Raw genomic sequence first — 72089 nt, forward strand, 5'->3', positions numbered from 1 at the left:
CTCAAAATTTATATAAAAATATACTAGGTGAAATCAACATGAGTCTATCTTATAGCATGTGGCTGATAATATTCTGCACATACAATATGCCTCATTGGTTATGGATGAAAAAGTCATCATTCATGCTGACCTTATTGATTCCCAGTCCGAAATCACCTGGGAAGGACATGGATGTCTTTTTGAGGCCCGTGGTAGACGAATTAAAAATGTTGTCGGATGAAGGAGTTCAAACCAGAGACACTGCAACGAATGGTATATTCAGAATGTGTGCAACAATATTATAGACTATCAATGATTTTCTAGCCCATAGTAGTTTGTCTGGTTGGAGTGGTCAAGGATATATGGCATGTCCTACATGCAACGAAGACACTCCATGTCATGTAATTGGGAAGACAACTTATGTTGGTTATAGAAGATCCTTATCTTCTACGCATAAGTGGAGGAAGAGTGTCTTGTTTGATGGGAAATATGAAAAAGACGTCCTCCAAGAAAATCCAATAGTCAAGACATATTCCAACAATTAACGCATGTTCCAATTTGTTTGCCAGGTAAACATGTCAGTTTCGAAGGTGTGAAAAGAAAGCGAGATCTAAAAGAGCTAAATTGGAGCAAAAAGAGTATTTACTTTGAACTTGATTATTGGTCCGAACTTGAACTGAAGCACAATTTAGATGTTATGCATGTGGAGAAAAATGTTTGCGACAATTTAGTCGGTACTTTTCTTATGAATGAGAAATCTAAAGATACAACCAACGCACGAGTAGACTTGAAGAACCCAGCTATCCGAGAAGAGTTGCACCTCAAGGAAGACGGTACCAAGTTGATCAAAACACATCCTATGCACTCTTTCACTTCGGATGATAGACGATTTTTTTGTCAGTTCATATAAAGAGTTAGACTTTCTGATGGCTTCAGTTAAAATTTCTCTAAGAAATTAACTGACAATGATCACAACATTACTGAGTTGAAATCCTATGATTGTCACATTCTTATACAACGTATGTTGCAAGTAGGAGTTCGAGGCTACTTGGATAAGTCTATTTCGAAGACAATCATTGAGCGTTGTAATTTTTTAAGCAAATTTGTGCTCGTACATTGGTTGTTAAGGACATGGAGAACGCAAAAGATCAATTGATACAAATTTTGTGCAAGTTGGAGTTAATTATTCCTCCAGTCTTTTTTGACATAATGATTCATTTAATTCTTCATTTACCGCAAGAAGCTATCCTCGAAGGACCAGTTTACATGAGGTTTATGTATCTGTTTGAAAGGTATATGAAGAAGTTGAAAAATTATGTGAGGAATGAGGTGCGACCTGAAGTATTTATATCGGAGGGTTATGTTGCAGATGAAGCTTTGAATTTTTGTTCACAATATCTTCAGGGCATGGAGACTAAATTTAATCATCCAGAAAAAATGAGGATATTGTTATTCCTAAGAGACAGTTATCTGTTTTTTAATCACAATGTCATTCAAGTAGCAAAAAGAAAACCATATCCCTTGACTATGTTTGTCGAAAAGAAGCTGAGTGGTTTGTACTCAACAATTTCTTTGAAATCCAACCATATATGGAGTAAGTAGCTCAACACATATATGAAATGATTAAAATAAATTCATATCCAACTGTTATCTTACATTCATTCTTATGCTCTACAATGGATGCCTTCGAGAAAATCCAAAGATAAATCTTCAAAAAGATTTCCCTAGCTGGTTTAAAATGAAGGTAAATGATCGAAACTAGACATCTTATGAAATTCCAACTGATTAATACTCATCTCATTATGTATTCATTTTTTTTGTGCTCAGCTATATAGATGTGTCGTTTGCGACAAGTAGAGTCAACTGAGTGTACCGATGAATTATTTGCTTTTGCAAATGGGTCGACTCAAAATGCAAACTCCTACACTGCTTGCATCGTTAACAATATGAAGTTTTTGGTCCATAGTCATGACCAAGGACGTACCACTCAAAATAGTGGAGTTTCGGTGCCATGAATCGAAGGTTTTATTTTCTATGGCCAACTTGACGAGATTTTAGAGTTATGCTATTCTCACGGTTACTCGGTAGTATTGTTTCGATGTACATGGTTCAACATTGATGTAAGCAAGTGTCAAAATGTGACTGAGAATAACATCACTAGTATTATGGTTAATTCTTAATGGTACAAGAACGAACAATTTATTCTTGCTAATCAAGAAAAACAAGTTTTCTACCTGAAAGATCCTTCAAGAAACAAAAATTGGAGGATAGCAGAAGAAGTTAATCATCGAAAGATCTGGGATCATCCAAGTATCGATGATGATAACAAGGTTGATGTGGTGCATGATAGTACTTCATCAAATTTTGTACTCAATGTGGAATTAGGAGAGTTGGTGGTTATGACTTTCGATCGTCCTAGTCACACTAGCATAATTGGCAAAACGTCTTGATCTGTTCCGAATGTGGATAGTGATTTTATCAATGACGATGAAGATGACCAAATTAGTGAAGATGATGTATAAAGTACAAATGATGATGTAAGAATCAAAATTGATGCGGAATAATATTTTCTTCTGAATATTTTTATTGTAACTTTAATGTGGATGATAGTTTCCAATGCATGATAGACAGTTTAATGTGGATGTTTTCATTTCAATAGTTTCCAAGCAGTATTTGACTTTAATGTGGATTTTATTACTATTATTTTATGACTGATTTTAATGTAATAATTATATAAACTATAAGGATATGTCTGTTGTTGTTGCTCGTTCTCATGGCGGTGATGGAGCGGGTGATCCTTCTCCAAATCCTCCACTGGTACCTACTTCTTGTGAGACAGTTAATATAATATAATTAGTCTATGTTTTATAAATAAATGACAAATTGCTATTATTTTATTTAATCTAATTTTATTCTTCACTTAAAATATGCAGGACCTGCCCCAAGAAAGAGAGGTCCATCTCAATCCAAAAATTTGGAGTAGCTCGTGCAAAACAATAAAGGCCCATTGAAACTAGATTTCAATCTGAATGAGGGAAACTACAAAGCAGTTGGTGGCTGTGGGAAATTGTTCATAAGACTTATTGGTAACCTTATTGGTCACCATGTGTCGTTATATTATGACTTGTGGCAGAGTGTTCCGGATGCAGACAAGATAGAATTAATGGGAAAAATTGAGGTAAATTTATAAATATATTCACATGTAATGTTTTTTATAATTTCAAAATTCTAACAAGTTTTATTTTTTTGAAGGAATATTTCATTCTCCCTGGAGATCTCCCCGAGTGGTGATTGATATCAACTGACATTGAGCGTGAGTTTCAAGATAGCTACAAAGATAGAAAAGGTCGCAAGAAAAAATATTTCGATGAACATGGCAGATATGATGATATCGAGATAGCCAGAAAGAATCCACCGAAGGACATAAACAATGACAATTGGCAGAAGCGTGTTGACCTTTTCACCTCTCCACAGTTAATGGCACGCTTAAAGGCAAATGCTGCCAACAGAGCAAAACAAAAGTATCCAAGTCTCCATGGATCGACCTCTTATGCTTTTGCTCGATTTAAGAAGGTAAATAAAAATATGTAGATAGTTTGAAGTATTTTTAGTTATCTTGATAATAATTTAAGTATTTAACCGATATGTTGTAATATTTTATTTTCTAAAGATTAATCCTCAAACCAAAGAACTGCCCAACATTATTGATACGTTCCATGACATGCACACTCATCCAATACATGGATGGGTGAACACGAATGATAAAGATGCATACGTAACTTTCTAAGTTTTGTATATATGTTTATTAATTAATTATATTATGTATTAATTGTATTATTTCTAAACTGCAGGATGCCTTGCAGCAAGATGTTCAGACGCAAACGCAAACGCAATCCCAATCTGAATCTTCAGCATGAAGTGTCTCTCTCGATGATGCAAGTCGTCTTGAAGGTACTTGGTCAACGTCATGGCCACAATCGAGGTATTGGACACAAGTTGAAAGGCACTAGTTCCTTTGCCACTGGCACCACCAGAGCCTCTTTGTAGTCAGAGGCATCACCATTTACATCGACCACAGTCAGCCCTCCAACAGTACCAGCTAAGGCTTTCCAGTCAATGGCTCAACACTTTAAGCAAGCCATCATGACCAAAAGCAATAACCTTCTCCAAATGCAACAATTTATGCAAGCACCCAACCCGAATACTCCAGTCCTGCAATTTCAACCTGTGAACTTGGGCATGAATATGATCCAGTCCATGATGGCGAACTTTCCAGGCTCGGGCCAAATTCCACCACAATAGGCACCCCAGCAGGCACCACAACATGCACCACAATAGGCACCCCATTAGGCACCACAACAATCATCACACCAGTCCGGCAATGATGACGACTTTGGGATTGATTTAGATGACATTTAGTTTGGTTGTGTTATGATTTTAAACTTATTAATATTTTGTGATGTTTTTTACATTTTAAAGACTACTTACTTTTGTACTAAGTTTAACTAAAGTATTTTTATTTTGATTTCATATTAATATAATTTATGTTAAATATTTATAATTTTTATTAATATTAAATTAGATTTTCATTAAATAAATTATTTTTATTTATAATTAGATTTAATTAATATTAAAATAATTTTTTAAAAATAATTAAATAAAAATGCACCTACAATGACGACAAGTCGTCGCAGTAGAGTACATGCAGAACACGAAATAGTGAGATTTCGTAGGAGTTTTTAAAATTCAAAATTTCAAATTTTGCACGAGCCTATTGCGACGACATATTGTCGCAATAGAATATTTCGACCAAAAAAAAGAGATTTCTTATTGCGACCAACATGTGGTCACTGTAGCAAAACCCTACTGCGATAATGACATGTTGTCATCGCTGTAGGACCCTACACATACGGATCTACAACAACGACTTTTATGCGACAACAAATTGTCGTAGTACAGCTTCAGCGACGACTTCTGGATCTACAACGATGACAAAAGTTGTCGTTGTAGACCTCTTTTCGTGTAGTGAAATAGTATGACTGTGTAACTAAATAAGAAATTACAATAACATTTATCTACTATCAAGATTAAAAAGTTTATTCTCCAATTATTGAGGTGTGATTTGAATAATATGATCATGAATGTTTTGTACCTTAAATAGGGTATTTTGTGATCTAAAAGATTATCGTATTATTTTTAAAAAAAACCATAAACAATGTTTTTGTTTAATTTTTCTTTTAATATGTTTATATCATTCTTTTATTTATAAAATTGTTTATTTATTTAAAATTTATATGATACTCATAAAAATTTATAAAAGTAATTAATAAATTTTATAAATAAAAATAAACAAATGTGCATTGCACGTTACTTGCACCTAATATATAGATATATGTTTAGACCTTCAGTAATGTACTTTGCATCGTGAAATATATGTTAAAATCTTTTTTAGACATTTGCTAACACAATATTGCATCGCGAATGATCTATTGAATTTGTTGTTTAAAATACTTTTTTATTCTTCATTGATAATAAATGAAATTACTGTAGATGGTTATTTTATTTAACTAAAAATATTATAACAAAGAGATAATACTATTTTTTGTCTCTCTATTTTAGCTTAATACCCATTTAAACTCTCTTTTTAGCTTAATATATATTTGGACCCTCTTTGTGAATGTGTATTACATATGTGTTTGTTCGACCACAATACCCAACCGCTAACTTTTTCTGCTGAAAGGACGACATAACATTGAGTGTTGTCCAAACAAAGTTCTCTACGTACTGAGGCTGAACATAAACCTTTACCTGAAAAGGTCCATGAAGTAAGCAAGTAATACCAATTTCATTCAAATTCATATTCTTTAATGTAAGGACCAATATTTTGTGTATGACAAATTAGGTCCAGTCGCGGCTGGAATGGACTTTTGTTATGTCTGGAGTATATTCGTTTTTAGTTAGAGTCCACGTCAGCATGTGTGTAAAGCAAGGTTGTTAGTGAGTTACAGCTGTTAGTTGGTTCGGATTATACCTAATTGCAGCCAAGGATATATATTGGACTGGTTAATTAGTTATAACTAACTCTCTTCGTTCGATAGATTGGATTGGATATTTTTTGCTCTGTTTTCTTTCTTCTTCTTTCACTGATTTTTGCAGGTGTTTGGTAAGAAACTCCATTGAAGATGGTCGAAGCTTTCTGTGCGAACACTGGAATCAAGCTGTGATTGCTGAAGGTGTTCAGCTGGGTCTTGATGCTATAGATCCGAAGGTTTTCGAGTTAGAGAAGTTGTTGAAGGGAGTTCAACATTGAAGCAAGGGGATCTTGCATTTATAACCAAGGGATTTGGTTGGCTAGGGTAAATAGCTTCACTGTATTTTGAGATAGTTTGTACAGTTTTTACATATTGAATCTTGAACTGGTTTATGTAAAATTACTTTTGAATATAGTGAGAGTTTTTACCCTGGTTTAGGGAACCCAAGCACTAGTCGGCTGAAATGTGTTTTCAGTGCAGATGAAGCTTGTAATTTTTGTGTGTCAACTCTTATATTTGTGTAGTTAATATACAAACATAAATCAAGATAACGATTGTAAAACTGGAAAGATAGGCTAAAACTTTGGTTTTTCATTTGGTATCAGAGCCAAGTTATTCTAATTGTTTTTTTTTCTTTCGATCCTCCTATCTTTTGTGTACTGAGATTGAGTTTTGATTTGTCTTCGTGTAATTCACAATTCTTGTTTTTTTCTGGTTTCTCCAGTTGACACTGACCCCCTCTGAGTTCCGACTTTGGGAATATATTGTCTTTTGCTTTTGTTCAATTGTTTGTACAGAATGGAGATGTTCAGAGAAAGAGGTTCTACATCTCGACCCCCAATGCTTGAAGGGGAAAATTATCCTTACTAGAAGAAAAAAATGCGTGCATTCTTGAGAGCTGTTGATGAACGGGTGTGGATGGCTGTTGAAGATGGATGGAAGTGTCCAACCGTTGTTGGAGATGAAGTTGTTAAGCCTAAACAAATGAGTCTATGGACTACAGAAGAGATGGAAAGGGCCAATTTTAATTCAAAGGCTATGCATGCTCTCTTTAATGCAGTTTCTACAAATCAGCTAAAAGTCATAGCCAACTGTGAAATTGCCAAAGAAGCTTGGGAGAAACTGAGAATAAAGAATGAAGGAAGGGATGCAGTAAAGAAGTCCAGACTGAGGGCTTTGGCAAAAGCATTTGAAAATCTGTCTATGGAAGAGGAAGAAACTGTAGCGGAGTTCCATGCCAAATTGTGCGATATCTCAAATGAATCTTATGCACTTGGAAAGACTTATTCAAACGCAAAATTGGTTCGCAAGGTGCTTGGAGTTCTGCCTCGGAAGTTCATGTCAAAGGTTACCTCTACAGAAGAAATGCGAAATGTCGAGGAACTTGATCTTGATGAGTTAATTGGGTCATTGCAGAACTATGAAATGAGTCTCACCCGGTGGAAGAAAGGCAAGAAGCAGAAAGATCCCGAAAAAGAAAAAGCTGATAACAGTCTTGCATTTGTGCATAAGGAGGAAAAGAAGTTGATCTCAGATGCATCTGAGGATTTCACTGATGAGACTTTCGCGCTGCTGACCAAGAATTATGCAAAATTCTTGAAGAGGAATTACAAGAAAAACTTTCCAGGAGGAAAAGAAAATTGTCTCAGAAGAAATTTTGGTGGAAACAATAAGCAAACTCAGCAGTTTGGCGACAAGAAAAACAGGGGAATACAGTGCCGAGAATGTGACGGATATGGACATATTCAAGCTGAGTGTGCCAACACTCTTAAGAAGAAGAAAGCCTTAGCAGCTGCATGGAGTGATAGTGATGAAGAAAAGAGCTCCACTTCAAGTGACAAGTCTGATGAAGAGAAACAGGTGGTGGCTTTTGTGGCAAAGAGTCATCAATCAATGTGTTCAGAGGAAGATGAAAACACAAGCTCAACAGATGAGGACAGTGACGGGAGACAACATGCATATGAAGAGATGTTCGCTCAATGGGAGTATATGGCTAAACAAATCAAAGGTCTCACTAGTGCCAAACAACAACTTGAATCTGAGAAGGATGAGTTGGAGGACACTGTGAAAAAGCTCACAAAACAGCTTGATGAGAAGGACAGTGAGATTTACAAACTTACTGCAGATTTAATAAGGGCTAGGCAATCTCTTGAGTTTATCCCTCCAGGAACTGCTGCAATTAACCACACCTTGCAGTCACAAAAACCATATGGAGATCGAACATCCATTGGGTACAAAATGCTTTACAAGAAAGGGGAGAATTTAGGAATTAATGATCCCTCTTCGTCTAAGAACAAGGAAGATAAGACTCATGATGACTCAATGCACAATACCTTCAGTCCTGGTTTTCCAGATTCCACTAAATGGATCAGTGTCTCATCTGGACCCATCAAGTTGAATTACGAAGGAAGGAAGACTATCCTGGATGGTCAGATTCACGAAGAGAGATTTGTTCCCATTTGTCATTTTTATAACAAAAGAGGACATATTAGACCCAGATGCTACAAGTTGTTGGCATATTTGAAAGCTATGATCGATCGTCCGAATAGCTTTCCACAATTGAATCGATTTACAGGAAAGTTGTCATATAGTGAGTGGAAACCAAAATCTGATCTTAACAAGAGTGTTGCATTAGTTGCCCACACCTCTCTTTCAGCTTTTCAAGAAGACCAATGGTACTTCGACAGTGGATGTTCTCGCCATATGACCGGCAACATAAATGTGTTGGTAAACTATAAAGAAGGAAAGGAGGGAGCTGTGACTTTTGGTGATGGGAACAAGGGTCAGATATTTGGAAAAGGTGATCTGGTGCTAAATGAAGTAGCTCATTGACTGAGGTGTTGTACGTCAAAGGTCTCAAGGCCAATCTTATTAGCATCAGCCAACTCTGTGACAATGACTTCACTGTAAGTTTCTCTAAAACTCACTGTCTTGTTGCAACTAATGGGTGCTCAGTCTTGACAGGTAATAGAACCAGCGACAACTGCTATGCACTAAGCAATCAAGTCTTATGCAACAGATCTTTTCTTGATAAGTCATACCTCTGGCACTATAGACTGGGGCACTTAAACTTTAGAGACTTGAAGAGAATTTTGAAACTACAAGCTGTTCGAGGGATCCCAGAGATGAAAGTCACTAGAGATAGGCTGTGTGGACCTTGCCAAATGGGAAAACAGACAAAAGCATCACATCCTCCTGTAAACATGCTTCTCACCTCCCGTGTGCTGGAGTTGATTCATGTGGATTTAATGGGACCCATGCAGAATGAAAGTCTAAGTGGTAAACGATTTGTCATGGTTCTTGTTGACGATTACTTTAGGTACACTTGGGTAGATTTCCTCAAAGAAAAGTCAGACACTTTTGGACTGTTTTCAGCCTTAGTTCTCAGACTCCAAAATGAAAAGGAATCTAAAATTGGGAAAGTCTATCGACTTCGAAGTGACCATGGAAAGGAGTTTGAAAACACTGTGTTCTCCGATTTCTGCGATCAGTTAGGAATAAAACATGAGTTTTCAGCTCCAAAAACCCCTCAACAAAATGGGGTTGTTGAAAGGAAGAACAGGACCCTGCAGGAAATGGCTCGGGTAATGATGCATGCTAAGGACATTTCTAAGCGTTTTTGGGCTGAAGCAATTAATACAGCCTGTTATATCTGCAATCGGGTTCATCTGAGAACTGGAACGACACAGACTGCCTATGAGCTTTGGAAAGGAAGGACTCCTAATGTCAGTCATATGCACATTTTTGGATGTGTGTGCTATGTCTAAAATGATCGAGAACATTTAGGAAAATTTGATCCAAGGAGTGATGAAGGAGTGTTTCTTGGGTATTCGCTTAACAGTCGTGCCTATCGTGTGTTCAACAAAAGAACTCGTTCATTGGTTGAGTCCATCAATGCTCGATTTGATGACTTGGAAAATTCTGAAGATCCCGTGGCAGATGATGAAACTCCAGTCTTAACTACACCAGTTCCAGTCACAGCTAGCCAAAATCAAATGGTTCCTGACACTCCATCTGGGTCACTTCATACTGAACCAACTGCATCAGAGGAACAAGAAGCCAGTCCTAGCGGCTCACAATGTGATGAGGAAGCTACCAGTGTTCTGCAAAAGGAATCTCAACATGCAAAACTTTATAAAAATGGACCCCCTGCCTAGATTTAGAAGGCTCATCCCCCTGATATTGTTATTGGAAATCCAAATGCTACCATGGTCACCAGAAAAAAATTACAAAATCTGATTGCCTTCACCTGTTACTTATCTCAGATTGAGCCAAAAAGTGCCAAGGATGCTCTTTTAGATGAGTTCTGGCTTGCTGCTATGCAAGATGAAATGTTCCAATTCAAACGAAATGATGTGTGGACCCTAGTACCCCTACCTGAAGGAGCTAATGTTGTTGGAACTAATGGATTTTCAAGAACAAATCAGATGAGTTTGGCACTGTCATAAGAAATAAGGCAAGGTTAGTTGCACAAGGCTACAATCAGGTGGAAGGAGTGGACTTTGAAGAAACCTTTGCCCCAGTTGCACGGTTGGAATCTATTTGGTTACTTCTTCCAATTGCATGCCATCTGAGAATTAAATTACATCAAATGGATGTAAAAAGTGCGTTTCTGAATGGTATTCTCCAAGAGGAAGTTTATGTGAAACAACCTCAAGGTTTTGAGGACCCTCAGTTCCCTGACTATGTTTTCCACCTGAAAAAGGTCCTATATGGGTTAAAGCAAGCTCCTCGCGAATGGTATGACAGACTTACTGCCTACCTTCTATCCAATGGATTCACCCGTGGTAGTGCAGATAATACCCTCTTTATCAAGTATCTCACTAATGGAATATTTGTTGCACAGATATATGTGGATGACATAATTTTTGGGTCAACTTGTGAGAGTGAGGTTACTAGGTTTGTAGATCTTATGCAAAGTGAGTTTGAGATGAGTCTAATAGGAGATCTATCTTATTTTCTAGGACTTTGGATTAAGCAATCAGATCAGGGAATGTTTATTTCTCAATCTAAGTATACCAAGTCCATGTTAGAAAAATTTGGTTTCACTCAGGTCAAACATGCACGCACTCCTATAGGCACTACCTCTAAACTCAACAAAGATGAATCTTGGGACCCGGTAGATCCAACCCTGTACCGTAGCATGATAGGAAGCCTGTTGTATCTCACAGCTAGTCATCCTGACATTTCCTTTAGTGTTGGTCTATGTGCCCGTTATCAAGCCAATCCTAAACAGTCTCTTCTTACTGCTGTCAAACGTATTTTTAAATATCTTGCAGGGACTATCAAATTTGGTTTATGGTATTCATGTGATACAACTATGTCCCTGGTAGGGTATAGTGACTCTGATTGGGCAGGATCTCTAGATGATAGGAAAAGTAATTTTGGGGGTTGTTTCTATATCGGGAACAATTTGGTGTCTTGGTTTAGCAAGAAACAACATTCTATTTCACTCTCCATTGCTGAAGCAGAGTACATTGCGGCTGGCAGCTGTTGTACTCAGCTCATCTGGCTCCATAAGATGCTCACTGATTATGGCTATCCACAAAATTCATTGACCCTCTTTTGTGATAGCACAAGTGCCATTAACATTTCCAAAAGCCCAGTTCAACATTCAAGGACCAAACACATTGACATACGTTATCATTTCATTAGAAACATGGTTGAGTCTAAATTGCTAACAATTTCTCATGTTTCCACTAATGCCCAGTTAGCAGATTTGTTTACAAAAGCTCTTGATGCTCAAACTTATGCACATCTCCGAACCAACATTGGTCTCTGTATCATCTGAGAGGTTCGGTGTTTCGTCTGGTCACATTTTTATTTTCATGCTTTACCAAATTTTATTTTTCCTAAGTCTGTGTGAAGTACTTGTATCTTGGTCACTGCTTTTTAATCACACTATTTTTTTCCAAGATTTAGAATTGAGCCCTTATTTTCTCCAGCTCAAAAGGCTACCATTATTGGATGCAATGGGAAGAGCTTCCTTTGTACCATCTTATGCCCTGGGGAGTTTGCTCCTCCTCTTGGTGTTTGATGAGCAAAATACAAATAAAGGAGACGGCTACATCTCTGATGATGAGTGAAAGCTAGTGCTGGGTATTTGGAAAACTCAGAGTGTTTGTTGTCAAAAGAGGATATATCAAATTAAAAAAAAAAAGGGAATTTTTTTTTTCATGTTGAGTGAGTGGACCACTTAATGATTTTGTTCCTCATGAGGTCTTTTTGCACACACAAATGAAAATAATGGCTCAAATCTCTTGTTAAGAAAAAATTTGTGTGTTTAGGCAGTGTTTTTTCGCATGTATAGATCACACTCTTTTCCCTTTTTTTTTGTAAGCATGATGTGTATATTTTGATCAGATATTTTAATCCATGTTGAGCTTATCAGAGTTGTTGTTCATAAATCTCTTCTGTCATTTAAGTGTGCATATTTTTTTTATGTTGACTGTTTGGATTCTATTCCTGTCTTTTATTCTTTTAACAAAAAAAAAATGTCAGTTTTGGTCCTTCATATATTAGTGTGGGTTATTTTTTTAATGGGCCTTGTCATTCTTTGAGCACGGTCAATTTCTTGTAAGGGAATTTCTAAAGTCTTTCTATAAATATAACATCACTTGCGCTTGTGTGAGTTGTGTTTACAGTGGTCAAATTGCAGAAACCCTAACCAATTCGGCATTATGAAGCAAAGAGCCAATCGCCGCCATTCCCGTCTCCGGTCTTCTCCTGTCGTCGATGTGTCGGTCTCTCCTTCTCCGGAGGTGGCTGTCTTGTAATGACCCAACTACTCTAGACTTTTGGACCATTAACAAAAACTATGCATACTAATCCTTAATAAAACTTACAAGTGAAAATACCATAACTTTATTAAGAAACTTGTAAAAATAAGAGTTAAACTTACATAAAATCTCAAGTAGGATATGGGATCCCATTGTTTTAAAATCAAAACATGACATTATTAAAAATAGATTTACATAATAAGATGCGGAAAAATACGTGTAAAAGCCATAAAAATAAAACTACATCCTCGAATCGAAACGCTCGGCTCTTGAATCCATTCCGCCTCAATACACATTCTCTAAGCTTCCAAGAACCTTCCCCACCACTAAGACCTATTTTCCTGCACACATAAACAAAAAGGAATGAGCCTAATCCCCAGCAAGGAAAATCTAACATATAGCCATATACATAAAAATTCATAGTGCAACATAAAATAAAAATACCATAACACATATATCACATACATACTATAATGGCCATTATTACTTGGGGTCCCATAGACTAAACAAGTCATATGCCCATTAAATTAGTGGGGTCCTACTAGCTAAGCAGGTCATATGCCCATAATCTGTTTGGGGCTTGTTAGTCATATGGGTCATATGCCCAAGCCTACAAACATACATATCATAACATAAAAACCATAAGATAACATATAAAAGCATATAACACATAAATCTTATCCTATTTTCCTTACCAAATTACCGGGATATGAGGACAGAGTTGGGACTTTGGAACACTCCTAAAAACCATTTATGAAAGGGTGAGTCTATTGAAGAAAAGAGATGAAAGAGATGAAGGAACTATACTATTAAAATATACTTACCAAAACCTTGTGCTCAAGAACTTAGATTTCCTAACCAAAATAAGAATAAGGTTAGAAGGCTGGTAGAAGATTATGAGAACTTAAAGAAAATAATACCAATGAACTAGAGTGTGGAAATACCTTGAAGACTTGTAAGACCAATCTAAACCTTGACCCGAAATGCTATAAAACCTTACTTCCCAAGTGTTTGATAAGCTTATGATGATCAAGCTTATGATTCCCAACCCAAGTGTTTACACTCTCACACTCACCTAGCAACTTGCAGCCTCTGAACTTAGAGTAAAAGATGAATAATGGCTGGGTACTAGGTCCTATTTATAGAGTTTAGGAATGAAAGGATCTTAATTTAACTTGAATAAAAATAATGGCTTTTTAAGTGAAAATAATTTGAATTATCGTTCAGCAGAGGCTGAAGACTCGTTCAAAAAGATGCTAGACTTATCAAGAGGTTGAAGGGTTGAATGGAAAATGATTTCAAAAACATTCAAAATAGGTTGAGAGGGGCGATATATCGCCCCCTGTAGGCGATATATCGCCTGGGCCAGTATGCCCGAGGCCATCGTGCATCGTTTCGTATTTTTCGTATCTTCGTGCTGTGATATATCGCCCCCTATAGCTGCGATATATCAGCATACGCTGATTATTTAAATACGAAATTACACATTTTTAGCTTAATTTGAATTGAGTAAACAGCCTTGACTAAGCCCTCAAACGTTTTCAAAGCTGCTGACTGACCTTAGAGTATTCAAATTTTAACTTAATAAATTAAATCCTCAAAATACTTAATCATTATTAAACCCATACATAACATGTGCTTAAAATCCTATTGGTTCTTATCTAAACCTTATAGTATAATAAATATTATCCTCAATATCAGTCATATTAATCAAACCTTAGGTTAAAATTAATATTCTTAAACTATAGGTTAAACTTAGAAAATCTACAAGTACTACTACGAGTGTCCAAATAAATCACAGTCTAAACCAAAAATCCACAGTCATAAAGATAATACTATTATTACTATAATACTACTATTTAACTAGCTAAGTAAAGTTCTTGGACTCTACATGTCTCATCCTCTGTGGATGCATCTGTGCCATCTGCAGTCGCCACATCACCCAGTCGAGTTGTGTCTCCTGCTCTTGATTCTAGTGTGGCTATGGCTATTATTCCGGTTCTGCCTACCGTCGCAGAGTCATCTCCGTCGTCGTCCCTTCCCGAGGTGGTGACTGCGTCTGTTCCTACCGTCAGTCCCTCCGACAAAGTACTCCATGCCCGTCCGCCTTCTTCTGTTGGTAAGTCCCCTAAACGCATTACTTGTTCTTCTGTTGAGTCTGCGTCCTCCCCTGTTCCATCCTCTCCATTGCCGACCCCAACCACACCATCTATTCCTCCTCTTAAGTCGCATGTTAAGCCGTCCTTAACCAAAACCCCCAAGGCTCGGTCTGCCTCCAAACCCGCACCTGCACCCCCACCTCAACCCGCACCCCCACCTAATCCCGCACCCAAACCTGCACCCCCAACCCAACCTAAACCCGCACCTCAACCCCAATCCACACCAACACCCCAACCAAAACCTCATCCAACACCTACCCCAAAGCCCCCTGTTCCTGTGCGGTCCAAAGGAAAAGCTAAAATGCATGAGTCCTCACCTCTCCCTAAACCATCGGCTCCAAAACGTAAACCCAAGGACACTCCGGTTGCACCATCTCCTAAAAATTCCAAGCTTACCACTAGTTCTAAGGATTCTGTGTTGTTTGTTGATCCATCGTCTATTCAATACTTTGTTGATGCAACCAAGGCCTCACACTATCAGAGATGGTTTGCTGTGCGCGACGTGTGGCCTGAATATCTTGTTGTTTTAGAAGATTTTCCTGAGTTAGTTGACCTTTTACAGTCTAGGCAGTGGGTTAATACCGTGTCTAAATTGGTGTCCCCTCATCCCATTCTCATTAGGGAATTTTATGAAAATTTAGATAAGTCTGTTGTCGATGGGAAAAATGAGGATTGTCTTACTGCATTTGTTCGGGGTAGTCGTATCAAATTTGCACCGTCCACTATATCTCGTGCACTAAAGATTCCAAAAGTTCTTAAACCTGCATATAATAAGTCATATCGTCCAGATCAATCTACAATGGGTCATGTTTTAACTGGCCAGCCTGATTATGTGTGGGGGAATCATGAGATTCTTGTGACTAAATTGACTCCCTTCTATCGGATTCTGCATCGTGTGGCCCTCTATAATTGGTTTCCCAATTCTCACCTTTCCTCTATTACTCTTGAGATTTGGAAATTTTTATATGCTGTGGGTACCGGCGTGTCAATTGATTTGGCTACTCTCATTTATGATCGTATTGTTGATGTCGCCTCCTCCACTGGTACTCGTAACAAGTTGCCATTTCCAAGCCTGATTCAGCAGATTATTCAGCCTGCCAAACCACCGCTGACCACTCATGACTTTCAGGTTCCCAATCCTATTTTGTGTAAAGGATTTCTGGCCACTCTCAACAGGAAGGTCTCCTCTACTGCTCCTTCTTCTTCACAGCCGTCTAAGCCCCAAGCTCCTATGTTTAAAGGTCTATCAGATTCTAGTTGGCAAGTCCAGTTGTATACTGAGTTCAAGACATTTACTAAACGGTACAAGAAAGATCAAAAGAGGAAAAAGGCCTTTGAAGCATCGATGTACAAGCTTGTTCATGTGGTCAAGGCTCTGGTAGTTCAGACTGAATATGGCTCTTAGTTATCGCCATAGATAGATGTTTCTTCTCCACCGTTTCATTGGGATTCCTTCAGTGCGTCTTCAGTGCCACCTGAGTCTTCGGTTCCTGTTCAGGGGGAGTCCGCTACTCCAGTTGCATCTCCTGTGCCTCCAGTTTCATCTCTAGTGCCTCCTGCTGATGCAGTGTTAGACCCATCCGTTGCACCTACGCTTCCTGATGCCTCTGATAAGGCTCCTGATTCGACTGCACCTCTCCAGGGGGAGCAATAAGCTGCCGCTATCAATTGATTATGCTGGAAGATTATGATCAATGAAGGGGGAGATGATCTTCAATTACTTCTATTGTCGTTTTGATCATGTGCTACTCTATGTTATTTTGATTGCCTAAAACTCTGTTTACTGCTTTCACACACTCTTTTATATTTTGTTTGTATTTTGGCTGTTTAAGACTCTGTTTACTGTTTGATCAGACTATTATCGGTTGCATAGTTAATCTTTTGTTTTACATTGTTTTTGTCAATGACCATAATTTGTCAAGGGGGAGAATGTAAGGACCAATATTTTGTGTATGAAAAATTAGGTCCAGTCGCGTCTGGAATGGACTTTTGTTATGTCTGGAGTATATTCGTTTTTAGTTAGAGTCTACGTCAGCATGTGTGTAAAACAAGGTTGTTAGTGAGTTACAGCTGTTAGTTGGTTCGGGATTATGCCTAATTGCAGCCAAGGATATATATTGGGCTGGTTAATTAGTTATAACTAACTCTCTTCGTTCGATAGATTGGATTGGATATTTTTTGCTCTGTTTTCTTTCTTCTTCTTTCACTGATTTTTGCAGGTGTTTGGCAAGAAACTCCATTGAAGATGGTCGAAGCTTTCTGTGCAAGCACTGAAATCAAGCTGTGATTGCTGAAGGTGTTCAGCTGGGTCTTGATGCTATAGATCTGAAGGTTTTCAGGTTAGAGAAGTTGTTGAAGGGAGTTCAACATTGAAGCAAGGGGATCTTGCATTTATATCAAGGGATTTGGTTGGTTAGGGTAAATAGCTTCACTGTATTTTGAGATAGTTTGTACAATTTTTACATATTGAATCTTGAACTGGTTTATGTAAAATTACTTCTGAATATAGTGAGAATTGTTACCCTGGTTCAGGGAACCCAAGCACTAGTCGGCTGAAATGTATTTTCAGTGCAGATAAAGCTTGTAATTTTTGTGTGTCAACTCTTATATTTGTGTAGTTAATATACAAGCATAAATCAAGATAAAGATTGTAAAACTAGAAAAATAGGCTAAAACTGTGGTTTTTCATTTAATTTGTACAAGGATTACATAATTATGAATTCATAAGGATGGAATAAGCTGAAAGAGACTTCTCCCTTACATACAAGGCAGAGACATAACCATCTCGCTATACTTTGATGTTTAATAAAGAAAAGCTGTCAACTATCAAAGGCACGCAATTCAAATATTAGCTAGTATGACAATCTTAATAAACAAGCATGTTAACTCTAAAAACCAACTAATAATAAAATACATAAAGTACAATCGATTACGTACGTACTTTGCCATAAAGCACAAAAACAATACTAGATTCGATTATTCTATCACTCATTTTATTCACTTGTGAATCATAAAAGACAAAATTTGACAAGAAAATACTTTTTTTTTTTTTTTTAAAAGTGTCATATAATTATGCATGAAAAAGTGCACAAGTCTCACATCACTCTAAATATTATAAATTAAGTACATATTTTACACAAATTTACCGGATCCCATGCATGTACTAAGGCCAATGTTATATATATAATCGTCAACATAAACATAACAAAATTAGGTGGAATCGGTCAAAAAGGCCTCAAATCGCAACTTGCCGTTTGATTTGGTATGAAAGGGGGCAAGATCTGCTACTCAAACCAAGGAATGCATATTATATTATGGACAATCTTTGTGACCACACGTTTTCAAAAATAATTTGTACACGTGTAAGCTTTAGGTTAATTATGAAAACTATATAAACCCTCCCAACACTAGAGTCTCATCTCATCTCATCACAGCCATCACACTAAAGCCTTACACTCCAAAATATTATATCAAAGAAACCAATCTGAACAAATGGCAGACAGCTCCGAGAAGATGAGTTACCACGCTGGAGAGGCCAAGGGTCAAGCTAAGGTCACCTTACAATTAATATATTACAGTGCATATTACTCTTTTATATAAATATATATATATATATGTATATATGTATTGATTTTCTCATTGTTATTAATTGTAATGTTTAGTATTAATTTATATATGTTTGTGTGATTCAGGAAAAGGCTGGAGGCATGATGGACAAGGTTAGCAGTACAACTCAGTCCACCAAAGACTCCATTCAAGGGGTATAATAATATTATTAATATATCTCATCATCATCTCTTAATTATATATATATTAAAAATACAACAATAATAATAATAATAATGTGTTTTTGTGGTTTGAAGGCTGGTCAGCAGATGATGGACAAGACCCATGAAGCAGCTGATGCTGTGAAGAATGCAACCGGCATGAACAAGTGAATATGCCTTTGATTTTGTGGCCTTTTTTGTTTATGCTTTCAAAGAGCCTGCTGCTGCTCTTTATTGATTTTCTTTTATTTTATTTTTTTTGGAATTTCAATTAAAAAGGAAAAGACTTCTCTTTCTCTTTGTGTGGATTTCTACACTCCTATAAGTATGTAATTTGTGATTGCAAATAATACAATTTTGAATCATTGTCAAAATCAGTCATATATATATCAGTCATACTAGGTGAAAGAATGTGCTCTACTGAGTTATTTTTTTGTAATTTTTTATTATGTTTTTTAATTATCATAAAAATATTGTAAATTATTAAAGAAGATTTGTTATATAATGTACGACACTAACACATAAGGAAAAAAGAAAAAATGAAATTAAAAATATATAAAGTTAAACCAGAACATTGTTTTGAAGAAGTATCTTAATTTTTGTTTTTAATTTAGAATGAAGATGTTGCATGTTTCTTATCTTGTGTCTCAATAGAGAGAATAGTGAAATGTTTGTCCATTTTTTCTGGATCTGTGTTGTCCATTTTTTTTGTTGATAAATTCTTTGCAACAATTTGAATATATTGGCAATGTTTCCACAAAAATAAATTGGAATAATTTTACATGATTAATGCAAATTATATTTTATTGATGATGGAATATTTGTTAATAAATTATTTTATTTAAGTTTGTTTTTTTATGCCTCTTTAGCATGTTCATGAACTAATTAATAATTATAGCAGATAAGTTCTTGTAAGTGTCGTTCTACTAAACTAATTAACAATTAATTGACATCGAAAAGAAAGATAAATTATTAATGTGTAGTAAAGCATATACTATAATATATAATTAGTAAAAAATTTGTGGAAATGGCATATTTTATGTGCATGAACATATGTTGGGAACGCACCTCTTAGAGTGTCTGAGAACGTACAGTAAAATTTCTGTATGGTAATAATGTTTGAACTAATATATTTTTATACTATGAGTAGGTTAAAATTATATCTATAAAATGTTGTAAATAAACACATGTAAATTAAATGATAATTGATAAGACATGTTAAATTCAATATATAAACATCGATAAACAAAAATGACATAAATGTATAACTACAATGTACATATCCATATAATATTAGAAATATACAAAATTATTTTAGAAGTCTAAATTGATAATTAATTTTATCATAAACTTTTAGTATGTATAAGATAGTATATATATTTAATATTAAGACAACTATCATTATGTGGAGGCATATTTTCTAGAGGTGAGATCAAAAAATATTATAACTTTTTACAAAATACATAAAGTTTATTTTTATTTATAATTGGTCTCAAACTGGTACTAATTTTTTTTATGACTATATGTGAGTTTTGTCAATATAAAGTAACACTTTATGGAGGTTTTACAGTTTATAGCTAGTTTCCTTTGCTATAGAGTATTAAATATCTTACCAAAATTCAATCGATCTAAAGTTTGGGTGGTAAAAATTATATCTATAGTTTATATATATATAGCAAAAAGTGTACGAGTCATCCCCTATCTCTCTCTCTCTCTTTGCGTGAACCAAAGACAAATTTCTCTCATCCTATTTTATTTATTTATTTACAAACACGCAAATCACAATTAAACCAACATTTTGAATGCTTTTCTTAAAAAAATTGGACCATCAAAACACCAAACACTTGATTTGAGAGAAGCACATTTTCGTAATGACCCAACTATTTCTAAGACTTAGATCATTAAACTTGCTAGACATAACTACTAGGTTTGAAGATAACATACATGAGAAAATTCATAACTTTATTGAAAATTTTAAAATAATAATTGTAATACATAGATGAGCTCATTGTTTTAAAATAAAACATAACTTTAAATGAAATTGTTTACAAAGCTAAATGCGGAAAATACATAAAACGTAATTTAAAGAGACTAATGAAAATAACGTTGTCCTCAAATCGACACGCAGCCCATCCAGTCCATTCACCTCAACACACACCAAGCTTCCAAAAATCATTCCGTCTTTGTATCTATTTTCCTGCATCAAACTAAAAGTAAAGGAGTGAGCTTAATGCCCAGCAAAGAAAATTACTAACAACATGAAACATATACATAAATCATATCATAAATATATACTATATACTATGAACATGTACTATAATACCACAATGACCATTATACTACTTGGGGCTTGCTAACTAGGCAAGTCATATGCCCTATAGATTTGTGGGGCTTGATAGCTAAGCAAGTCATATGCCCATAAATTATTGGGGCTTACTAGCTAGACAAGTCATATGCCCAATGTCTATAAACATACAGTACATAATGTTAGCATACAACATAAGACAACATAACATATCATACAAACATACAAGATCTATCCTATTTTCCTTACCAAACCCGGGATATTTGAAAGCAAATGCAGGACTTGGAACACTCCTAAACCAACAATAAGAATGGTGAGAATTTCTAAAGGAAAGAGATGAAAAGAATAATTTTGGAAACTAAACCTTCAAGACAAACTTACCAAAGAAGATCTTTAAGTTTCAAGAACCTAATCAAAAACCAATATCAAAAGTTAGGATCTGAATAAAAGGAACTAAAGAGTTTTTAGATAACTGAACTTAAAAAATAAGAGTACCTTAGTTGACCTTAAGGGTTGGTCTAACTTCAATACTGAAATACACTAATCCTCACTTCCCAAGTATTTTATAAAGCTTAAGAATAACAAAGTTTTTTCCCAACCCAAGTGTTTATCACTCTATGGTATCACTAGCACCTTGGAGTCTCTGACCACAGCTTGAAGAATGAGTGGAAGGGCTTGGTACTAGGTTCTATTTATAGAGTTCTAGGAATAAAATATCTTCTTTTTTGGCTTGAATAAAATAATGAATATAATTGAAAAATAAGTGATTATTCGGTCAACAGAGGCTTAAGACTCGGTCAAAACTATTCAGGGGCAGGTCTAAGGAGTCAAGGCTTGATTTTAAAATAAAATAAAAATGCTACTAAGGGTGATATATCACCCCTATGTGGCGATATATCAGCTCTGCCCTAGTCCCGAGCCTCCGTTCGTACGTTCGTGCAACGTCAACGTGTTTTCTGTATCCTTCGTCAGACGATATATCGGCTCCTAGCTGCGATATATTGGCATACGTGAATATTTTAAACACGTAAATGCACTTTTTCAACATAATTAAGGTTGGATAATTACTTTGACTGAGTCAAACTATGACTCTAGCAGTTTCTGGTGAATACTAAAGCTTATATTTCCTTATTTTATCATCAAAATACTAAATTCATTAATAATCATGCTTATGACAAGTGTCATATTCTTATTAGCTCTATCTAAACCTTAGGTTATAATAAATATCATATTTAGGTCTAGCAATATTGATCAAACCTTATGTTATAATTAATATTCTTAAACTATAGGTTAAACTTATAAAACCCATAACTGTTGCTAGGAATTTCCAACTAAGTCCCGGTTTGAACCAAAATCCATGAAATCTAAAATACTACAACTACTACTAGCTAGCTAACTAAGTAAACATTCTAGGACTCTACAATTTTAGACTTGAAAATTTAAATTTTCTAAATAATTATATAACAAATATTTTACATTTAAACTATAAACACACAAATCATATTTAAACTAACATTTTCAATCCTCTTCTTAAAAGATTTCGATAGTCATAGACAATATATATATATATATATATATATGGAAGACTTCTCAATGGTTACCACCCATAGATGGGTACTAACAATTATGATGATGTGGCAACATAGTGACTTGGTATAGCAAGTCACCAAGAAGTAAATATTTTTTTTCTACATTAATTTCAAATTTAGTTTTTTTTTGCCATAATTAATGTTGTTTCCAACCAATGAGAGACACTAGCTATATTTAGAAATTGACATGTATTTGAAAAATGAAAAGTTTACAATATTATATTTTCATAATAAATACATTTTTTTCATCACGTAACCCTTCTAATTTTTTTTTAAAAAATCAAAATTTATTTTTAGAAAGATTAATTAACAACTATAAATATAGATTATTGATTATAATCTAATGGTTAATATTAAAGTAATCATCCATGGTAGTAACCATTAAGAGTGCACTCATATATATATATATATATATATAGTTTTAAAGTTTCTTACCTATAGATTACCATTTGTTTCTTACGATGATAATATATCTATACGCTTTTTTTAATAGAATGCCAGTTGTTTGTATTTTTTATTATCTTTATACATAAGGAATTTATAAGATATGTTTCTCCTTTTTTTATTACATCAAATTATTACAATATATATATAAATTTAAAGTTTCATAATATATCCACACTTTTTTTTAACAGAATAACATTTGTTTGTATTTTTTATTATCTTTATATATATATATGAATTTTTTTTTTGGATATATATCCTTTTTAATTACATTAAATTATTATAATATATATAAACTTAAAGTTTCTGTTTACATTTTTTTAACAGAATTAAAAAAAAAAGCTGTTAATACATTATTACAACAATAAAAAAACAAAAAGAAAGTATGTTAAAAAAGTTGTTAAACCCAAGAAAAAGTGTTAAACTTAGGGGTGCACACGGGACCCGCAAAACCCGCCCGACCCGAACTCGGAGAACCCGTTTTTTCGAAAAAATCGACAAAATCGAGTCTAACCCGACCTGAACCCGAAAAAATCGGGTCGGGTTCGGGTTTATAAAACATATGTCGTCGGGTTCGGGTGTAACCCGAAACCCGACCGAAATCTGAAAAAATCTGAAAAAAAAAACTCAGCCCTAAACTAAAGTTTACATCTGACCCGACCCCTTTTTTTAGTCTTCTTCTCTTTCGTTTCAGCCAGGAGTCTCCCTCACCTCAGCTCTCACGGGGCAGATCAGCACGGCAGCAGGAGAGAAGAGAGTAGTAGCCCAGCCGAGTGCCACTGCCTGCCGACCCATCCCGACGAGAGCCAGGAGCCTCCCTCACCCTCAACTCTCACGCGGTGGCACCACTAGATCGCACGGCCACCAGCGGCACGCCGCCTCGCCTCGCAAGTAGCGATCCGGTAAGCACGGCCACCTTTAGTATATATGTATATTTTTTTTTTCTGTAAATTTGTTAGTATATATGTTTTGTAAAATTTGTATTTATGTTTTGTAAAATATGTTTTGTTAGTATATATGTTTTGTTAGTATATATGTTCTTTCTGTATATATGTTTTGTAAAATTTGTAAAATTTGGCCCAGCAAACCCAAAATTACACCCGAACCTGAACCCGAAAAAACTCGAAAATTTCGGATCGGTTTCGGTACCATTTTTTTTAACCCAAAACCCGCCAAACTCGAACTCGATGAACCTGAAACCCGAAAATCCGACCTGTGTGGACCCCTAGTTAAACTCACATTCATATAATATATATATAGAGATATATTTATATATATAAATCTTGGCAGAAACATAATGTATAACACGTGCATATTTATAGATACAACGAAGCTAACATCTTTATTAAATGAATCATTTATGATATTAAAAAAAAATACTTATAAGTGGGGGTTGTAGTCTTCAAAGTATGTATGTGATGTCTAGAGATGAAACGACGTTAAATAGTCTTTGAAGAAATACTTTCGTTCCTTAAGTTTGAAATGATCCGCGGAAGTGTTGGATTTATTTTGAGCAACACAACAATAATTAAATATTATAAACATCAACATTCATTCATTAACTGATGGACCCAAAATGGGTATGTTTTAAATCGCAAACGCACGAATAGTTCATATAGAATAATGATCGTGTAAGCAAGGATGTCGAATCAAAAAGATTTGTCTAAAATCGAAAAGAAAATTATTTTAAACCAAAATTAATAAATTCTAACCTAGCTCCAAAAATTGATGAGAATGTGTAACAATAAAAATAAAATAAAAGATAATAATAAAGATATTAAAGACAATATATATAACTAAATTAATAATTGTAAACAAGATGGTAGAAGAAAAATTATTAAGATAATAGAATCCACAAAATATAAGTTCAATAATATTTATAAGTACATTAATTCACAAGTTTTAGTAATAGTAGAAATTAATCTACTATTACTTATTCAAATTAGATATTCTATTTAAGTACAAATTATTATATAATTGTACGATTTATCTTCACTTTTAAAATTATAATTTCAAAGCATTTCGTGTAAATCAATCTAATGAAATAACAAATAAATCAATAAATATTATTTATAAGGCAAAACATAATATTTTTGTTCTAAACATTTGATGTGCATTAATGACACACATTAATCAAAGAATATTATGATTTTGCACTAATGAAGAACCAAGTGTAAATATGTTCTAACAATAAAAAATACAAGATATTTAAGATGAAAGAAAATATTTGAAGAAGAAAATTCATAAACGTTATTGCACAAAATGGGAATATCAACATACAAAATAAAGACTATCTAGTTACATATTGTTTCATCATCATCTTAATAATCTTAAAAAGATTAGAAACTCATAATTAAAATAGAAATTACAAACATAAATAGAAAAAATTGGAGGAGGAACCCCCAAATTTTTCCTCTAAAAACTCATAGAAAAAATGACCAAAAAGAAGAAAAAGATGAAGAGAATGGAGTGGTCTTACAAGTGTAGGAATTTGTGGTATGACCTCCCCTCTAAAATAAGCACTCCCAAATGGTCTTGAAAAGTCCCTATTTATAGCCAAAATGAGAGTATTAAAATAATCAATTTAAATTAATTAAATTAATAATAATATGGCAAATATGAGTAAATTATAGGGTGTAATGATGATTTTGGGGTAAAACTTGTGGACAAGTTTGGGAAAAAAATGGCATTTTTAGGCATTGTGGGATAAGGGGACAATTTGTTCCTTTGATGGTCTCAAGAAGGAAAGAAACAGCTGGGAGGGTGGCTGTTGGCAGGCTTGCGTGTGGGCTGGTGGCTGAGTTGTGGCAGTAGGCAACTGGGTCGAGAGGCGTCGGATTGGGCCTGGGGAGGGTGCTTGGTGACTTCGGGCCCAAAGGAGCAGTTGGAAGCTGCTGGGGTACGGTTGGCTGGGAAGGGAGATGCATGCTGATGGGCGTGGGCCTTCAGGCGGGCCCAAGGGGGCTGTCTTGCTGTTGGGCCGAAGCTACTTGGGAAGCAAGGGCTTCAAAAAATGTCATTTTTAGCTCTTTCTTATCAGTTTTGCCATATTCTTTTCTTTATTTTTCTTGGCTTTTCAAGCACCAACAATACAACAATTTCTTACAAAATAAACATAAATTAAGTCATAATCAAATATTTTTATGTATAAAATAAAATAAATTAATTCTTTTGAAAATATTAATTATAACTTAATTTATATTTAACATTTAAGTTCAAAATTGCATCTTTTTACTTCTAACTTAATAATATTATTTTTAAATAATTAAACTATAACATTTTACAATAATATAACTATAAAAATACACAAAAATCTATAAAATTAAAATAAACCTAATAAATTTAAAACTACTTAAAAAACTTAATAAATTACTTAAAAACTTAAAGACTAAGCAACAATTAGCATAAAAAATGTGGTAAAATAACTCTATTTTGTAGAGTTATCACACCCCGAAACTTAAAGTTTTGCTAGTCCTCAAGCAAAAAAAAATTAAAACACACACATTTTTTTTAATTGGTGATGTCAAATATTTTCGTCAAAAATTACATAATGGAAATCGTTCAAAGAAAATCACAAATGAAAGTAAAGCTTATGTAATTAATTAAAAAGTTAAAATTGTTTTCAAAATAGATATTTAACATGCAAACACAAAAACATCAAATCGTCATGTGAACATTAGACAAGCTTATGCAAACAAAAATAAATTAAATTTCAAGAGATAATCAAGCAAATTCGAAGATTTTTCAATTTTTTTTTTTAGAGATTTAAAGAATTTAATATTTAAATAAACTTTGTCCAAAAATCACAATAATTCAAATAGAATAGAAAATTGTCATATAATGAAAAAAAATCTATAATTAAACAAAACTAACTCAAAAATTAAAAACAAAACTTAAGATTTATTTATACTTTTCTAAGAACTAAGAGCAATTTCAATCATAATTTTTATCATCAGAAAATGAAAATCACCAATATTTTTTTTTCAAACAAAACAAATAAGATATATATATTTTAATTTTACAACAAATGAAAAACATGCAAAAACACAAAGAAAAACACACACACACACACTACCCCCAAACTTAAATGAAACATTGTCCTCAATGAGTAATAAAATGGAAAAAGTTAAGAACTACTCCCTTGGATGTATGCTTCCTTGATTTGGCTCCTTTGTTTTCTTCTCTTCTTTTTGGCAAGAAGTTTCCTTCGAGCTTTTGAAAAACATGAAAAAACACACAACAAAAGTGAAAGATAAAATGAAACATAAAAAGTATGGGTTGCCTCCCACAAAGCGCTCTAGTTTATAGTCTTTAGGTCGACTATAAATTTTTTTTCTTTCAACCTACACCCAATCGATGGTGTAAAATTTCATTAGTAGGGTGAGTTATGACTTTGATGCAAATGCCATTAATAATGATTGATAACATCACACCTACAAGAAAATTAGAAATATGCAATTTTAATGGAATATCAATAAAATAAGAAAATTGCATATCTATATTAGACTCCTTTTCATTTTGAGTAAATATACAAATTTGTTCATTTATGGGCTCTTTAGATATAATTATATCTTTTTTATTTTCCTCATGAGCCTCAAAAATTATTTCATCCAACTCTTTTGTTTCAGTAGGGGGTTGGATGCATATTACAAGTTCTTCAACTACTTCATTCTCTTTTTCACTATGAATTTGACTATTTGGATTGGGAATGGGTTGATTGGGATAAACTTGTTTTTCTGACTCTATAACAGTTACAAATTGTCCTACTATTGTTTCAATTTTTTAGATTGACTGAGACTGGGCTTGTAAGATTTGGTAGGTTGATTGCATGAACTGTTGTGGGGTATCCTCTAAAGATGGGCTCGTTTCTTGTTGAATGGGATATGATAGGTCGGATTGGGCATGCCTTTGATTATGCATGTTGAATTCATGCCCTATTGGAGAGTGGGTATGACTCCATGAAAAATTTGGATTATAGGTGGGGGCAAATTGGATATCAAAGGATTCACGGTAATCATGCATATCATTAGTTTCTCCATAATTTAAATTTGATTGCACATAATAGTTGTACTCAAAATTCTAACTATAGTTTAAATGATTCATATGGTAAAAACTAAATGACAAACAAATATATATTTTTTTTAATGACAATTAAGGTAAAATAAAATTAAGAGAACAAAAACAACGTTAAGATATTAAACAAAATTTAAGAGGCACAAGTGCCATCAACTAATAACAATATAATAAAATAAAAATTTAGGAGGCACAAATGTCATCAACAATCACAAAATAACAATAATGTAACGACCCAAAATCGCTAATAAGGCTCGAGGGCCTTGATTAGTGTTTCAGGAGGGCATGTTGGGATTTATGTGTGATTTTATGAGTTAAATGCATGGTTATGATTTAAAGCATGTTATTTGACTAACTGTTTATCTGAGATGCATGACTATGTGTATTAGTATGCATGTAGGCCCTGATTGTGTTTGAAGGGCATAATTGCAATTTTAGCCCGCTGAGGGCATATATGTGATAATTGTATTCCGTGATTTGTACCACGTGAGTGTGGTGGTATTATTGTGATGCATGTGCCGAGACGGTCCTAGAGAGCTAGTAAACTTAAAAGTCACAACGGGATGTGGTGCCCGGCTCGGGAGGAGCCTAGGGGTACTTCGGGAATCTTATAAGTTGAGTTGAGAATGAGTGGTTAGTTATTGGTAATTGGGTAACCTGGGTAACCATTTGTAACTGCTGTGAGTAACAAGTTTTAAGATAGAAAGTGGTAGAATTGAAATGAAAGTGTAAAGACTTAAGTGCCCTTGAAGGTTTAGCTAAGAAGGATTATTAGGAAGGGGTAAATTGGTCTTTTGGCAAGGCAAATAGACAAGTTTCAGCTGGGTATATGGGGTATACGGTTTGGGCATTGAATCATTTAGTGTTTTGATAAAATTAGAAGAGAAGGAAAAGAAGAGGAGAGAAAGGCTAGGGCAAGCAAAGAAGAAGAAGAGAAGGAGAAGTGGGAGTCTAGGAGAGATCAAGGAAACTTTTAGGGTGGATTCTACTCTTGAGGTAAGGATCTTATGCTTATTTAAGTTTGGGTTTTGTTTTGATTTGAGGAATTTAAATGCCTAAGCTAAGCATTGTTGAGTTTTGGGTTAGTTGCTGAAATTTAAGATCAAAGGTGTGGATCTTGGGTGTGTTGATGTTTTGATCTTGTTTCTAGTGTCTATAGGTTGTTAGATTGTTCATATGAGGTTTGGAATTGATTTTTTGGGTTGAGATATGTGTTTGGGTTGGTTTGGAGGTATTTTGGATGAAGGAATTGAAGGTGAAAAACCCAGAAAGTCTGGGTTCGCGATGGGGCGCCGCGACCCTGTTCTTGGGCGCCGCGGCGCGAGGCTGTGTCTAGGCGAGGGTGGTTCTCTGATTTGCTGGGCGCCGCGGCGCTAGGCCATTTTCAGGACACCAAAATTTCCATTTTTGAGCTTTTGCTCCAGGGGTTCGGGGGATGTTTCCAATGACTTATTTTAGGATTTTGGGAGTCCCGAGAGTGCGGGATTGGTCCCGGGAAGTGGTTTTGGGTTGATTAGTTTTGAGGGATGTTTCTTGTGTGTTGTGACTAGGTTGTTGGTGAGGCTCGTGCTAGAGGACCGTGCTCGCGGCTTTACTGCATCAGGAGGCCCGGAATACAGGTAAGAAAACTATAACACCCGTAGGATGGGGCATGGGCCCATAGTGTGATTGCAGGGCACGGCCCTATATTGCATGTTGCATGATGAAATGATTGCAGGGCACGACCCTATAGTGCATTACATGTTAGGGTGTAGATTTAAATGAATTTATATTTGTTGGAATGTTGTTGTGTTATGCTATATGTGTGATTATAGTAAATTGAACGGCAAGGGCCGAGAACGGCGTAGGCCGGGTACGGCAGCGGAGCCGGAAGTAACACCTAGCACATGGGATGCTATAGTCAGGGTGGGACCCAAGGGATACATGAGTTATCCTCGCGGTGAGAACCGATACCCCAGGGCTTTGGTAAGGTTTCTGGGGCGGCATGGCCGTGTTTGCTTAGTCTAATGATTGACTTGTTTATTTGTGGATTATCTGTTATGATAAACTGTATACATTGCATATGTTATGTTCTGCATGAGTTTTCTTGCTGGGCTTCGGCTCACGGGTGCTCTGTGTTGCAGGTAAGGGCAATGATTGAGTCAACCAACCATGAGTACGGAGAGCGTGAAGCGACGTGTACATGTTCGGCCTGCCCGACTGCTTTGGTTGGGGGTTTATTCGAAAATGACTGTAATAATCTATGATTTTATGATTTCTCAACTGTAACCTTATTTCAAGATGTAAATAGTTTTCAAACCTTATTTTGGGATCCCAATTGTCTAATGCTAGAAGTTTTTATTGAGTCAACGCATTTTCAAAGATTACAGCCTTAACTTTTATTAGTCACACTTTTGCTTCAAAACCTCGGTTAGCGAGTTCATTGCACTGTTTTGTCTTAAAACTCACTTGGTAACGGCTCTAAAGAAGTAGGGCGTTACAAATAATAATAACACAAAAGCTAGGAGGCATAAATGCCGTCAACTAACAAAGTTATAAACGAAATAAAATTACAACAAAATTAGGAGGCATAAGTGTCATCAACTATAAAAATTAAAAAGATAGATAGCCGTCAACTATAAAAATTAAAAAGATAAATAGGAGGCACAAGTGTCGTCAACTATAAAAATTAAAAAGATAGATAGGAGGCACAAGTGCCGTCAACTAAAAAAAATAATAATTATAACTAAAAGTAAGTTTTTTTATGGGTGGTAGAACCGTCCCAAATTTTCTTTTTATCTTTTTTTTTATATATAAATATATATTTTTTTATATTGTATATATAGTTTTTTTTTGTGCAAAAATTAAAATAACTAGTAGAAGAATTCACTAACCTTGAGATAAATTTCGTTTCCTTTCTTGCAACTTCTCGGCAACGGCACCAAAAACTTGGTGGACCCAAAACGAGTATGTTTTAAATATTAATAAATCGCATGCGCACGAATCGTTCATATAGAATAATGATCGTGTAAGCAAGGATGTCGAACCCAAAGGAGTTCTCTAAAATTGAAAAGAAAACTATTCTAAACCTAAATTAATAAATTCTAACCTAGCTCCAAAGATTTATGAGAATTTGTAACCTAGTCACAAGAGTCATTGATATCTTTCAACTTCCAATTAGAAATAAAATACCTAGGGAACAAAACTAGCCTCCGGGACCTCAATTTCTACTAAACCGGGTAGTAGAAATTGTCCTGAGCCCCCAGGTTCGAACCCCCGAGCCCTAACAACACTGAGAACTCCTCTAAGCTTAAAATTCCCAAGCGGTTCACGACTTGACTCAGCAAGTCGTGACTTGACTCAACAAGTCACGACTTGCCCCAAGTCAGAGAACAACCTCCCAAGCAAAAAGGGGAGGCGGGTTGCGACTTGGCCAAGCAAGTCACAGCGCGCTCCCAAGTCAGAGAGCTCCCATGGCTAGAAGGGCCACACGCGCCGTGGCATCCCCAGACTGGGTCGCGGCGGGCCCTATGAACCCATAGAAAACCTAGGTTTTCTCCTCCTTTTTCCATCCAAGAACACTCAAACTCAGCCCAGAATTCTCCCTCAAAACCTTCCCAATTTAATTACCAAACAAGCCACGAACTTAGGAATTAATCACCTATTTTGATCCTCAAAACCTTAACCACAAAACTAAGATCGTAATCAAATTCAGCAGATATTATCCCCTCACAAGCTCAGCCAAATTCATCACTAAACTCATACTCAAGAACACAAAATTCAACTTAAACTATTCAGCCAACACAGAAATTTAAAGCAATGTTCTTACCTCAATTGGAGACCCAACTTTTAGTAGAGACTTTCACACCAATCCAACTCAATTCTCTAAAAAAATTTCTGAATTCCAGCTCCAATTTCAGCTTAAATCTCCTTAACTTTCTGTCTAAAACTCAAGCCTCAAGCCACTTTCAAGAACCCAAGAATTAAACACCGAGGGGAAGAGATAGAGAAGAGAAATCGTGAGGGTGAGAGAGGGGGGAAGTGAGCTGAGAGTTTTTCCTTCTTTCTTTCCTTAGATTATTCTCCAACCTTCTCTGTTTTTGTCCTAGTCAAAAAGGCTGAGTATACCCTTAGTCTTAGGAAATGACCATTTTACCCTCCCAAAATAAAACTAACCTTTAACTTAATCTAGAGGTATACTTGTCTTTTGTTCCTAATTCCCACTAATTCCTCAAGTGTTCCTAATATTTACCACTTAAATCCCTTCATCTAATTAATCACCAATTATTTACCCAATATCTAATAATCTCCAATATATTCCCTAAATTCCCAAAAATACCCCAGGCTTCCCCAAGCCGGGTATAAATCCCCGCCGTGACTATTTTGCCAAACCACTCACTAGGATCGTCTCGAGCCATATGCTGCAAATATATCCCCATATTAATGTGGCATCAACAATTTACCACAAATAATCACATTTATCCCACAACGGGGCAAAATTATAAATAGGCTATTTAGGATTTTTACCCCCTGAACTATTACCACTATCGTATCGTGCCCCCTAATTTTTTCAGGCCGTTAAAAATTCCCCCCGAAATATTCACAGTAATGTAAAGAAGGACTTCCGTTAACTTTCAACACAAAATGCTGACATGGCTCATTACATGCTGATGTGTCTTGGCCATGTCAGCGCCATGTGTGTAATTTTATTGTTTTTAAATATGGTTTTTATTTTTTTTAATGTATAAAAAATGGTTTAATTTATTAATTCTATTTTTTAGTCTTTAATTCACTAATTTTTAATATGATTATAGATTTTTTAATTTTAAAATTACACACATGGCGCTGACATGGCCAAGACACATCAGCATATAAACAGCCATGTCAGCCTTCTGTTAGCCACATGTGTTGAAAGTTAACAGAAGTCCTTCTTTACATTACTGTGAATATTTCAGAGGGAATTTTTAACGGCCTGAAAAAATTAGGGGGCACGATACGGTAGTGGTAATAGTTTGGGGGGTAAAAAACCTAAATAGCCTTATAAATATGCCCTATAAGCTAAATAGAGCCCACATGCATATTAATACTCATAAATATGCATTTCACATATCCATATAATCATATAAGCATCCTTATCACATAATCATGCATTTAATCTTTTAAATCACACATGAACCAATTATGTCCCCCTGACACACTAATCAAGGCCCTTAAACCATATTAGTGAATTTGGGTCGTTACAACTATCACGTCCTACTGAGAATTTCGTCCTCGAAATTTACCTGAATAACTCGGGATACTGAACCTGCATCGCTAACTCAAGCTCCCAGGTTGCCTCCTCGACCCTGCTATTCCTCCATAACACTTTAACCAGAGGAATTGTCTTGTTCCGTAGAACCTTATCTTTCTGATCTAAGATCTGAACCGATCGCTCCTCATAGGAAAAATCGGTCTGCAATTCCAAGTCTTCATACTTCAACACATGTGTCGTATTTGAGACGTACTTTTGAAGCATGGAAACATGGAATGCGTCATGAACTACCGACAACGATGGTGGCAAAGCTAACATGTAAGCCACCTGTCTGTTCCTTTCAAGGATCTCAAAAGGGCCAATAAATCTAGGGCTCAACTTGCCCTTCTTCCCAAACCTCCTCACCCCTCACAATGGTGAAACTCACAGAAACACGTGATCCCCGACCTGGAACTCCACGTCCCTACGCTTAGGATCAGCCTAGCTTTTCTGTCCGCTCTGTGAAGCAAGCATTCTAGCTCGGATCTTCTCAATAGCTTCATTAATCTTCTGAACCATGTCTGGTCCTAGATACTTTCTCTCCCATCTCATCCCAATGAATGGGCGATCTACATCTCCTCCCATATAACATCTCATATGGAGCCACTCCAATCGTTGATTGATAACTGTTGTTATATGAAAACTCAATCAACGGGAGATACTTACTCCAGGATCCCTCAAAATAGATCACACATGCCCTAAGCATATCCTCCAACATTTTAATATTATCAAAATCCATAAAAATCCACAATATAAAAAAAATTCGAAATTAATAACAAAAATAAATAAGTAAAAACTTTATTTAAAACAAATAAATATCCATAACAAACTAAAGGAAATTATACTAAAATGTCTTATTTTAATAAAAAAAATATCTACTAAAATAAAGATCTATTCTTCAATATCATATATGACCCTAATCACATTATGATTTATTGTTCTAGACTCTGAAATCAAAATAAATTGTAAATTACTAGGGTCATAAATAATATAAACAAAACAAGATACTTACTTGGTAACGAGACGACCCATTTTTCTGACTTGTATGAATATGTGAGAACGTTCTGGACCAGTATAATCGTGGCTCTGATACCACTTGTAACAACCTAAATATGGACTATAATTGTACAAATAAAGATGTTGAAAAATAAACGTAATAAATCGTAAAAAAGTGTTGCCTTCTTTATTTATAATTTAAAATAAACATAACCCGGGTTTAAGAAAAATAAATAATAGTCTTTACAATAAAATAAAATTAAAACTAGGCAACATTAAATCATAAAGTTCATAATTTCCCAAGAAAATAACACGCGGCTATACGGCCCCCACATATTCACACCAGTCTTGCTATTGGGAATCCGCTCGCCACCAGTTATCTAAGATTAACTTATTCTGCAAAAATAAAAGAAAGGAATGAGCTTCTAAGCCCAGTAAGGAAAATACACAGAAATTCAATCATAAACTCACAACAAATAATTTCACATGCAATACTATATTCATAACAGAAACCAAGGTCATAATCTATCCCATATCACCGTCATACTAAAAATCACACATAGATCTAGATCATAAATTATATCCTGCAATCATAACATTAGTCATAAACACATCATAAATAACAAATCATATAATCACATAGTCATAACAATCATGTCATCAGTTCATACAAGAGTTCATAACAATGCTAATTTATACTAATCGTACAAGATAAAAATATATCCTAGGTCATAGGTCATAATCATAGGTTATAATAACAAGACAGGTATACGAAAAAGATAAGTGCTTATATAGAGGTGGAAATTAAGCCTCGGACATAAGTCCGTCATAAAATTTTGGAGACCGAGCCTACCGGACATCACTTAGGTCCGTCATACATTTCTGAACACCTTAGGTCCAGCCACACTTATCTTCTTTTTTTGTACCTGAAATGTTAGGGTCATACATATCACAAACTAGGTCATAAACTAAACTACATAATTTTCCTTACCTTGAGTGTGGTGCACAGATGCTATACTTGAATCCCTTATATGCTAATCCCGCTTAAAACCCTCAACCTTGATCTTGAAGAAAAACTCTAGATCCTTAAATGCTTGCTTGTAGGGTTTTGGCAATAAGAAAGATAACCTTGGCCATGTGGTCTCTTTGGGTACTAGGGTTTCAAAGATATGAAGAGATAATGGTGATGATGATTTTGGACTTAGGGTTTGTGTTTTGATGATGGTGCACGACAACAATAGGGAGAGAGAGAGTGTGTGTGTGAGGGTCTCAAGAAGAGCAAGAGTGAATGAAAAAATGAGAAGGAATAGACTCTATTTATAGGCTCTCAAAAATCCTAATTTCATTCTAACTATAATCCAAATTTAAATTTAAATAAAATAGAATCCTAACTTCTAAGAAAATATCTCTATATTATCTTATTAATATTTTTATTAAATAATTAAGGAATAATCTAACATCAAACTACCTAGGAAAAAATATCTCAACATTTAACTACCTAAATCTCGTAACTCTAGACTCACATATAGTCAAATCAACATAACTGGAGCTATAGAAGTCTGATTTAGACATTCTTTATATCGTTATAAATCTAATTTAATTATCTACAACTTTTTAGAAATATTATTTTTCCAAAATCATAGTATAAATGGGTCAAAAATGAATCTAAAGTTACAGTACCCTAAAGTTGAAGATAATTTTATTTAATTATCTGAATAACAACCTAATCCACAAATATCATAACTAGGGTTGTTCATTGGACCATATCCAATGTTTTTGGACCCATCCAAATCCAATCCAATTATACATTGGATGTTGGATTTCTCCAACCGATCCAATCCAATACTGTATGCTTAACCGAACCGAACTAATCCAATAAGTCATTGGATTGGATCGGTTCCATCCAATGGATATGAATCCCTGTATTGGATCGGATCCATCCAATATTTTTGATCCAATATTTATTAGATCGGATTGGATCCATCCAATATTTTTGATCCAATATTAATTGGATTGATTGGATCCATCCAATCCGATCCTTAGAAGAGTTAAACCTAATTTTTCACATAAACGACTAATATATTAGTTCAAAACATTACAAACCCAACATAAATCCAACATAAATTGTAGCATAAGTCCAACATAAATCCAACCTAAATTGTAACATAAGTCCAACATAATCCAACCTAAATTGTAACATAAGTCTCACATCGAGTTATAATAATACATGCTACATAAACAAGAGTGCACAAATTATGAATATCATAGAATCCTTCATCGGTCCAAAGTGACAATATCACTCAATTCTCATATCACCAATTCCAGCCAGTATTTCTGCAAATTGAAAATAAAAATGATAAGTATTTAATATTGAAAACAGGTATAAAATATAGTAAAAATATAAATGCATTTACCATTTTCTAATGCTTCCACTTCTTCAATTGTTCCAACGATATCAATTGTTGTTGTATGGCGAATCCAATTCTGAGTACATATGAGTGCTTGTACAGCTTTAGGAGTTAAACAACTCCTATATGGATCAATGACTCGCCCCCCAGTAGAGAATGCAGATTCTGATGCAACAGTAGATACAGGAATGGCAAAGATATCTTGTGCTATCTTCGAAAGAATCTTAAATCTACTAGCATTATGTTTCCACCATTTCAAAATATCAAAATCAGAATTTTCAAAGTTCTCACATGCTTCTATGAAATACTTATCAACTTCTGTTTTGTTCTCCGAGTGTTCAGCCGCCTTCAACTTTTCTTTGCGTTGTTGATCAAACCAAGTGTAATCATCATCATCCTCATCATAATCCCTACTCTCTTCCCCAAGGTGAGTACTAGAAGAATTATCCATACCACCATTAAAATCAATGATGGAGTACTCTTTGTACATTTGATCCAAAGTCTTCCTAACATCGTTTGCATGTCTTGAAGCTTCAAGTGAATCACCACACATCATCTCGAAGCATACTTTCAAAAATGGCTCCTTATAACGAGGATCAAGTAAAACAGCCACAAGTAATAAAGGGTTCAATTTCTCTATTTCCCCCCAATACTTGTCAAATTTTTGCTTCATTGATTCAGCCATAATAGTCAGTTTATAATTATTCTTATTCCCACACCAGAATTCCAACGGACTATGGATAAAAGAAACTCGATCTAGAAAGTGGTTTGATGTTACATAATTAGACCCGGAGAATCTTAAGGTGCAATCATAAAAGATCTTTAAGAACTTTATGAATAATCTAGCACTCTCCCAATCACTCTCATTGGGACATGCTTTCTCCTCATAAGTGCAAAACTCTTTGACATATCCTACATCATGCATCTCCATCCTTTCAAATGCCTTTTGATACTTTTCAGCTGCCTCTAACATCAAGTAAGTAGAATTCCAACGAGTTGGGACATCTAAGGAAACTGATTTCTTACATGTGATTTTAGCCTGCTCAGCACACTCCTTCAGCTTTTGCATTCTAGCACTTGAAGATTTCACATATCTCACAACATCTCTAATCTTGCTTATACTTTGGTCATACTGCTTTAACCCATCTTGAACAATCAAGTTCAAGATATGTGAAGCACATCTTAAGTGCATGTGTTCACCTCTCAAGATTGCACCACCCCACTGATTTACAGTATTTATGACATATTGAACAGAAACATTATTTGATGTTGCATTATCTAAAGTAACGGTAAATACCCTCTCAAGCCCCCAATCTAACAAACATTGTTCAATAGCTTTGCCAAGTGTGTCACCTTTAGAGTTAGGAACAACAATATAACTCAATATCTTCTTATGCAAGATCCAAGAATCATCAATAAAGTGAGCAGTTAAACACATGTAATGCAAATTTTGACAAGATGTCTGTTATCCAAAAAATTAGCATTGATGACGTGGCAAGTGATCCCTGGACACGTGGCTGACACCTGGAAAAGTTCTGCTAGAGTATCGACCAGAAGACGCATTAGGAGTAGTAAGCAGCCTAGTCCTACCTGCGACCAGTCTGGTCGGTAGTTCCGCATACAAAACAACATTAATGAGAAGATCTTTGTAAATCCCGAATTTAACTCACACAATCTCCTGAGTATCCGATAATTCAGGAAAGAATATCTGTAACAATCTTTTGTAATCCCCCTTGAGCCTATAAATAAAAAAAGATAGCTCAGGGAAGGGACTCTTGGTTTTTGAATCATTAGAGACTATAGTAATTCTCCTAGTGATATTGTATTGTTCTAGAGAGGTTAGTGAAACTCATTGAACCCTTGTTCTTTGATCGCTCCTTTGGTTCTTATATCAATAACAATCTAAGTGGACGTAGGTTGTTACCAGATCCTGGGGCCGAACCACTATAAAAATATCGTGTTGTTACTACTTTTTGTCATTATGTTCTTCTCTACATAATCATTCATATCAAGCATATTCTGACTCCGTGTCAGTTGGCCAAATCTTGGGTCAACATTCTGGTGCTTTCATTGAGAGCTTGATTAATCATTGTTGAGAAAACCAATGGCGAAAACTGGAAGGAAAGCTGGACAGGCGGCCGCTACTGCGCCATCAAATCCACCTCCTCCTCCCCCTGCAAGCATGGCGGAGGATGAGCCACATATGGACTTTGAGGAGGAAGAAATGGATGATGCAACGTTGAAGAGTACCCTGGGCGCGTTGCAGGAAGAGCCGGCTAATCTGAGAGACTGCTGCTGAAGTTGTGGCACGGCAGCAGCAGGAGATTGAACGGCAACGCGTGGAACTAAGCGAAAGGCAGGCGGAGATGGACCGCCGCCAGAGCGAAGCCATGGCAGCCCTCGAGGCGGCCTTGCAACTGGCTAGAAATCAGGCCGCACCTACCTCGCAGCCTGACCAACCTGCGAATGGGCCACCCCAGAGGGGTCCTAATCCAAGCCCACCGATCCAGCCTTCAAGTCCACAAAGGCCCGAGCAGCCTCAAGCGCCCCATGACGACATCCCGCTGGACCCTGAGGCGCAGCCACCATCCCAAGCTGCTCGGGGTATTCCCCCGCAACAAAGGCAGAATAGGGCCGAGCATCAGCCTCGTAGTCCTAGACGCCGTAGGGATGATGGGCCAAACCTACCGAATAGAGGTCAGTACCCTCCTGGTAACAGGAGGGACTCAGAGTTAGGCTCTGCGGTCCGGGGTCCCCCACGACATGATGATGCACGGGGACACCACGACCAGCGCAGGCCGCCCTCTAACGCTCGGGAAGTTTCAGCCAGGAATGGAAATCGAGGGAACAGTCAATCCTACCATAGCCAGTCGAGGTTCAGAGATGGCCATGGATATAATGAGGCTGACTCAGGCAAGGGGAGCGCTGACTGAAGGAATGAAGAAAGAGGTAAAGGCAGGAGCCAGGTACCTCAAGATGATCAACCCAATAGATGGGATGTCGGGGGGCAGCCCAAACAAAATAATGTCTTCAACAGGCTCGGGGGTAGCGAGAACCGGAGGAGAGATGAGGATTTGTGTAACGTACTCAACGATCGCCGCGAGCGGCATGGTGAGAACGTCCCCCCGCCAACAGAGGCCACAGCGATTCCTGCCACTGTACAGGCCCAGATAGACGCCCTCAACCAGGAAGTGCAACAGCTGGTCGGGGGAAGGACATCTTACATCGACCACGATAGGAGGAAAGGCACTCCTTTCATGCAGAGGATAGCCAATGCCGAAACTCCAAGCAAGTTCAAAATGCCTACACTCCCAAACTTTGACGGATATGGAGACCCAGTGTCTCATGTCAACAAGTTTGAAATTCAAATGGACATTCAGAAAGTGTCTGAAGACGCTCGGTGCAGGATCTTCCCTGCAACACTTTCTGAAGCTGCGCAGGAATGGTTTTTTAAGTTCCCTCCTGCAAGCATAGTTTCCTAGGAAATATTCGTAAGGGAGTTTTACAGACAGTTCTATGCAGGTCGTGTACATCCAACTGAAGCAAACCAGCTGGTCGAAATTTGACAGCAGGATGGGGAATCAGTAAAGGACTACATCCAGCACTTTATGCGAGCGGCGGCTGGAGCAAAAACGGTGGGGGACGAAGGAAAAATGATGGCCATTACCGCAGGGGTAAAACTTCGTTCTCCCCTCTGGAAAAGTCTCCGAAAGGAAGGAGTAAGAACTACCCAAGAATTTTTAGACCGAGCTGATCGCTACATCAAGCTCGAAGAAGCCATTGCTGATGATGGAAAGCCCTCAAGCAAGGATAAGAAGGCTTTCGAACCTGCCAAAGCCGCCAATGGTTCCAAACCTAATGGCAACGGCAAAGGCAACGGGAACGGCAACAGCAATGGCAAGAATGGTGGAAAACGGTCGTATAACGAGCCTTCCACCTCCGACAACAAACGAGCCAAGGGTAATCGTTATGAACCTCGGTTCATTAACTACACTGCCCTCATTGAGTCTCAGGGAGAGGTTTATCAGGCCACAAGTTCTAGTATGCCTTACAAAAAACCGGGCCCCATTCGGAAGGATATTTCGAAGAGGGACACTACCAAGTTCTGTCGTTATCATAACGACTATGGACATGACACCAATGAATACAACCAGTTGAAAGACGAAATCGAATTCCTTATTAGACAAGGACACTTGAGAAGATACGTACGGGCCTCGGGAAATTCCCAACGAGAAGCTCCGGGTGGCAACGAGCAAGCGCCCACGCGTCAACGCTCGCCACCCTTACAGCCTGCCCCCATGACTGGCACACTCTTAACCATCTGTGGAGGCCCGCACCTCACGGGAAATAGCGGAAAGGCCAGGGAACGATATGCTCGGACTCTGCGCCACGACCAGGACATCGAGATGATGACTGTGGAGGACCGTGCACCAAAAAAGGCTCGGTCAGAGGAAGGTAAGACAACCTTCTCTGATGGCGACGCCCAACACGTCAGGTTCCCACATTCCGATCCGCTAGTCGTGGACATCCAGATGGCCAACATGATGGTGAAGAGAGTACTGGTCGATACAGGAAGTTCAGTGAATATCCTGTATAAATCAACACTGGAACGCATGAAATTGTCTGTTAAGGACTTGGAGCCCTGCAACCAAACGATATACGACTTCTCTGGAGAAGGACTCGCTCCCGCCGAATTGATTAAGCTCCCAATAACGACGGGTACAGCGCCTGCAACAAGGACATTACTCGCCACTTTTGTAGTGGTCGACTGTCCCTCGGCGTACAATGCCGTTATTGGAAGGCCCATAATGGTTGATCTGCGGGCCGTCATCTCTATGTGGCACTTGGCCATGAAGTTCCCAACAGACGCGGGAGTAGGACGCATGTTGGGAAACCAGAGGGAAGCCAGGGAGTGCTACAACGCCTCAATCACAAAGGCGAAGAGTGGAACATCAAAGAGCGCTACCTCAGATAGGTTGCAGATGGCAGTTGATACACAAGCCCAATCCGGTGATGAAGTCACCAAATAGGGCGTTGCCCAAAGTGAGGACAGAGATTTGGATCCTCGCTTTGGGGATTTTGAATAGAATGTTGGACCCGTCGAGGACCTAGAGGAGGTCCAACTCGACAAAGAAGACCCTACCACGAAGAACGCACTGGTGGAATTTTTGCGAAAGAACCAGGAGGTTTTCGCCTGGTCGCATAAAGACATGGCTGGGATAGATCCCGCAATTATCAGCCATGTCCTGAATATAGACAAGACCTTTCCACCCGTGCAACAAAAGAGAAGGCTGCTCGATAAAGATAGATCAAGAGCCTTAAAAGAAGAAGTCGAGAGACTAAAGGAGGAGAATGGGTTCATAAGGGTGGCATTTTATCCATCGTGGGTCTCCAATCCAGTGCTGGTTCCTAAGCCTAACGACAAGTGGCGGACCTGTGTGGATTTTACAGACCTCAATAAAGCCTGCCCAAAAGACTGCTTCCCACTCCCAAGAATTGACCAGCTGGTCGATGCAACTGCAGGACACGAGATCCTCTCGTTCATGGATGCATATTCTGGCTACAACCAGATTAGCATGGACCCCCCTGACGAGGATCACACCAGCTTTCGGACCGATACGGGCTTATACTGTTACAAAGTGATGCCCTTCGGACTGAAAAACGCAGGTGCGACTTACCAACGGCTAGTCAACCACATGTTTAAGGAGCTAATCGGAGTAAACATGGAGGTATACGTGGACGACATGCTGGTAAAGTCTAAGAGAGCAGAAGGACATGTGAGGGATTTACAAGAGTGCTTTAGTGTATTGAACAAATACCAGATGAAGTTAAACCCCCTCAAATGTTCCTTCGGAGTTGGATCAGGGAAGTTTTTGGGGTTCATTGTAAATTCAAGAGGAATCGAGGCCAACCCTGACAAGATAAAAGCCCTGATCGACATGAAGTCGCCAGAAAGGATCAAGGATGTACAAAGTTTAACCGGAAGAATCGCAGCCCTAAGTAGATTCATTTCAAAATCAACAGACAAGTGTGTCCCTTTTTTCAATCTACTTAGAGGAAATAAGAAGTTTGAATGGACGGGAGACTGCGAGCAAGCATTCCAGGCCTTGAAAGCCCATATGGCACAACCTCCCATTTTATCAAAGCCAATTGAAGGAGAAACTTTGTTTATTTACCTGGCGATTACTGAAGTTGCTGCTAGCGCGGTACTAGTGCGAGAGGAGGAAGGCGTACAAAAGGCAGTCTAATATGTCAGCAAAAGGCTGATCGGGGCAGAATTGAGATATCCACCAATTGAGAGGTTAGCATATTGCTTAATCCTGGCCTCTAGGAAGCTACGCCCCTACTTTCAAGCTCATCCTATTACAGTTCTAACTGACCAGCCCCTTCGACAAGTCCTCCAAAAACCAGAAACGGCTGGACGATTATTAAAATGGGCAGTCGAACTGGGGCAGTTCGATATAACTTATTCACCGCGAGCAGCAGTCAAGGGACAAGTCTTGGCTGACCTTATTGCGGAGTTCACCGAACTCCCAGACAGCGAGCAGTGCGAACAACCTGAAGCTCCTGCGCCTCAAGACAAAGCTCCTTCGTGGAAGTTATTCACGGATGGGTCCTCCAATGAAGCCCATGCTGGAGCGGGAGTGATATTGATAATGCCGGAAGGGCATCGATTTCACTGCGCCATCAGGTTCGACTTCACCGCGTCAAATAATGAAGCAGAATACGAAGCACTCCTCGCTGGATTGAGGATGGCAAAGGATATGAGCATAAAGACGCTTGATATCTACAGTGACTCACAACTGGTGGTGAATCAGGTCCTAGGCGAATATCAAGCGCGAGGCTTGAAAATGATGGCCTACTTAAATAAAATAAAAGACCTGCTAGCCCAGTTCACGAAGTACACCCTCCAGCAAATCCCGCAAGATCAGAATTCAAACGCAGATGCCTTAGCCAAACTCGCGAGCGCGAAGGATGCTGACACTTTGAACATCGTGCCAGTAGAGAGACTGAGTGAGCCAAGCATTCAAACAATCGAATCCAGTATGGAGATACGGATAGAAGATACATGGATGGCACCTTATTTGGAGTATCTAACAAATGGTATGCTTCCAACAGATAAGAACAAAGCCAGAACTCTACAAAGGCGACCCGCTAGGTACATACTGGTCGATGGTGTTATGTACCGAAGAGGATATTCAATGCCACTACTCAGGTGCGTTACACCAGAAAAAGCTAAGGTACTCATGAAAGAGGTGCATGAAGGCTTCTGCGGGGATCACGCTGGGGGGCAGAGTTTGGCAAAGAAGATTCTAAGGCAAGGCTACTTCTGAACAACTATGAATGAGGATTCGATGGAGTTTGTACGAAGATGTGATAAATGTCAAAGATTCTCCAAGATTCCACGAGGGGCTCCAAACGAATTAAAACAGATGCAAAGTCTGTGGCCTTTTGCAGTATGGGGGATACATTTGATTGGATCCCTACCTACAGGGAAAGGCAGAGTAAAGTACGCAGTCGTAGCAGTCAATTACTTCACCAAATGGGCCGAAGCTGAACCGCTCGCTACCATCACGACCAAGAAAATCCTTGACTTCGTTATCAAGAACATTGTCTGTCGATATGGTTTGCCTAGGAAGATAATTTCAGACAACGGAACCCAGTTTGACAGCGACTTATTCACCGATTTCTGCGAAAGACATGGAGTCATTAAAAGTTTTTCTTTAGTTGCACACCCCCAGGCAAATGGGCAGGTCGAAGCCGTGAATAAAACTCTTAAAGATACCCTGAAGAAGAGGCTCGAAGAAGCTAAGGGAGCGTGGCCAGAGCAATTGCCTGAAGTCCTCTTGTCGTATAGGACGTCTCACCGAACAGCGACAGGACATACCTCATTTTCCCTAGCCTATGGATATGAAGCGATGTTTCCTGTCGAATTAGATCCCCCCTCACATCGACGTCTAACATATGACCAGGACTAAAACAACCAACTGATGATGGAATCTCTAGACTCGATTGATGAAATACGGGAGAAGGCCCAACTCCGAGTTGCTGCATACCAACAAAAAGTCGCCCGGTACTTTAACTCCAAAGTTAAAGAAAGAAAATTCAACGTCGGAGACTTGGTGCTACGACGAGTTTTCTTAAATACCCACGACCCTACTGCTGGAGTGCTCAGACCTAATTGGGAAGGACCTTACCAAATTGAAGAAGTCCTTCATCCGGGCACCTACAAACTTGCACGCTTAAACGAAGATCTCGTTCCACGCTATTGGAATGAAGAACACCTGCGCAAGTATTATTAGTGAACAGTCCTTTTTGAAGGACTGGCTTGTATTAATTTTTCTTTTTACAAGTTTAGCAAAGAGGGTTAGCCACGCTATATGGCTGATCGCTCGTATATGTAAGATTCTATTTCAGAATCACTCGTAAAGACATGTTTAGTCCATTTTTAATATGAGATTATAAGGGACTGTGCACAGCCAGTCATTCTTGCCAACCTTTGTGAATTTATATTTACAAGTATTTGTTCATTACGTGTGTTGTTTTGCTGTATTACAAGTATTATTTGCACACGAACAGGAATGTTCGAACAGGTCATGGTCAAGGCAAGTGACCAAGGACCTAAAGCTCCTCGATCACTTGGGGGGCATATAAGGCACATCGATAGCAAAGCATACCATGAGGTATGTAAACACATGAACAAAATGAGTGAAAGCATGCTAAGGTACTTAGAGTATTTTTCAAAATTTATATTTTGTTAAATCATGCCAAAGTACTATGCTAAGTCCGGTCATACGGACAAATGTTATAATAAATGAAAATATTATAGCATCATGCAACCTTTTCCACCGCAAGCATCACTGCTTGGATGTAACTGTTCAAATAAAAGAAAAAGATTTACTGCCCGTGCAGTGAAGTTTAAAATGAAAATATTGTCTTTACATCACGACCCGTGGGTCGTGTAATCAAAAGGAAAGAAAAAATAATGGAAAAGCTCAAGAGGCATTTGGGGGCGGAGGGTCATCAGCAGCATTCTGGTTGACAACATCCTCAACAGCCCCTTCTTCTTCAACACCAGCCAGACTTGGGGAAGCAGGGATCCTCGCTCTTGCCTCCTCTTCAGCCAGTTGGGCAATGCAGCGAGCCAGCTCGGCAGCCCTTATATCCTCTGAAAGATAGCTGAAGTCGGCTCCCTGATTGTGTTTCCAGAAGTTGTAGAAACATCAGAGCGTCGTCCTCTTATACCTTTCCAGATTTTTGGAGTTGTCGAGCTCCAACTGCATTACTTTTCCCTCGAGAGTGGCGATGGCCTCATCCTTGGGTTTGAGCACCTTTTCCAATCTTCTGATTTCGCGAAGGTGGGTGCGGCTGGCATCCTGATAATCCTGCCTCGACTTTATCGCAGCTTCCTTCACAGCTTCAGCCTCCGACAACTTTGTCACCGCAGCGTCCCTCTGTTGGACCATCGCCTCCAACTCCATGGCGTGCCTGGCCTCTGCAGCTAAAAGCTCCTCGGCTGCCTTCACTTGGTACCCCTCAATGGCCTTTGCCCTAGCCTACTCGATGGTGGCCTGGGTGCAGGCACGAGCAGTGGTGGCGGACAGCAAAGCATGAAGACAAAAGATAAGAGTTAGAACCTATGGCAAAGACTAAAAGACTAAGGCCAAAAGGATTAAAGAAGTACTTACGCTGGCTATTTCGTTCAAGGTCCTGTTCAGGATCAGGTCGACCGTCATATTTTCTACCTCAACCATGGCATCCTTGACGCGGTCATTTTTCTCGATGAACGCAATGCAGTCTTTTGCTACTCGTACGACACGGCTCGAGAGTTTGGCCCCAAGGGTCTCTTCCCGCCTATCTTGCTCCCTGCTGGGCGCAGCCGAAGGAGGGTTCTTTGGGGACGGAGGAGGGATCTTTGGAACGGGAGGAGTCTCTTTCTCGACAGGGGCCGGAGGATGAATAGTAGTTTTCCCAGCTGGCACGTCCCTGGGAGGGTCCTCTGTTCGACTTTTCTTGGCCGGTCTCTGGCTTGTTTCGCCAGTTTGTCTCCGCGAAGAATTCCTGCGGAGCTGAGGAACTTCTTCTTCCTCCTCAGCATTGTATAGATCGAAGATGTTGGTGGCCATATCTGCACATGAGAAAAAGCATGCAAAAGGGTAAAGATAAAAGCAGATGAAGACTATCTATCAAAACGAAAAAGAAGGTCACAAAGTTAGTACCCGAGCTACAACTATTGGTCGATATACTATTGACTCTATTAGTCACACACTCATTATCTGGCATGAAGAACTCTGGCCCTAAATTTGGAGTATATGTAAAGTTGCCCTCCCCGTCAAACAAATGACAGGGAATTGGCAGGCTACTTAAAAGCAAAATAACTTTACCATTTTCATCAGAGGATTCCCCCAGGTCCACAACTGGCTCTTTGGCCTTTTGTTTCCCCTTGCCTTGGGGAGCAGAAGGCCTTTCTGCGGAAGGATTGCCCGTGGGCTCCCTGATTGTAACCCCCGTTGGCCTCCTTCGAGGAGAGGACGCGGGAGGTTGCTGCTCGGGAACCCCCTCGGCAGTGGCATCGTCTACCACGGACCCTCTTGTTTCATGGCGAGGAGCCAGGAGGCCAAACAGCCTCAAGTTTTCATCGGTAACCAAGGACTTGACGCTTTTTTCTGCGTCTGTCATCCTGGCCAGTCTATTGGACCTCAACACCATGTCTGGTGTTGGGGTCGGACGTAACCATGGGCCTGAAAGACAGATTACAGTTTGAGAAAAATGAAAGGAGACACCTTGATTAAAAGTATCGACCAGTCAAAGGCAAGCACTTACCTCCTCGAGTGAACGCCAGGTTGTTGCTGGTTATGTCCGGTGTAAGGAAGTACTCCTTACTGTACTGCCCCACATTCGATATATGCGTGGTGTCACTCAGGAACGTCCGGTTGGTCTCCTGGTGACAGAAGTGGAAGAAACCCGTTCCATATTGTTGCGGGTTGGATTTAAGGTCAAAAAGATAGTTGACCTCATGAGGGGTAGGTTCTGGCCATTTCTTGAGTTTATACAAGATATAGAGTGCGGCCAGCATTCTATATCCGTTTGGAGTAATTTCGAAGGGGGCGACACCGAAATAATTGGCCACCCCCTCATAAAAAGGATGTAGAGGGAGGTAAGCCCCCGCCTCTAAGTGATACCGAGACCAGGCACTGTATACGCCCCTAGGGAGGTTAGCCCTTTGGTCTGCGGCAGGAATTGTAATGGAAACCCCTGTAAGAGGGTATTTCTTGAAGTAGTTAGCAACCATCCGCATGGTCACTGAGCTGGTCGGAGAAGTATACCACTCGACATCAAGCAAATTCTGATGGCAAGGGCGGACCCTGGTTTGGATATTAGGGTCAGGAATAGGATTTTCTCGACCACTGGTCGAGGGAGCCCTAGCCTGTGAATCAGGCTGGGGAGGAAGGTTTGGACTGTTTTCAGACTCAGGTCTTTTCTTGCCTACGGATTTGGAACGGGCCATTTGAGGAGGAGAAGGATGAGGTCTAGTGGAGGATCGTGAGAAGGGAATCTCGTGAACTCGGTCGGTCGGTTGTTCTTCGCCCTCGAGCAGCTGGGCGAGAAGGTCGTCGTCGATGGGCCGTTCACCTCCCCACAAATCTGGCATCAATGTCTGCAAACAGAAGAATGGGGAGGTGAGAATAAAGAATTTTTAAAAGCTTTTTAGAATAACGCTGGTCGAGTATGAAAGCCAAGCTTTTATACAACAGCATTCTAACAAAAAGCTAAGTGTTCCATACGAACAGTTTAAGAGACTGATCAAAGGGTGAAAGTAAAAAGTTTTTCAAAAAAATCTTTTTCAACTCCCCTTAGGGCGGGAAAAACCTATTTTCCAACTAGCCTAAAGATCGAATTTTTACTTCGATCTTACGTCCTAAAAGTATGGTCTCGACTATTAAACTAACTCGTAACCCTTTTTTGCCTACAAAACATTCTACTCACAAGCATCTCAAACCAGAAACAGATAAACTCGTACAGTCAACATACAGAAGCATGCACCATGAAAATTTGAAGCATAAGAATTCGAAAAATTATCAAGAAAATGATCGTGAAGATGGAAAAAGGGCCTTCGGAGAACAAGGAACTCTCGGTCTGAGCCTTGGAAGTACAGAAGAAACGGTCTCCGGGGACGATTAAAGCTCTGGCTTTTAGGGTTTCTTGTGAAGACAATGGCGTGCGTAAAAAGAAAAGGAAGATTTCGAAGGTATTATATAAGTTTGTCTGTGGCATTAAAAAGGTGTAATCATCAGTTTCCCTATTTCGAAGTATGGGGAAGCGGAATAGCCGTCGAATTATCTCTGGGGAGTCGAAAAGACGTGATTAGACAGAAGTAGGTTACTTTTTCCAAGAGCACACGAAGGGTTCTGACACGTAAGGCGGGGTTACCGAAGAGTCGTTCGTCCAAAAGTTTATTTATTGCTCGTGATAAATAAACTTGGGGGGCAAATGTTATCCAAAAAATTAGCATTGATGACGTGGCAAGTGATCCCTGGACACGTGGCTGACACCTGGAAAAGTTCTGCTAGAGTATCGACCAGAAGACGCATTAGGAGTAGTAAGCAGCCTAGTCTTACCTGCGACCAGTCTGGTCAGTAGTTCCGCATATAAAACAACATTAATGAGAAGATCTTTGTAAATCCCGAATTTAACTCACACAATCTCCTGAGTATCCGATAATTCAAGAAAGAATATCTGTAACAATCTTTTGTAATCCCCATTGAGCCTATAAATAGCAAAAGATAGCTCAGGGAAGGGACTCTTGGTTTTTGAATCATTAGAGACTATAGTAATTCTCCTAGTGATATTGTATTGTTCTTGAGAGGTCAGTGAAACTCATTGAACCCTTGTTCTTTGATCGCTCATTTGGTTCTTATATCAATAACAATCTAAGTGGACGTAGGTTGTTACCAGATCCTGGGGCCGAACCACTATAAAAATATCGTGTTGTTACTACTTTTTGTCATTACGTTCTTCTCTACATAATCATTCATATCAAGCATATTCTGACTCCATGTCAGTTGGCCAAATCTTGGGTCAACAATGTCCATGTATCAGTTGTAAGACCAACTCTCTGTTTTTTTCTCACAAAAAAATCTCTCAACTTCTTTTTCTCCCTAACGTAAAGATCCATGACATCCCTTATAATTGTAGTGCGAGAAGGGACACTAAATTTAGGCTCAATTTTCCAAAGTAGTTCTCTAAAACCTTCATTTTCCACAAAAGAAAATGGAAGTTCATCTTTGATAATCATCCTAGCAACATATTCTCTAATTCCTTCAGGATCAAATTTATGTATCACCAAAGAGTTTCCATCCCCTTTCATTTCAAAACATAGTGTTTTTTGCTTCTTGTCAACTCCCAAAGCCCCCTCATACTTCTTACATTGATTTCTAATATGATGAGCCAAATTACTAGTCCCATTTTTCTTACTACCACAAGCATATTCAGCACCACAATAATTGCATTTAGCTTTTTCATTCTTTTTAGTATCACAAACCTTAGTAAAGTGCTCCCAAACCCATGATGAAGGTTTTGACTTCCTCTTCAATTTATTTTCCTCAATCCCATCATCAGTAGTAGGCAAAGTGGTAGATGATGGTGCTGTACTTTCATCCACATCTTGTGCATCTGTTCCTTCATTGCTTATATGCTCAATCCCAGGATCTTCTTCCTCATCAAGAGATTTAGGTTTGTGTCTAGTTGAAGCCATCTATGTGAACAAAAATTTTAAAATATAAAATATTAGTGTTAAATTAAATTTTAATTTCTAAATTAAAGAAAATGATAAATAATTAAACTCACCTAGCTAGTGCAGTTGCAGAATCCGTAGTGGTGTCTAGTGTGATGATGAATTTTTTCCCAACCCCACTCTAATAATCTAGAATACAAAAAAAGAATATTATATTAAAACTCTATACTAAGTAATGCTGTAATGCATATACATCAAAGCCTGTAAAGATAATTATAAAAGAACATTATGTTAAAACTCTATACTAATGCATATACACCAAAAACGCTATACATATAGTATATATACATACATATCACAACATATATGTTCAAACTTGTATCATTAGTATCAATTTAAAGAAGAAGATATGTAATGACATCATCACTTGAGTCTTGAATAATAAATAATTATATAAGAAGTTGAGCTTTTTAATTTAACGTATATGAACTGCTAATATTGCTATCTACTACTATTATTTTTACATGTATATGGCAATTATTTGGGGCTTGCTTTTTTTTTTTTTTTTTTTGTAAAAGTGACATGAAAGGATAAATGTCTTCAAAATGTTGTTTGATATGTCTCCATTATCTATTTCACTTATAAAAACAAAATCAATAATCAAAAGAGTAGTCTAATACTCAATTACCCAAACAAACCCTTAGTAATCTATCTAATAATGATTTTTCTCCCAACTCAAAATCCTCACAGCTCCCCCATAAAGCATAGAATAGTAATTGTAGTAGCTAAAAGAAATTCTGTCTTTTTTTTTTTTGGATATATATATAATATAGGAGTATATATGTATATGATATAGTATGATCTGTTATTCTGAGCAAGTTGAAGAGAGTATATAAACAGAAAATTTTGAGTTGTAATGGCATAATATTCTTCGGCAGAAGTAAAAGAAAATTACAACTTTCTATATAAAGTATGATATTTCCAAAGTGCATGAACTAATATTTCATGGTACTTTATTCAATAACTAAAACAAGACTTTTGTTGGAGTTGAGAAGTTCTTTTCCAATTTTGTACAGCTTATTATGATTTGTACAAGTAATAATGCAATTAAATTATTATTGTTATTGTTATTGTTATTTTTTTCTTTTTGAAAGGTGAGATTCTTCTTTAAACAACAGAAGCAATTACACTGGAATGTGAGGTCTGCAATCTGCATAAAGAGCAACACAAGCCACTAAGCTTAGCTTACACCACTATCAAGTGTGTAATTGGCTAAACAGTGAGCTAATTGATTAGCTTCTCTAAAAACAAATCTGGAACTTACAAAATCAAAGCTAGGAATTAGACTCTTAATACTCCAAACGATGTTGTCAAGATCACTACAATAATCTGAGGAACTAGAGATAATAGACACCAAACCTTAAACAAAAGTCGTTACTGCCTTTAAAGAAAAAAAAATTCTAGATCCAACAATGAGGAACCAAAACTTCAATAAACAGAATCCCAGTAAGGCAACAACATAGAAAATCCTTTTCTTTTTTTCCCTAATTTTCAATGATTTGAAGATATTCTTATAATCAATTTTAATGAGAAAACATATATAAAAAATATGAAAGTAAGAGTACCTATAAATGTGTATATTAAATTAAGAGAAAGTTAAAAATACCTGAGTTGCTGCCGTTTGCGAGGGAAAAGTTGTGCCGTCGTCCTGGAGGGAGGAGCTGTGTCGTTTCCGTCGGCGACTGAGGGAGAATATGCCGTCGTCATCAGTGAGTAGGGGAGAAGCTGCGGTGTCTTCGATCGTCTGCGAGTGGAGAGTTTCCGTCGTCGTCAACTCTCTAGGCAGGTCAGTGGAGATGGCGGCTTAGGAATACGATAGAGAGAGAGGTCTGGTCTCATTAGGTTATTAGGGTTTAGGGATTTGCTTTTTTTTTTCTTTTAGAATATAAATGCTTTTTAATATATGTAAACAGTAAATGTAATAAAATATAATATATTTTAACTTTAAAAAAAAATATAATATATTTTTTATCTGAATATTAATTGGATGGTATTGGATCATTATTGGATTGGATTGGTCGGTTGGATCCATTGGATTTACATGTCATCCAAGAACCGACCGATCCAATATTGGATTTTTAAAAATGTAATCTGATCCAATCCAATCATGATTGGATATCCAATTTTTAGCGGTCGGTTGACATTGGATCGATCAGTTTGTTATTGGATCGGATCGTTTCTGCACAGCCCTAATCATAACTAACCATAAAATAACAAACTCTAATTCTCTAGCCTGATTTTGAATTTACTAAGCCCAAAATCTTATTGGGCTTTATGTAGACTCGATCCATAACAATTCTTAATAATAACATAATTAATTTATTCGTACACAATCACCCATTTTCCCACAAACAAGGCTACTAATACAGTAAATCTATACTATGCTATAATAATTATAACCATTAAATATTTAAAAAATAAATAAAATTAAACCTTATTCTATCACCACAACTCAAGCTAAATCTATTCTATAAAATAAAGACAACCTATAATCACATAAATAAATATGTTTAAGAGAAAGGTAACCTCGACTACAATTCTCCCCTCCTTAAAGAAATTTCATCCTCGAAATTTATCTTACTATAAACCTCAAGATACCGTTCCTTCATATCTTCATCCAATTCCCATGTTGTTGCTCTTCAGTGCTATTGCTGCACAAGATTTTAACTATAGGGTAACTTTTGGACCTTAACTCCTTAGTTCCCCACTCTAGAACGCGTACTGACCGTTCTTCATAACTGCAATCTTGTTTCAACTCGAGAGCCTCGTAATCGAGCACATGGGATGGATCTGATACATACTTTCTCAACATAAATATATGGAATACATTATGTGTTTCAGCTAATGATTGTTGTAAAGCCAAACAATATGCTATTTGCCATACTTTGTCCAATATCTCAAAAAGGACCTATAAACCTCGAGCTTAACTTGTTGGCATGTAAGACATTTTGCTGCAAACTCTACTATGTCTTTCTTCATTCTCGGCCACCAGTACATTGTCTTGACATTGTTATACATATTGGTCGATCCCGGATGAAGTGAATACGAAGTGGTGTGCATTTCTCGCATGATACTTACTCTTAATACGTCCTAATTCGACACACACACTCGATTTCTACATCATAGCATACCTTAATTTGTTATCAAAAAATCAACATTTTCTGAGCTTTGTAGTGCTGCCTTTTTCTTAAGAAGAAACTCGTCCTCTTGTTGTTTCTCCTTAATTTCCTCCATAAATGTTGACTTGATTGTGAGATCAACTAATTGTCTCGTTATCAACTCGATTTTGGATTTCTTAATATCATCTTGTAAGGGTTGTGGAATCCTCTTAAGCGTCGATATGCTACCATAACTTTGTCTACTAAGCACGTCTGCCACGACATTAGCCTTTCCCGGATGATACAAAACCTCACAATCGTAGTCCTTAACTAGCTCCAGCCACCTTCGTTGCCTTATGTTGAGCTTCTTTTGCGTAAAGAAGTACTTTAAACTCTTATGGTCCGTACAAATCTCGCACTTCTCTCCATACAGATAATGCCTACAAATCTTTAAAGCAAAGAACACTGCTGCCAACTCCAAGTCATGGGTAGGGTACCTTTGTTCGTACTCCTTTAGTTGTCTCGAGGTGTATGTGACCACCTTTCTGTCTTGCATCAAAACGCATCCAAGTCCTTGTTTTGACACGTCGCAATATACTACATACTTTCCCTTGTCATTTGGGATGCATAGAACTGGGATTGTTATGAGCTTGTCCTTTAGCGTTTGGAAGCTTTCTTTGTACTTCTCCGTCCATACAAATTTACGTTGCTTCCTTGTCAAATTTGTTAAGGGCGTAGCTATTTATGAGAACCCTTCAACAAATTGTTTGTAGTATCCTGCTAAGCCCAGAAAACTTCTCACTTCGATGGCGCTCTTAGGCTTGAGCAAGCCTTTCACAGCTTCTATCTTGATTGGGTCTACTTCTATGCCATTTTTGGATACGATGTGTCCTAAAAATGCCACCTCCTCTAGCCAGAATTTGCATTTCTTAAACTTGGCATATAATTGGTGTTTCTTGAGCCTTTCTAACGTCAGTCTTAGAAGCCATTCATGTTTGGCTTCCGTCTTTGAGTAGATTAGTATGTCGTCAATGAATACCATCATGAACTTATCCAAGTAATCCTTAAATATTTTGCTCATAAGGTCCATGAATGCGGGTGGTGCGTTTTTCAATTCAAATGACACTACTAAGAACTTGTAATGTCCATATCGAGTCCTGAAAGCCATCTTTGGGATATCCTCCTCTCGTACTCTTAGTTAGTGATATCTTGACCGTAGATCTATCTTTGAGAACACCGTGGATCCTTGCAATTGATCAAAAAGATCGTCTATTCAAGGCAAAGGATACTTGTTCTTGATCGTTACTTTGTTTAGCTCTCGATAATCTATTCACATCCATATGCTCCTGCCATTCTTCTTGACAAAAAGCATTGGTGCACCCCAAGGCGAAAAGCTTGGTCTAATGAAACATTTGTCTAAAAGCTCTTGCAGTTATATCTTTAATTCCTTAAGCTCCGTCAGTGTCATCCTATATGGAGTTTTTCATATTAGTGTCATTTCTGGTGCCAACTCTATTTCGAACTCGATCTCCCTACACTGAGGTAATCCCGGTAGATCTTCTGGAAATACCTCAGGATATTCGCATACTATGTGCACATTCTTTGGCTCGAGTTGTGTCTGTAATGTCCCAAATTTCCTAATAAGGTTTAGGACCTTGATTAGGAGGCTGGGAGGGCCATAATTGATTTATTATGCTATTAAATGATTATATGCATGTTTAGGTGTATTAAATATGCATGCGAACCCATTTCTGATTAATTGGGTGATTTTCATATTTTGGCCATTTCGGGCATATTTGGCATATATGTGGCATGTGTGTGTGGTGCTTTATTATTATTTGGTTATGCTAGGGTTACTCAGCACGAGACAATCCTAGGAGGTAAGCTAGTGGGAAAGTCACAACGGGATTTATTCTTGACTTGGAGTGAGTCAAGGGGTATTTAGCACATTACCGGGTTATTGGGTAATGGAAATAAGTATTTGATGATAAATTGGGAGTTAGTAAAATCAGGGGGAAATTATAGAGTTTTGACTATTTTGCTCCCGGGGACGTTTTCGGGACCCCGGGCGTTGGGATTTGTTTGAGGCTACTTAAGCTTGAAGTAACCTTTTAAGAAATAAAAAAGAGCGTTCAGTAAGTTCTCTCTCCCTCAAAGTTCCATTTTTGTCTCCCGATCGCATTTTCGAAGGAAACTTGAGTTCTAGGACTCGGATTCAAGCGAGGATCGAGGCATAACGATTCTAGGGAAGATTAGAAGCTTATTAGCCGTAGGATTTAGTTGGGAACAACTCAATCGAAGGTAATTCAAGTTTTAAATTCTAGGTTTTCAAAGTTTTAAGCTTGAATTGGATTTTGTATTTTGATGAGTTTTTGGATGATTTGAGACTTGGGTTTTGTTGGTTTTGGATCATGGGAATGTTTGGGAACTTTGATTTTGGGATTTGGAGATGTTTTGATAGGTTTTTGGAAGGTTTTAAAAGAGGAAAATCGGGAAAAAAATGGTTGGTTCGCTGTTGGGCCGCGGCCCTGTTCTTGGGCGCTACGACTAAGGCTCGATGAAGCAGGTGGAGGATTTTGAGAGGTCTGGGGGCGGCGGCGCTTGGGAGGCAGGGCCGCAGCACTTGGTGCAGGTGCCTAGTGCTGGAACCTTTGTTTTGGCTTGGGGCCGCAGCTCAGTGTGTTGGGGCCGCGGCGCTTGAGGGTTTTTATGGCCAAAGTGATGTTTTGATCATGGGAACTCAAACCTTAGGCCTCGGGATCATTCTTACTATCCGATTTGGTGGGATTTGATGTCCCGGGAGCTAGGTCTTGGTTCTGGAATTTGGTTTTAGAACGTGAACTCATTGGATCACCGTTTATGTTGTGACTAGGTTTTCACTAGGGGCTTGGAATCAGGATCGTGCTTGTGGCTCGTTTATTGGTAACCTGTGCTTGGACCAAAGGTAAGAAAACTGCACCCCAAATGTGGCATGCATGGTTATTCTTGATGCATGTTGGATGTTTAAATGTGATGCACGAGAAACATGTGATTAGGGCATGCCATGAATATTGAATATGAGATTAATCAGAGCTTGAGTCTCTATGTTTGTGCATGATCATAATTATGCTAGCAACTGTTAAGTAAGCATGCTGAATGCCCTACTTTTGGATATTTGACATATGATATATGCCTGGTAGCATTGCTTACTTGTGCGTGGCACTGACTAACTAGTCAGATTTGACAATGGTGTCAGTATTAACTGTGAAGTTGTGACCTACTTGTCAAAGTTCGCAGTAGTACTGAGCACTGGTCACCTGGTATTGAGTAATAAGTCAAGGACGGCCTTAGCGTGTTTAACACAAGCTGATAAAGATTAGATCTAATCGACATCTGCATTGAATGACTTAAATGAGCATTAATGCCAGACTGACCTCAAGTTCGATGAAAACTAAAAGCACTTGTCTAGCCAAAGGCTAGTCACTTAGAGCCAGGGCTAGAGAGCCCGTGTAACGCCTTACTCCCTTAGAGTCGTTACTAAGTGAGTTTAAAACGTGCATTTAACTCGCTAATCGAGGTTTTAGGTCAAATAGTGTAATTAAGCCATAAACAAAGGAAAAACTCTAGAAACAATTCTATTTCATTGAAAATCATAAAATTTTAACACCTGGGATCCCAAATATAGTTTAGAAACATTTACAACATATAAATTGACCCAAGTCGACTAAACAACAAAATCTAGGTTTTTTTACAAACATCTCCCAAAACCCACTGGCTGTGGCAGCCAGGCTGGCCAAACATGTACACACCGCTCATGCCTGCTGTTAGGTTCATTTTAGGTTTGTTTTAGAGATTGTTTTATGTTATGTTTTTAGTTATTTAGGATTGTTTAGCGCAGATTTATGCTTGTTTTCTTCTTGTTTCAGGCTTTAATGGTCAAGTACATAATATACAGTGAAATGAGAAGAAACATGTTAAATATGATAAATAAGATGGATTTCGTGTTGATTGTGGAGTTTCAAGACATTATGTGTGGAAAATACTACATTGAAGATGCTCAACACACGTCGTTTATGCTCTATAACGCAAGTCTGAGACTTCAAGCCGAATTTTGACCATGATTTATTCACTTTCTGGAAACAGTTATTGAAATAGAAGTTGTATATATTTCTCTTAGCTTTCCATATCTTTTTTAATCATTCAATTCGGAGTTATATCGAAGAAGTTATGATCAAAATACGATGAGTTGACGCTGCAGGCTGTTCGAACCGAGTTTTGTCGATTCTGACTTTAGCGCTACAGCGCCATAATAAGAGCGCTACAGCGCTAGTGCACCAGATTTTGAGGTATTTTTCCACTATTAATAGCGCTATAGCGCTCCAGAAGTAGCGCTACAGCGCTAGTGACGCGATTTTCACATTTTTGACCACTTTTTGAAGGGCAATTTGGTCTATTCACTTGGGGATTTTTGGAGAAACATATGTGCGACTGAAAGAGGGCTGAAAGGGGTTCGATGGCTGGGAGTAAGGATACCATCTTGGAGGATTGATTGCTGTGTTTTTCATCTTTTTCTTTAAATTTTTATGTTTGTAATTGAATTATTTTATTGTTAGAATGAATATCATGGGCTAAACTCTTTTTAGGGCTTTTATGTGAATCTTTTGGAAACCCTCTTTATGGTTTAATGCAAAATTGATGTTCTTCTTCATCTCTTTCAATTCCTTATAATCTATGTTATTTGTGCGATTATTGATTGATCACCTCTAATTGCTATTTTATGAATCAAATTGAAATCTGAAAAGTGAAATTTGATATGATTTGATTTTTTGGATGCAAATTTAATTTAGAACGAAAGTATCTAGATTATTTGCCTATTTTTCTGAGTTGCGTGGCTAATGCCTTCTACATGATTCAACTTACCATAGAAATATAGGAAGTTGTCATTTAGATTGAATTTCATAAATCTTGACCAGATTATGAATTGTTTTTGCAACTTATTCTTGAATAGGGAGAAGGGGATATAAATTCTTGCATTAGGAAATAAGAGGGTGGAAAATAGAGGATCATAATTGTCCTAATTTCATTTTCTCTGTTATTTTGTTTAAATTTTCATTGTGCTTCGTTAGTATTTTTCTTAGTTTAAAATCTCTGAAAATTGTTTAATCAAATAGAATTAAAAAGATTGATTGATTGGTAATTGATAAATCAGTCCTTGAGGACGATACTTGGTTTTTACCATTTTATTACGAATTGCGACTGTGTGCACTTGCATAGCAAAATTATCGCAACACCTGCTACACTCAAGGTTGGCTGGTCTTCTCCTTGCCCTTACCTGCACCACAGAGCATCTGTGAGCTGAAGCCCAGCAAGAAAACCCAAAACAGATAACATATGAAAAACATACACCAAGTATATAAACTGGCCATCAATAGGCTAAACACATACGGCCTAGCCGTCCCAGGTGCTTTACCAGGCCCTGGGTTCGCGGTCCACACCGTGAAGATATCCCAGGTATCCTTTTAGGGACTCGCCCTGGCAACTCGCACTCCACGTGCTCAGCGCTGCTCCAGGCCCCTTGCCGTACTCGGCCTTGCACTCAACGTGCCCAACGCCATTCCCAGCCTTCTGCCGTTCCCGGCCCCTGCCGACCTCGGCCTACACCATTTCCGGCTCTTGCCGATCATTCACATAATTGCACTCATGGCATAATAGACAAATACAGAATACTAGCAAATACAATCAAAGGGCTACGCCCTGCAATTCAAACACGTTGGGCTCAGCCCTGCACACAAGCTCTATGGGAACAAGGGTTTTCTTACCTGAGTTCCGAGCTCTCCGAGCACCGATGTCCCGAGCACAGTCCTCTAACTTGAGCCTCGCTGAAACCCTAGTCACAACACATTAACAATACCCATCCATCAAGTTCTAATCCAATAAATAACTTTGAGCCATAACCCTAACCTCCGGGAGCTTGAATTCTATCAATCCGGGTGATAAAATCCATCCTGAGCCTTAACCATTGATTTCCCAAGCCTAAACACCCTTAAAAACACAAGCTGGTACTAAGAGCCGCGATCCTACCCACAAGTGTCGCGGCTAGCCTCAAAACAGAGGCTAGCCACTCACTGACACCCACACGGGCCACGACGCGCATCACCAAGCGTCGCGGCGCGCATGAAACTTCTCGGCCTCCCATGGCCGCACGCGCACACGGGCCGCGACCCTCTCCTCCAAACCCAGAATTCTTCACCTTTATCCTGCATTTTCTTCAAACCAAATCATCCTGTAATCAAGCTAACAGTTTCAGACAATCAACCCCAATATTCTAGCCCAGTTCCAACATCAAAACCCATCAAAACCTGCTCCAAAACTCAGCTAAAGTACCCAAGAACAGATCAAATTCTACCCACATGCATAACCTAAAAACACAACTGAAATTCAAGCATAATCCCCATAGTTAGAGCTTACCTTTGTTGTGTTATGCTTCGGAACTGGTTCCTCAAATGCCTAGCCCTTAGCTCCTTAACTCCAACAGCCTAAAGTCCTCAATTCTTGACTAGTTCCACCAAATTTCTCCTTTGATATGTCTTAGAGAAGAGAAGGTGAGATAGGGAGAGTAATGAGAAGCTATCCTCAGCTGGGAAGGAAATTATATGTCAGTTTCTCTAAGTTTCTAAATGATTCTTCCTTTTTGTTTTATTCAACTTAAGTCTATGTGGTTACCTCAAGGCTCAGGGTACCCAAACGTCCCCGAGGGCAAAAATGGTAAATTTCCCAAATATTCCCTCCTAGACATTCTAACCTCAAATATATCTCCAAATATTTATTTTCATAACCCGATAACCCCATATAATAACTAATACCCAAATTACCCATCGACTCGCCCCGAGTCGGATTCTCAACCCCGTTGTGACTTTCAGGCTAACCGCTCCCCAGGACTGTCTCGGATCATGCTGCGCAAACATATCACATATACATAGCATTTATCACATTTATACCCCTAATATCCAGACGGGGCCCACATGCACATTTAACTCAACTAAACATGCATCATTATCATATGTACACATTAATTCATATATCAACATATTAAATCATTTATTGCCCTCCAGGCACACTAATCAAGGCCCTAAGCCCTATTAGCAAATTCGGGTCGTTACAACCCCAGTGACTGTTTAGTCACATGGCTATGGGCGTTGAGCCTGAGTTACTTACCCAGCAGTCACTCATCTGATTAGAGTCATTGCCGGAAAGCCTAGGTGACGGTTTCTTCACACGGCTGTGGGTGCCGAGCCCCGTAGTGACTTACTTGTCAGTCACTCATTATGGTTTAACAGAACCTCAAAGTGATATTCACTCATTTGTTCAAGGTTATAAGCTCTGTATGATCATAATGATCATCATTCACATGGCTGTGGGCGCTGAGCCCCGTGGTGACTTGCTTGTCAGTCACTCATTATGGTTTATCAGAACCTCTAGTGTTAAATCACTCATCTGATTAGGATTGACTTGATAGTCATCCAATCAGGAGGGCAGGATTTCTTATCCTATATTCCCCAGCATTATCTGAATTTATTTTCATGCTTGAATAGAGCTATATTTTCTAGGCATGCCAGATATGATTTGATGACAGGACATGACTGTTCATGAGCATATTGAGTTTTCTTGCTGGGCTTCGGCTCACGGGTACTAAGTGGTGCAGGTAAAGGCGAAATAAAGTTGGACCATCCTTGAGTTGGAGAGCTTAGGTGACGATGTGTACATATGCAACTGCTCGACTGCCACGGCCGAGGTTTGAAAGAGGAACTAGGGTCAAACCCTGTTTTGCTGCTTAGATCGGCTGGTTGTAATTATTTTGTTGTCATTAACCTTTAAATTATATTTTTGGGATCCCAATGTATACAGTAAACGTTCTAGTGAAACGTTATATCTTAACCAAAAATTTTAATCCCTAAACCGCTAATCATACTTAGTTACACGATTATGGCCAAATGACTCGATTAGCGAGTTTAGCACTATTTAAAATGCACATCGTAACAGTCCTTGGAGTTTAGGGCGTTACACTGTCTCTCGTGACTTGTCTACTATGCTGGCTAGAAACGCCTGACAACCACTACCGATTAAACATTGAGCTTTGAGAGTTGAGACTATCGTATGCGAGTTCTAGAAATTATACATCTGTAACTGAACTTCTCGCCATCTTTTGTTCAAAAATTGACCGTCTTACCCCTTATAGTCAATTGTTACCCCATATTTTGCTAACTAATCAATTCCTTATATCATAGTCCTTAAGGTCTAACTCGATCAAATCTACCGGCAATTCTCTTCCTTCGATTCTAACTACAATGCTACGCACCCCTCTACTAGATAGCATTCTTTCCCCCGAGGGTAATTCTGTGACAAACTTATCTCTAAAAAGTGTTCATGGCTTATCTAAGCTATCAATCATATTCATAAAGACAAAGGAATGCGTCGCTCTTGAATTGAATAAAACATTGAATTGCGTGCCAGAGACTGTGATTTGACCCGATACTACTGTATTGTTAGTTTCCGCCTCACCTTATGTAAGAGTGAAAACTCTGGTTGGTATTAGCTTTTCGTCCTTCTTTTGGTCTCTCAATTTTGGGCAGTCTTTCTTGAGATGACCTTCATTTCCAAAATTGAAGCAACCTGTAGTCTTATATCAGCATTCTCCTGAATGTTTTCTCTACAGATTGGGCATTGAGGATATTCTACGTAAGACTTCTTATTCCCATTGCCTTCCGACGTAGTTTTCCCTTTCTTGTCTGCCTTTTGGTTATGACCACCATCGTGTTTCCTTGTGTGGTAGTTTTGTTCGTAATTTCTTTTCTTGGCATCTTTCCAGCCGCTCCTTCTTTCTAGATTTTATCCTCCTCCTGCTCGGCTTCCTGAGGTATTTCCAACGTTTCTGCATATGTGGCTATTTTCCAAACCAACTTTACGTCTCATGCTATCATTGGCTTCAGCCTTTTTACAAATCTTTGAATTCGTAACATCTCAGTCGGTATCATGTCCGCTGCGAACTTGGCCAGACGGTCGAACTTTTGGCGTATTTCATCACAATCGAATTCCCTTGAGTAAGCGCGATGAATTCGTCCACCCTTGTGGCTAGACTCGCATGACTGTAATACTTTTTGTTGAACACCTGAACAATCTCGTCCCATGTCATAATATTTACATTTCGGGTTTGCTTCACTATATCCCACCAGATGCGGGCATCTTTCTTGAGTAAGCTTGAGGCGCATGAGATTCGGTCCTCGTTTCCCAAGCGCATATGTTTCAATATGGATTTTACCGAAAAAAGCCATTCTTCGGCTTCTTCCTTGTCCTATTTCCTGTTTGATTTCTCATTCGTTCAATCTTTCAGATCTTCTTAGTTCCTGCTCCATTTTCTGTTTCCCTCGAAAGAGAAAATTGTAAAATCTAAGACAAACAAACAAACAAAATTATATAACCTAGCCTATTGTACAGTCTATTAGGTCCATCTATCTATTAAAACTATCCTATTACAATTAAGTCCAACTTGGGTAAATGGGCCTTACCAATTGAATCTTCCATGGAGGAGGGCTGGGTTCAGTATGTTGTACCCACTACTAATGACCCCCTAACTTCCACTTGGACCCAAAAGACAAGAATTTGAACCCTCATCTTATTAATTGTTATTCATTAATTAGACCCGATCTAATAATGCAAAACAAATGGGCCTTCACAAATGGGCTAACCCATAAGAGAGGAATTTAAACATTGCATTTTCAACTAAGCCCAAAATAAATTTTAAAAACATTTTAATATTATCAAAATCCATAAAAATCCACAATATAAAAAAAATCAAAATTAATAACAAAAATAAATAAGTTAAAACTTTATTTAAAACAAATAAATATCCATAACAAACTAAAGGAAGTTATACTAAAATGTCTTATTTTAATAAAAAAAAATATCTACTAAACTAAAGATCTATTCTTCTATATCATATATGACTCTAATCACATTATGATTCATTGTTCTAGACTCTGAAATCAAAATAAATTGTAAATTACTAGGGTCATAAATAATATAAACAAAACAAGGTACTTACTTGGTAACGAGACGACCCCTTTTTCTGACTTGTATGAATATGTGAGAACGTTTTGGACCAGTATAACCGTGGCTCTGATACCACTTGTAACAACCTAAATATGGACTATAATTGTACAAATAAAGATGTTGAAAAATAAACGTAATAAATCGTAAAAAAGTGTTGCCTTCTTTATTTATAATTTAAAATAAACATAACCCGAGTTTAAGAAAAATAAATAATAGTCTTTACAATAAAATAAAATTAAAACTAGGCAACATTAAATCATAAAGTTCATACACGCGGATATACGACCCCCACATATTCACACCAGTCCTACTATTGGAAATCCGCTCGCCACTAGTCATCTAAGGTTAACTTAATCTGCAAAAATAAAAGAAAGGAATGACCTTCTAAGCCCAGTAAAGAAAATACACAGAAATTCATTCAGAAATTCAATCATATACTCACAAAAAATAATTTCACATGCAATACTATATTCATAACAGAAACCAAGGTCATAATCTATCCTATATCACCGTCATACTAAAAATCACACATAGATCTAGATCATGCACAGAAACTATACTTGAGTCCATTATATGCTAATTCCACTTAAAACCCTCAACCTTGATCTTGAAGAAAAACTCTAGATCCTTAAATGCTTGCTTGTAGGGTTTTGACAATAAGAAAGATAACCTTGGTCGTGTGGCCTCTTTGGGTACTAGGGTTTCAAAGATATGAAGAGATAATGGTGATGATGATTTTGGACTTAGGTTTGTGTTTTGATGATGGTGCACGACAACAATAGGGAGAGAGAGGGAGTGTGCGTTAGGGTCTCAAGAAGAGCAAGAGTGAATGAAAAAAATGAGAAGGAATAGGCTATATTTATAGGCTCTCAAAAATCCTAATTTCATTCTAACTATAATCCAAATTTAAATTTAAATATAATATCTCTATAGAAAATATCTCTATATTATCTTATTAATATTTTTATTAAATAATTGAGGAATAATCTAACATCAAACTACCTAGGAAAAAATATCTCAACCTCTAACTACCTAAATCTCGTAACTCTAGACTCACCCATAGTAAAATCAATATAACCGGAGCTGTAGAAGTCCGATTTAGACATTCTTTATATCGTTAGAAAGCTAATTTAATTATATACAACTTTTTATAAATACTATTTTTCCAAAATCATAATATAAATGGGTCAAAAACGAATTCAAAGTTACAGTACCCTAAAGTTACGAAAATTTTATTTAATTATCTAAATAACAACCTAATCCACAAATATCCTAACTAACTATAAAATAACAAACTCTAATTCTCTAGCCTGGTTTTGAATTTACTAAGTCCAAAATCTTATTGGGCTTTAGGGCTTTATGTAGAATCGATCCATAACAATTCTTAATAATATCATAATTAATTTATTCTTACACAATCACTCATTTTCCCACAAACAAGGCTACTAATACCATAAATCTATACTATGCTATAATAATTATAACCACTAAATATTTTTTTAAAAAATTAAACCTTATTCTATCACCACAACTCAAGTTAAATCTATTCTATAAAATAAAGACAACCTATAATCACATAAATAAAGAGGTCTAAGAGAAAGGTAACCTCGGGTACTACAAGGTAAAGATAGGATCCCGGTCTGACACTATAGACTTTGGAACCCCATGGAGACGTACGATCTCCCTCACATATAACTCTGCATACTGATCCACCGTATATGTCGTCTTCACTGGAAGAAAATGAGCTAAATTGGTGTATCTGTCCACTATCACCCACATCGAGTCATGAAGCCCCACTGTCCTGGGTAAACCTCCCACAAAATCCATTGTAATATCCTCCCATTTCCATTCAGGAATACCCAAAGGCTGAAGCAACCCCACTGGTCGCTGATGCTCAGTTTTCACCTGCTGACAGGTCAAACACCTAGCCACGTACTCCACCACATTCTTCTTCATTCCAGACCACCAATACAATGTCCGTAGATCTTGATACATCTTTGTGGTACCCGGATGAAGTGAGTACGGTGTGTATGCGATTCATCCAGTATCTCTTGTCTAATCCCCACATCAGTTAGAAATTAAATCCGACCCTGATACCGTAGCAGACCAACCTCAGAAATAGAATAGTCCTTAGCTACCCCCGCTAAGACATTCTTTCTAACCTCCTGTAACTGTGCATCTACCAACTGACCCTCCTTAATCCGCTCTAGTAGGGTCGACTGCAAAGTAATGTGGGCCAACTGTCCCACCACCAAATCTATCCTTACTCTAGACATTTCATCAACCAACTCTCTCAAAATCTTAGTAAAACTAAATAACTGCCCCGAGAATCTCCAGCTCAATGCATCCGCCACTACGTTGGCTTTCCCTGGGTGGTAAAGAATATCACAGTCATAGTCTTTTACCAACTCCAGCCAACGCCTTTGCCTCATGTTCAGGTCCTTCTGCATGAAGAAGTACTTCAAACTCTTATGATCGGTGTATATCTCGTACTTCTCCCCATACAAATAATGTCGCCAAACCTTCAGTGCGAATACTACCATTGCTAACTCTAAATCATGGGTAGGATACTGCTACTCATACTCCTTGAGCTGTCATGATGCATAAGCTATAACCTTCCCATTTTGCATCAACACACAGCCTAAGCCCAACCTCGATGCATCACAATATACCAGAAACTTTCCTTCATCTGAAGGAAGACTTAGCACAGATGCAGTAATAAGTCATTGCTTCAACTCTTGAAAACTGTTCTCACACTTGTTTGACCAGACGAACTTCAAATTCTTCCGTGTCAATTCTGTCATCGGTGCAGCAATCTTTGAGAACCCTTCCACAAATTATCTGTAACCTGCTAACCCAAGGAAACTCCGAACCTCTGAGGCATTCTTTGGCCTCGACCAATCTCTCACTGCCTCCACCTTAGATGGATCCACCTTAGTCCCATCTTCACCAACTATGTGTCCAAGGAATGTCACTTCTGGTAATCAAAACTCACACTTCTTAAATCATGCGTACAATCGATGTTTTCTTAACCTCTGCAAGACCTGTCGAAGATGTTGCTCGTGCTCTGCCTCTGAACTGGAGTATACTAAAATGTTGTCAATGAAAGCAATCACGAACTGATCTAAAAAGTCCTTGAACACCCTATTCATTAAGTCCATGAAGGTTGCTGAGGCATTGGTCAAACCAAACGACATGACCAAAAACTCGTAGTGCCCATACCTCATTCGAAGGGCCATCTTTGGTATATCCCCGTCCTTAATCCTCAGCTGGCGATAACCAGATCGAAGATCAATCTTCAAGAATACCGTCTTTCCCTGCAGCTGATCAAACAAATCGTTAATCCTTGGTAAATGATACTTATTCTTGATAGTCAACTTATTCAACTCTTTGTAGTCTATACGCATCCTCAGAGTCCCGTCCTTCTTCTTCACAAACAAAATAGGAGCACCCTATGGCGAGTAGACAGGCCTGATAAATCCTAAATCCAAAAGCTCCTGTAGTTATATCTTCAATTCTTTCAGTTCTGTCGGTGCCATTCTATATGGTGTCCTCGACACTAGCTCTGTCCCCAGTGCCAACTCAATGATGAACCGAATCTCCCTGTGCGGCGGCAACCCAAGTAAATCCTCAGGGAATACATCCAAGAATTCACGAACCAATCTAGTCTCCGACGACCTTGTTGGAAAAATCCTAGTGGTATGCACCACACTAGCCAGAAAACCTATACATCCTCCCTGCAATAAGTCTCTGGCCCTCAGCGCTGATATCATGGGTACGCGAGGTCCACATACCACACCCACAAAAACAAAGGGATCTTCTCCCTCCGGCTCAAAGGTCACCATCTTTTTCCTACAATCAATAGTAGCTCTGTATCTAACCAGCCAATCCATCCCCAAAATCATGTCAAAATCTTCCATACCTAACTCAATCAAGTCTTCTGGTAGCTCCCTACCATCAACCATCACTGGCAGTGCTCTAATCCACCTCCTAGAAACTACTAATTCCCCTAAAGGCAGTATCATCCCAAACCCCGCAGTACGGTACTCACTAGGTCTACACAATCTATCAATTACCTTACTAGAAACAAATGAATGTGTAGCACCAGAGTCAATCAATACAGTAAAAGGAGAGCTAGCGCTAGAAAGTTGATCTATCACCACCGAGGGAATAGCCTCGGCCTCTGCCTGCGTCAGGGTGAACACTCGAGCTGGAGTCAAGCTATCCACCTTCCTTGCTTCCCCTTTCTTCACTGTTAGGCAGTCCTTCTTGAGGTGTCCCACCACCCCCATACACATAACAGGCCTTGGCCCAACATTCGCCCGGATGGCATCTTCTGCACCTCGTGCACTATAGGTAGCTCCTCCATATGTCACCGCCTCCTTGACGACCACCCTGAACACTCCGACCCCTCCTATCAGGACCAGCAGCGGTCGAAGTGTCAGGGTCTTCCTCTTTAGATCACTGGGGCCTCCGCCCCTACCAGACCCAGAATATGGAGGCACCGCCCTACGGACCTCCCGTCTCGCAGCATTCTCCCTCTAGATCTTGTTCTCCGCTTCCTCAGCGGTAAGTGCCTTCTCAACAGCTTGGGCATAAGTCGTCCCCTCAGGTACTGTTGTAATTCTCACATCTCGGGCTATCATAGCATTAAGCCCCCTGATAAATCTATCCTGCCTAGCTGCATCAGTAGGCACAAGATTTGGTGCGAACTTCGCAAGTTTATCGAACTTCAGGGCAAATTCTGTAACTGTTATGTTGCCCTTAACTAACCCCACAAATTCATTAACCTTCGCTGCCTTGATGGCAACATTGTAAGACTTCTGACTGAACAAATCCTTGAATCCATCCCAACCCAGAGTAGTAACATCTCTAGTCTGTGATGCCACTTCCCACCAAATGTGGGCCTCCTCTCTCAACATATATATGGCACAGGCCACCCTGTCATGACCCTCTACCCTCATGAAGTCCATGATAGCGGTAATCATGCTCATCCACTGTTCTACCTTTAGTGGATCCGGTCCTCCCTCAAAAGTTTAAGGATGATGTCTCCTGAATCATTCATACAACGATTCTCAACCTCTAATGGTTGTACAACTGGTGTCATTGCAGGTGGCACAATGGATGCAACACTCTCTGACAAAGCCTATTGTCTCAGAAGATGGATATGCTCATCCTGGCTATGAAGCCAGGCTTGCATGTCTGCCATAATCTATTGCCAGTTCTCAGGGACTGGCAGAGGGTTCTGGCCCTGGTCATCATCTCTAGCCTCAGACCTAGTGCCGTCTATTCGTATAGATCGTCTTGGACGCATAATTATCCAAGTTAATCTGCAATCAACAACTCGGCGGTCAGCTAGTATGATAGGGTGACAATATTTCCATGCATCACCATTGAAACACAACTAATCACAAACAGTCAAAATATAGTAGTTCATCCAAATATTCATCTACATGCACAACAATGCTAATAAGCATGCCTTAATATCATCACAGAGCAATCAAGGGCCAGACCCTATCAGTATCTCATGCTCCCTATTAATCAAACAAATATCAGCATTCATATTTCTTTCCAAACACTTAAGCATATAAACATGAATACGCAATTACCAGTCCCTGATTCAAGCTTGTCTTTAGCGGCGAATGTACATGTCCAGCCAGTCTTCAAGTACCCATAAACCTAGACTACTCTGATACCAAGTTGTAACACCCTGGATAACCAAGACAGTTAAACTGTGTGTTTATAAAGGTGCAAGACTTGCTAATCAAGTCATTTAGTTAAAACTGTGACACTAAAACCATAATCGAACTAAGGTTAAAAAGATTTTGGTCATAAAAGACAAATTTCATTTAAATAAACGTTTGATACATAGGATCCCAAAAATAGGGTTTAAAGGACAGTTTACAAAATTTCAAAGTTCATGTACAACCACAAGCCACTCTAATGGCAAAATAGGCACTTTAGGTTCTCCTGTCCCTGTACCATCCCTCGGCTGTGGCGACCGAGCAGCCGACTATGTACATTCTGTCCCCAGAGCTCTCCAAATCAGGGTTGGTCCACCTTACCCTTGCCTTTACCTGCACCACGTAGCACCCATGAGCCAAGGCCCAGCAAGAAAACCATAAACAGAACATAACCAATAATAGTAATCAAACAACACATAAATCATTAATCAAATACTTAGCAGACCACATCGTTCACATAATCAGTGATATCAATCAACAAACCAACAATCTATCATCCAGATAATTAACATGCCACAATCATCAGATTAACAACAGTAAACATATCATACAATATCCAAGGTCGATGCGCTATACCCTCTATTTATCCCACTGACTCCGGTTCACTTAGGCCAAGCTCAGTGATTATATAATTAACCTCAGCTACCAGTGGCCGAGTCGCGTCCTGTGCGCAAATATTAATTCTGGCACTCTTAGGCTATTTATTTCATGATCACATGGAATAATACCATCATACAACATTGCATACAAGTATAGGGAACTCTTAGTCCCAACATAGCCACACAACCGGGTGCAGTTTTCTTACCTTTGATTTCGAGCGGAGAAGGTGAACTAGTTCCGAGCATGATCCCTAGCCTCGTGCCTTAGCGACAAACCTAGTCACAAGAGTCATTGATATCTATCAACTTCCAATTAGAAATAAAATACCTAGGGAACAAAACTAGACTCCGGGACCTCAATTTCTACTAAACCGGGTAGTAGAAATTGTCCCGAGCCCCTAGGTTCGAACCCCTGAGCCCTAACAACACTGAGAACTCCTCTAAGCTTAAAATTCCCAGGCGGGTCGCGCCTTGACTCAGCAAGTCGCGACTTGCCCCAAGTTAGAGAGAAACCTCCCAAGCATAAAGGGGAGGCGGGTCGCGACTTGGCCAAGCAAGTCGCAACGCACCCCCAAGTTAGAGAGCTCCCATGGACAGAAGCGCCACACGCGCCGCGGCGCCCCCAGGCTGGGTCGCGGCGCCTGTGAACCCAGAGAAAACCTGGGTTTTCTCCTCCTTTTTCCAGCCAAGAACACTCAAACTCAGCCCAGAATTCTCCCTAAAAACCTTCCCAATGTAATCACCAAACAAGCCACGAACTTAGGAATTAATCACCTATTTTGATCCTCACAACCTTAACCACGAAACTAATATCATAATCAAATTCAGCAGATATTATCCCCTCATAAGCTCAGCCAAATTCATCACTAAACCCATACTCAAGAACTCAAAATTCAACCTAAACTATCCAGCCAACATTGAAATTTAAAGCAATGTTCTTACCTCAATTGGAGACCCAACTTTCAGTAGAGACTTTCACACCAATCCAGCTCAATTCTCTAAAATTTCTTCTGAATTCTTGCTTAAGTCTCCTTAACTTTTTGTCTAAAACTCCAAGCCTCAAGCCACTTTCAACAACCCAAGAATTAAACACTAAGGGGAAGAGATAGAGAAGAGAAATCGTGAGGGTGAGAGAGACGGGAAGTGAGCTGAGAGTCTTTCCTTCTTTCTTTCCTTAGACTATTCTCCAACCTTCTCTGTTTTTTTCCTAGTCAAAAAGGCTGAGTATACCCTTAGTCTTATGAAATGACCATTTTACCCTCCCAAAATAAAACTAACCTTTAACTTAATCTAGGGGTATAATTGTCTTTTGTTCCCAATTCCCACTAATTCCTCAAGTGTTCCTAATATTTACCACTTAAATCCATTCATCCAATTAATCACCAATTTTTTACCCAATATCTAATAATCTCCAATATATTCCCTAAATTCCCAAAAATACCCCAGGCTTCCCCGAGCTGGGTATAAATCTCCGCCATGACTATTTCGCCAAACCGCTCACTAGGATCGTCCCAAGCCATATGTTGCAAATATATCCACATAATAATGTGGTCTCAACAATTTTCCACAAAAAATCACATTTATGCCCACAACGGGGCCAAAATTACAAATATGCCCCAATAAGCTAAACAGGGCCCACATGCATATTAATACTCATAAACATGCATTTCACATGTCCATATAATCATATAAGCATGATTATCACATAACCATGCATTTAATCTTTTAAATCACACATGAGTCAATTATGCCCTCCCGGTACACTAATCAAGGCCCTTAAGCCATATTTGTGGTTTTGGGTCGCTGCACTTAAACCTTAACATGATTTCAGCATAATTCTAAAAAAACCAACTTGAATTCTTACCTCAGATTGTAGTTGAATCCCTCGGCTTAAAATCTTCAATTTTTGAGCCTAAATTCCCAAGGTTTTTCCCAGCTAATTTCCCTCTTTAGCTCCTCAAGACTTC

The 72089-nt window shown here is 38.2% G+C and overlaps 2 protein-coding genes across 2 annotated transcripts; both read left to right on the forward strand.

Annotated features, from left to right (window-relative positions):
• The first annotated feature begins 6890 nt into the window (after positions 1-6890).
• On the forward strand, positions 6891-8843 carry LOC133814248 (uncharacterized). Its single transcript, XM_062247237.1, has one exon. It carries the CDS (start codon positions 6891-6893, stop codon positions 8841-8843), a length of 1953 nt encoding a protein of 650 aa, XP_062103221.1.
• A 5930-nt stretch (positions 8844-14773) lies between these two features.
• Positions 14774-16603, forward strand: LOC133814249 (uncharacterized). Its single transcript, XM_062247238.1, has 2 exons — positions 14774-16315; positions 16367-16603. Exons 1-2 carry the CDS (start codon positions 14774-14776, stop codon positions 16601-16603), a joined length of 1779 nt encoding a protein of 592 aa, XP_062103222.1.
• The last annotated feature ends 55486 nt before the right edge of the window (positions 16604-72089 follow it).

This window comes from Humulus lupulus, chromosome 2 (genome assembly GCF_963169125.1).
Source record: "Humulus lupulus chromosome 2, drHumLupu1.1, whole genome shotgun sequence".
In the NCBI taxonomy this organism is placed as follows: Eukaryota; Viridiplantae; Streptophyta; class Magnoliopsida; order Rosales; family Cannabaceae; genus Humulus; species Humulus lupulus.

Excerpts from the sequence above, each read along its gene's own strand:
- LOC133814248 (XM_062247237.1), top strand. The coding sequence starts at position 6,891 with ATGCGTGCATTCTTGAGAGCTGTTGATGAACGGGTGTGGATGGCTGTT.
- LOC133814249 (XM_062247238.1), top strand. The coding sequence starts at position 14,774 with ATGGCTATTATTCCGGTTCTGCCTACCGTCGCAGAGTCATCTCCGTCG. Across the intron at positions 16,316-16,366 it reads TGTACAAGCTTGTTCATGTG|ATAGATGTTTCTTCTCCACC; the intron begins GTCAAGGCTCTG and ends TTATCGCCATAG.